Below are 50,579 nucleotides of genomic sequence, written 5' to 3'. Positions count from 1 at the left end.
TGGGGGAAAAAAGTTATATGTACATACTAGTCCAAGTATGATGCTGCCGCCTTTTCGACGTATCACTTTTCATTGAAAGTGACAGCAGCCGCTTTCGGCATTTACATAAATTTTGTATTTTTTGTTCAAAATTCAAAACAAAAAACTACGTTTTTTGTAAGTTAGTTTAGTATTAGTTTGTTTTATGACAAGTTTTCTGAAAAATGGAAAGTGGTTTGGTTTGGTAACTTAACATGTTTACTACCAAATTATTTGTTGTTTTTTTTTTTTTTCTATTTTTGTATTTTAGTTATATTTTTTTTTTTTTTTGCTACATGCATATTAAAACGAGATGCGATGCGTTATTGAGACCGGCAGTGAAATATAAATGGTAGTCAAATTATAATTTATATGAGAAAATGTTTATAATCTTATCATTAAGACATAAAGAAAATCACAATTAAATTCCTTAATAAAAGAAATTTTGTGTAGGCAAAATTTCATAGTCGAAATAATTATTTAAATAATTTTACAATTAATGTGTGATTTTTATTTATTTTGCATATTTAATTTATGTTCATAAGTAGTATTATAAAATTATAATTTGATTTTTGTATAAATAAAATGATCAAACACAAAATCAGTTGAATCAAAACTATAGATTAGGCTATAGCCAAGATATAAATATATCTGTAGTCAAGACTTTAGATCAGTCTAGATCAGACTATAGTAAAGACTATCGATAAGTCTATAGTCAAGACTATAGATCAGTCTATAGTCAAGACTATAGATCAGTCTATAGTCAAGACTATAGATCAGTCTATAGTCAAGACTATAGATCAGTCTATAATCAAGACTATAGATCAGTCTATAGTCAAGACTATAGATCAGTCTATAGTCAAGACTATAGATAAGTCTATAGTCAAGACTATAGATCGTCTATAGTCAAGACTATAGATCGTAAGACTTTATATCGTATATAAGACTATAGATCAGTCTATAGTCAAGACTATAGATCAGTCTATAGTCAAGACTATAGATCAGTCTATAGTCAAGACTATAGATCAGTCTATAGTCAAGACTATAGATCAGTCTATAGTCAAGACTATAGATCGTCTATAGTCAAGACTATAGATCGTCTATAGTCAAGACTATAGATAGTTAATAGTCAAGACTAAAGATCGTCTATAGTCAATACTATAGATCGTCTATAGTCAAGACTATAGATCGTAAGACTTTATATCGTATATAGTCAAGACTATAGATCGTCTATAGTCAAGACTATATATCGTCTATAGACAAGACTATATATCGTCTATAGACAAGACTATATATCGTCTATAGACAAGACTATAGATCGTCTATAGTCAAGACTATAGATCGTCTATAGTCAAGACTATAGATCGTCTATAGTCAAGACTATAGATCGTCTATAGTCAAGACTATAGATCGTCTATAGTCAAGACTATAGATCGTAAGACTTTATATCGTATATAGTCAAGACTATAGATCGTCTATAGTCAAGACTATAGATATAATAAAGACTATAGTCAAAACTATAGATCAGACTAGAGTCAATACTATAGATCTGTCTATAATGAAGACTATCTATATGCAATACTATAGATCATTTTATAGGCAACACTATAGATCAATCTATAGTTAAAACTATAGATAGTCATAACAGTTGATCAGTCTACAGTCAAGACTCTTGATAAGTCTATAGTAAAAACTACAGATCAGTCTATAGATCGTCCATAGTCAAGACTTTAATCAAGACTATAGTCAAAACTATAGATCAGACTTTAATCAAAACTATATATCAGACTATAGCCAATACTATAGATCTGTCTATAGATCAGTCGATAGTTAAGACTATCGATGAGTCTATAGTAAAGACTACAGATCAGTCTAGAGTTGAGTCTATAGATCAGTCTATAGTTTAGTCTATAATCAAGATATAGATCAGTCTATAGTCAAGGCTATAGCTCAGTCTATAATCAAGGTATAGATCAGTCTATAGTCAAGACTATAGATCCGTCTATAGTCAAGACTAAAGATCAGTCTATAGACAAGACTAAAGATCAGTCTATAGACAAGACTAAAGATCAGTCTATTGTCAAGACTATCGATCAGTCTATAGTTTAGTCTATAGATCAGTCTAGTTGAATCTATAGATCAGTCTATAGTCAAGACTATAGATCAGTCTATAGTCTAGACTATAAATTAGTCTATAGTCTATACTATAGATTAGTCTGTAGTTAGAACTATAGATCAGTCTATAGTTGGAACTTTAGAACAGTCAATAGCTAGAATTATAGATCAGTCTATAGACAGAGCTTTAGAACTATAGATCAGTCTATATACAGAACTATAGTTTAGTGTATAGACAAGATAAAAAATATAATTATGAATCTGCATATAAAAAATTCACTCTTACTTTTCTCTTCTAATAACAATAACATTATTAAATCCTAAACAATTAATAGTATTAATTATTTAAAATGAAATGCAAATATTGCAGAAGTAAGAGTGCAGCATATAATCAATAGTTTTCTTTTCCTCCATAAAAATGCAATAAAAACGACATTAAAAGAATCGTATTTGAAATAGAAGACGACAATGTGGATGAATGCAAGGCGAAACGTGTGTAAACAAATGAAAGTCTAATAAAAACAAAATAATAACGAAATGTAAAATATTATTTGCATAAACTAGATTAAATACAAGAAAAATATAACTAAAATAAATGTACATATACATCCATAATATAAACAGATATGTAAACTCATAGATACGAAAAAATATATAAAACAAAAAAACTGTTAAATGCCAATTATGCATTTGAATATGGAAATAAATATGGAATATTAATGAGTATGCTATTGTACATACTAAGTTTTTCATATATTTATGAATCTATAGAGTGTTAGAAAGAGTCTGTGTGAGTGTTTGTTGGAATATTGTTATATGGATATGGTTAATATGGTTGAACGGAATTTAAATGGTAAATATGCAAACATAATAATAATGGACAGATAGGTTAAATATTCAAAGACAAACTTACGAATACAAAAGTAAACAAATATTAAACTCTTTTATAGAATGTGTTAAGAGTTAACACTTTTTAGTCGTTTTACAATAAAGTGTTGTTAAGATAAATAGTTATTTGAAAATGATCTTAGTTATTTGTATGTTATATTTAAAATGTTTTTAATATGGAAATCATAGTTCGTTTTGGAATTCAAAAATTTTTTTAATATTTTTCTATTTTTTACAAAAGCTATCAAAAATTGTTTATAAAACAATAATTTATCGAATTTTTTCGACAAATCAAAAATTTATGAAAATCTATCAAAAAAAATTCTATAAAACAGAAATCCTTCGGAAACAAAAATCTATTGAAAGTTTCAATTAAAAAAAAAATTATTGAAAATAGTCTACAAAACATAAATTTATCGAATATTTTCAATAAAAGGAAAATTTATTCATTTATTTTTTATACAAATTTATCGAAATTTTTCTATAAATCGAATTTTTATCGAAATTGTTCTGTAAATCGAAAATTCATCGAAATTTTTCTATTAATCGAAAATTTATCAAAATTTTTCTCTAAATTATAAATTTGTTTCTTTTTTTTATACAAATTTTACATCGAATATTTATCTAAATTTTTCTATGATATCGAAAATTTTCTATAAATCAAAAAAAATTTTTCAAAAATTTATCAACATTTTTCTATAAAATTTCTAAAAAATTTTTACATAAATCGATTTTTTATTGAAAATTAGCTATAAATCGAAAATTTATCAAAATTCTTTTATAAATCGAGCCCTTATCAAAAATCTTTTATAAATCTACAAATCGAAAATTTCTCGAATTTTATTTCTAAATCGAAAGTTTATTAATTATTTTTTAAAAATCGATAATTAATCGTATTTTGTCTATAAATGTAAATTTGATCAATTTTTTATATAAATTGAACATTTACAACAATAGGTCAACTATGGACCGAGCTGTGACTGAGAAAGGCGACTTTGTATGGAAACTTTGATCATATATGGACTACTTCTCGTCAATTGGGTAGAGATCTGGGTTCCTATCCTGTATTATGATTTTTCAAAAGAATCCAGGAATAATTCAGAATAATTGTGGGTGTAAGACGAATGATTTGTTTCTTGTTACAAATGGAACGACAAAATCCATGTAGCCCTCACATTTTGAAGTTTGGTTTTGTTAGTTTGGTAAGTAATGAACAATTTTATCAGATTCATATATGCGAATCAATTTGGACTCGTTTTGAAACCCCACACAAAGCTCCTACACCCAAGTGTGTACTTCATTATATTGGTCACAAAACCTTCTACTTATGTATATCATTCTATGAAAGAAATTAATGCCGAATATTCAGAAACTCAGTCATTGACAGAAAAAATGTTTTAGAGTTTCCCAGACTTCTTCGTATACTCAAAAATTATCTGAATCCTTTTGTCGAATTTTGTATAAACCTTCATTATATTGGTCACAAAACTTCTACATATTATGTATATAGTACGATGAAAGAAATTAATGTCGAATATTCAAGAAATCAGTCATTGACGGAAAAAATGTTTTAGAGTTTCCCAGACGTCTTCGTATGCTCAAAATTTATCTGAATCCTTTCGTCGAATTTTGTATAAACCTGTACCTGTACTAACCTCAGACTTATTCCATCTCAGGAGACTTCTCATCCAATTATCGTTGGGGTCATCCTACAGGATATTATTAGTCCTACCCGCCGTTCCTTTATTTTAAGTTGACTTCATACGTCAACTTTAAATTCTCTCGTTCATGTTTTTAATTAAACCCTCGATGTGTCGAACGATTTTTTATTTGTCAGGTTAATTTGTCAAGCTCCCTTCCTAGATTATCCCCGACTAGTCTAGTACCCATACGATGTAGAGCTCACTACTCGAGGATTATTCACTTATGGCTGCTTTACAGTTTAATATGGTCCTAGATTAACCTCATCAGCTAATAACGCCTTAATTGCCTTCGGGATATTGGAGCCATATTCGATACAATCCTTTTAACATAGTCCGTTAAATAATGGATTCTCGTTTGGAAACTAGAGATCTGGTTAGGAAGACGGTAATATATTTTGGTTTCTCAGGATCGTTATGTCTCCCAGTTTAGAGCCATCCATGTAGCAACAGATTTCCTCATGTTTGCTTTAATATTACACTAGACACAATGTCCTATCTGAGACCAATAAATGTTTCACACGTTTGAAAGATAAAACCAACTTGGTTGTGAATGTCACCTCTTATTTTACACGCGTCGAATGTTCATCAAAGTTTGTAAAACCATTACATACATCCAAGCGACATATACATCGATCATCCTATAGGATAAATATTTGTTACCTAGAAACTAGGAGCGGTACAAACCACAAGGCAAGGCTGTGGATTAATAAAATGTTGGAATTTAATTGATACTGCAAAGATTGGGTATATGATGGAGTCAGATGTACCATTCGGATACTTGTATCTGATGGACGAGAGGGATCCTGAGTTGTGATGGTTGAAATGTTGGTGAAATTGGTTGAGATGTTGTGGAGCTGCAATACCTTAATCTTAAATTTATCGGCGATTTTCCTTCATGGTTGAGTGTGTTGGAGTTTACTCTAAACATGCTCAACTTATCACAGTAGGTCCTTGAGGCCACTGAAATAAGTCTGGCTAATTAAATATAGATCCGTGTTTCGGACTACCAATTACGTCCCCTAGGTGCTGTTGCCGAATCAACAAAAGCCATCTCAGTAGTGTGGTTGGGCGACTTTAAGAGGTCCAGGAAATCACTGGGGTGAGTCTTTAGATGATAATATTTGTAGGGACAAAGCATTCCTCATGACATCAATAGGGTGTTTTCACCTGATGTTGAATTCGCACCTTCTATCGACTCTAAACAGTGATTGCCTTTTCCTTTGTCGGGGTTAGATTGCTGTCATTACCCAACGGAACTACTATGGCAAAAGATTAGATAACTCGAGCACTCGAGCAAAATGCACGTATACTGCACCGGAAATTCCCTATACATACGTAAATTGCCACCTGTTTGTATGAAGCACAATGGGCGGTGGTGAGTCGTTGCACGAGCTCACCCAGTGGTTGAAAAAGACCACCGTGCAATAGGCCAACAAGGCAGGTGTTCACGTTAAGTACATCGACATTAATCCTGTAGTGATCAAGCATTATGTCTAGATATTTAACACTTTCGGAATCTGTCTTTTTCCGTGGAAATCTTACGAAAGGGGAAAGGAACTGACAGGAAACCCATAATGAAACTTTATCGATTAATTGTGTTATCAAAATTTTGCGGTACAAATGGCAAAAAAATAAATTAATAATATAAAAATATTAAAAAAACCACAAAAAGAAATATGTTTTTGTATAAAAAACAACAACATGATCATAAAAGATTTGATGGGCATTTAAAAAGACAATTAACAACAAAAAATAACAAACAAAAATAACTTTAAAATAATAATTACATTTTTAAGCTTATGGGAAATATAAAACATTCCAAAGAGAGGAAATCTTAGTAAGAGAAATTTCTTTAAGAGTAATATAAAACTTAAACTCTTAAAAAAACAGTCAACAGGTGAAATAAACAATAAAATAAAATATTAAATAAATTAACATAAAAAAATGTAACCAGCTTTTAAACATTAAACAAGCCGTAAAATACAAACGCTTTAAACCATCGCCATAAGCCAAAGTAGAGGCAAAAAGAGAAATGTTTGGAATAAAGATACAGAAATTTAAGAGCTTGCTATGAACAGGGAAAGAAAGATTAATCATGCCTGCCTGACTTTTTAAGATGATGGGCACATGCGCGTATTTTATATGTTTGTATTTACATACATAATAACTCTTTTTTTTTTTGAACGTTGCTGTATTTTATGATCTTTTTTTTGTACCAACAACAACAAATAAATAACAAGCTAAAAGCGCAGACGTACGATCGTCCGTCCGTCTGTCCATATGTGAGTACAGGTATGTAGTTGCTGTTAAGCTGGAACTGTTACTGCTGCTGCCGTTTTACGTTGTCTCACTTTTTTTCGGGGGGTTTTGTGTGTTTTACAACAACACATTAACAACAACAGCCAGAAAAAAAAACAGCAACAACAGCAAATCATAGTCAAATGGGAATTAATTTTTCCCCAAACTGAAGTATAAAAGCGCACAACTAGCAATGGGACATGTCTCATTAGTGTTTAGTAACAGATCTCGCAAAGATGTTTGCCAGAAGGAGATCTTCTTTGTCGTGTTTAAATATCGCGCTTTTAACGTGCAGCCTACTCGTTATCGGGCAAGTGTCGTCCATGTCCATTGAACGTCTGGGCAGACAATATCAACAACAAAATGATAAACAATTAGAATTTAGTGAATTTATGCTGCCCGAGGCAGAAAGTGAAGTGTTGCAAAATGATATGGAATTAGTGCCAGCCGTAGATGGTAACAGTGATATGTACTTGTTTGTGCCAGCCGCTTCCAATAGTCAAGAACAAAACTTACAATCGTTAACGGATCTCAATGAATCCGAAAATTCTGGTAATGTTGAGAGCAATTCCGATATGTTGATGTTGGAAAGTGAAGATACACCAGCCATGCAAATTTTGGAATTACCTGAAGATGAGTTGGAAACTAAAATTACTGAAGATTTAGTGGACAACAATCAATTGGAGCAGGAAGCTCAAACTGGTGAAAAAGCTGATGAACAAGTATCAGACAGTATGATGAATACCATTGCTGAAGCTGTTCAAGAAATTGAAAATGAAATTGAAACTGAATTGGTAGGCAATGATGAAACTCCTAAAGAGGAAGAGCCAGTTGAGGTTGAAAATGTTAAACAAGAAGAGCAATTACCCATGGAACATAAAGATACTGAGACAGAGAACACTGATGTAGAGGAACAGGTTTCCGAAATGGAAAATAAAGCTGAAACTTTGGATAATGCTGAACAGGAAATGATTGGTGTTGTAATGGAAGAAACCAATGATGCTCCTGCCGAAAGTCAACAAGAAACAGAAAAGGTCGATGAAGCTGTGGAAATGGACTTGCAAGCTGATGAATCAGAATTGCAACCTGCTGTAGTTGAAAAAACTGAAGAAATTCAAGAACCAATGGCTGAGGAAGCTGAAAATAAAATTGAAGAAACTCAATCTCACGAAGAAATGGCTCCCGCTATGGAAGAAGAAAAAGCTGAGGAAGAACCAGCTGTAGCTGAATCTCAAAATGATGAAAACGATCAAGTGATTGCAGAATCACAAACTATGGAGGAAGTTAAACCTGTGGAAGAAAATGTAGAACAAGTACAGGAAGAAACTTCCATGGTAGCAGAAGAAGAGAAAGCTGAGGAGGAACAACAAGCTGATGATGAAGCTCAAGCACCAGCTGAGATGGAAATGCAAGCTTCTGATAAAATTTTAACTCCAGCCATGGAAGAAGCTCAAGCTGCTGAAGAAACCCAAACTGGCGAAGAAACTCCTGCTGAAGAGGAATCTCAAGCCGAGGAGGAAACTCCAGCTGTAGAAGAAAATCAAGCTGATGATGAAACCCAAATCGCTGAAGAATCTCAAGTGGTAGAAGAAATTCAACCTTTAGTTGAAGAGACTGAAACTAAACTAGAGGAATCTCAAGCAGAAGAAGCTAAAGTTGTGGATATGCAAGCCGATGAGACTCCAGCGGAAGAAATTCAGGCTGAAGAAAATCAAGCTGATGATGAAACACAAGACGTTGCTGTAGAGAAAACCGAAACTATTAACGATGAAACACAATCTTCTCCCGAAGAATCTCAAGCTGTAGAGGAGGAACAACATGCTGAAGAGATGCAACAAGAGCTAGAAGTCATGCAAGCTGAATCTTTAGAGGAAACTCAAGCTGCAGATGAAACTCAAACTGTTGACGAAACTCCTGCTGCTGAGGAAGCCCAACTTACAGAAAACGTTCAACCTTCTGAAAATTCTTTAGATACTGAAGCTGTTCATGAAGAACAACCTGCTGAAGAAACCCAATCTGATGATGAAGTTCATAATGTTGAAACTTCCCCTATTGCTGCAGAAACTTTAGTCGCTGATGAAACTGACAAAATGCAAGAAGATCAATTAACTTCTGAATCCCAAATTGTTGAAGAGTTCCATAATGCTGAAGAAGAAATGAAACCAGTTGAAGAAACTCAAGTAGCTGACGAAGGACAATTAAATGAAGAAACTCGACCTGAAGAAGAAACACAACAAGTACATGACGATGAAGAAGTTCAACAAGTAGAAGAAACTCAGGCAGTAGAAGAAGCTCAAAACATGGAAGAAGCTAAACCTATGGAAGAATCTCAATCAATGGAAGAAGCTCAACCTATTGAGGAAGCTGAACCAATGGAAGAAACTAAACCCATTGATGATGCTGAAACTTTGAAGGAAACTGAAGAAGCTCAACCAATGGAGGAAGCTCAACCTATGGAAGAAGCTCAACCTATGGAAGAAACTCAACTTATGGAAGAAGCTCAACCTATGGAAGAAACTCAACCTATGGAAGAAGCTCAACTTAATGAAGACACCTTGGCTGATGAAGAATCTCAACAAAATGAAGATGTGCAACCTGTAGAGGAAGCTCAACCTATAGAAGAAACTCAAGCCATTGAAGAAGCTCAATCTGTTGAAGAAGCTCAACCTATTGAAGAATCTCAACCTATTGAAGAATCTCAACATATCGAAGAAGTTCAATCTGATGAAGAAACTCAAGCTGCTGAAGAAGTCGAACCTGTAGCAGATGCTCAACCTATGGAAGAAGTTAAGTCTGAAGAAGAAACTCAAGTTGTTGAAGAACCTCAAACAGTTGAAGTTGCAGAACAAGCTGAAGATGTTCAATCTGATGAAGAAACTCAAATGGTTGAAGAATCTGAACCTGTAGAAGAAGTTCAACCTGTTGAAGAAGTTAAGTCTGAAGAAGAAACCCAAACTGTTGAAGATGCTCAACCAGCTGAAATAGCAGAACAAGCTGAAGATGTTCAAGCCGATGAAGAACCTCAAGCTGAGGAAGAAATTCAAACTGTTGAGGAAACTCAAGCTGCAGAAGTAGCCCAACCTGTCGAAGAAACCCAAACCGTAGAAGAAGCTCAAACCGTTGAAGAAGTTCAAAGTCTTGAAGCTGATGACTCCCAGTCCAAGCCTGTTGAAGCTCTAGCTGATGCTGAACTTCCCGTTGAGGAAGAAATTAAGCCCGCAGAAGAAATTCAACAAGATGAATCAGAAGCTCAACCAGAAGCCGAAGATGTAAAACCAGCTGAAACTATGCAAACAGTTATGGAAGATGTAAAACCAGTCGAAGAATCCCAAATGCCTGTGGAAGAAACTCTAAGTGTTGATGAAGTTGAACCCATTGAAACTGCCGTTGAAATGGAAGAAACTAAACCTGTGGAAGATATTCAAACCGAAACCGAAGAAGTTGCTATGGTAGAACAAGAAACTGAACAAGCCGAAGCTAAACCCGAAGAAATTTTAGCCGATGAACTTCCAGCTGAGGAAACTAAAGAGCAAGAAGAAGAAATTGAAGCCGCTGCTCAACCTGTAATCTTAGCCGATGAAGATACTTTGCAAAATGTTGAACCTGTCGAAGAAATGCATAAAGAACAACAACAAGAACCAATTGCTGAAATACAAAAATCCTTAGAAGACAACAAGGATAGTGATAATATCTTAAATGATGATACTAATGAAAGTGAACCCCTCAAAGAAACCACTTCCATGTTAACAACTATTGTACAAGTACCCACTAAAGAAGAATTGACACAACAACAACCAGAAAAGCACGAACAAGTACAAGTACAAGAACAACCAGCTGTGGTAGAATTTGTTAGTTCAACAACTTTGAAACCATTAAATGTTTTGGATAGTGTACTCAACTATGTCAATGCCTCCTTTATGAATCAAATGAGCAATGACAACATCAAACAGGAAGTACAAAAAGAACCGGCCTTTAGTTCAAAACTAAGACGTTACGATGGTGCTCAAGTCTGGCGTATTGTAGTGCAAAACGATAGAGAGAAACGATTAGCCGAAGAATTACAAACTAAATATGGTAAGTTGAAACAATTTAATTTTTACAATTTTTTTTTTTTTAAAAGAAAACTAATTAATATTGAGTCCAAGACAATGCTATTGGAGAAATTTCATGGATGTTTAGCTGTAAAGACAAAAGGTTTTTGTTTTTGAACATTTCATATTTCATGATGTGATAAATTGATAATTCTCAACATGTAGTTTATGAAATCTAACATTTAATTGCTTTTCAAACACTCCAGGTTTCTGCATAAAATAACAAAATCTCTGTGATATTTTTAAAGCCAATTTTTTTGGCATCCAACTATGTCATAGATTTTCTTAACAATGTTGCGAGGAGATAGATTTCTTTTTTGGAGATTTCATTTCATACGAATATTAAATGATTTCTTCTCTCTATCTTTTTTTGTTTTTGGTATGGTTCAGCATATTAAATAGATTTTTTCCCCATTAGTTTTCTCAGCAGGAATTTCTATTTGTGTTGAAATTTATATAGAAATTAAATGCATTTTAAGCTAACTGTTAAATGTTAAAGAGAAAGGGTGTTGCGAAATGTGGAACGATTTCGAGATTTTGTTAATTTTTTGAATATATTTTTATGGTTTTCTTAAGGCAAATCCCTTTTAAGTTAAACAATTAACCAACATGATCAAGTTGTGTCCTTCATAGTCTTCCGTCCTCTAAAACATCTCCTCCTGAAGAACTCTTTAGTTTTTAATTGTTTTTTAACTAATAATTTCAGTTTTTTTGGAAAATATAACAACTCATAATTGCACTGCTGTCTGTGGCATTATTTATTTAAACTCAAAATTGTTTGTGATTTAAGTTAGTGATCGGCACAAAGATCATCACACTTTAATCATACTGAAATCTAAATATACATGTCTTATATATTCTCCAAAATCATTGAAATTTGCCTGATGGGAAGGGCTTTCACTGAACCGATTGGTCATTGTTAGACCCTCAACATTTTCCATTAACATTCTCTAATGTAAAGCAGAGTTGTCTCTTGAAGAATTTGGACTTTACTGTTTGGAACTGCTAAGTCCATAACAGTATTGAGGACTTTGAAGTTCGAAAATCGCAAGTAATTTAAATCAAATGCTGGTTTTTGTAAAATGAGATAATGTTCATTGAAGACAGTGATCACCAGAACACTTGCTGAGGAAACTCAAACTGTAAAATTTTGGGCATCGTTAGATCCTTAACATTTTCCCTTAATATTCTCTAATATAAAGGAGTGTTGTCTATCTAAAGATCTCTGGCTCTTCGAAATAAACTCTTTAAAATTGGAACAGCTATGTCATTATTCCTAGTCCACGACTGCAATGAGGACTTAAAAGTTCGGAAATCTCAAGTTATTTAAATCAAATGCAGGTTTTTGTAAAATGAGATATTGTTCATTGAAGACAGTGATCAACAGAAAGATAAACACACTTGCTGAGGAAACTCAAACTGTAAAATTTTGGGCATCGTTAAATCCTTAACATTTTCCCTTAACTTTCTCTAATGTTAAGAGGAGTGTTGTCTATCTAATGATCTCTGGAACTTCGAAATAAACTCTTGAAGATTTAAGACTTTATTTTCAATATTAAACTGCTTGGAATTACTAAGCTCGACAATCTCAAGTAACTTAGGTTAAATGCTTTTTAATCACTTAAGAAAGTGATCAGGCAGAAGAAGATCGGCACTTGATGAAAAGACTCAAGTTGCTGAAGAAACTCAAGTTGCTAAACTCAAACCGTATCTTCTGCTGCTGAGAAAGCTCAACTTACTGAAGACTTTCGGGATACAGAAAAATGAAGAACAATATGTTGAAGAAATCCAATCTGTTGATGAAGATCAAAAAGTTAAAACTGCACGAATTACTACAGAAGCTTTAGTTGATGAAGAAAGCTCTACTTACTAAAGAAATTCGACCTTCTAAAGAGTCTTTGGATGAAATCTAACGAGTTACCAATGGAAATGATGAACTTTCGTTTCAAAATCCCTGTTGTGTTCTGTAAGAAACCAATAACATTTCATTTGCGATTAGGTTTTTGTAAGTACCGATCACTTTTGATCTCCTTAAAATTCATGTTTTTCTCAAGTAAACACCGTTGCTATTCGTTTCCTGTTCCCTAGAAATAACCAACACCGCTTGCAATTAAGGTCACGCTATCTTTTTTGTTTTATTTGCTATTATTTTTTCCCATATTTTTTAATAGTACATCTAAAAAAACAATCTATAATATAAAAGATTTCATCTAGGTTTAATCTAAGTGACTACTAAAATGCGGTCACACACAGCATCCATTTTCATAATGAAAACTATAACGTAAATGTTCAGAAAAAAATGTTTTCAATCTTTTTGTTTTGTCTGTATTTTACTATATAATTACTTGTCGGTTTTTACTTTTTTTATTGAGGTCAAGGCTAAGAAGTCAATTTTAACGTCAAATGCAGTAGAAAATATTTTTGTTTAGTTAAAAACTAAAAACAAAAGCAATTTGTTAGGTTTTGTCTTTTTTAACTAAAATGTTTAGTCAAAGAATTGTTTAGAATTTAAATTTTAGTTAAAATTGCAAAAGAAAATTGTGTAATTAAGGATGTGGTTTTATAGAGATTTTAAATATCAAAAAGTTTAAGAGATTCCATAGAAGTAATTAAATAAAAATTGCTAATGTTTTAGTAATAAATAACTGATTTTTAATGATATATGACAAATGAAGCTTCAAAAGAAAATGAAGACTATAAGGAAAGCCAACTGACAAAGAACTAGTTCCGTAATTAGTACTTGAGAAGAAGTCAAAGGTTTTCAGCAATGACAATGTCCGAGATGGGGAGAAATTAATACCTTTTTGGTATTCTCAGAAATGTTGTTTCGAAAAATCGTAAGAAACCCAACCTGTTGCAGAAGTCCAACTATTAGAAAATGCATCTGAAATCGTTGACGTATAAAACAACAGCACCCTCAAATAAGGAATAACAGAGAAAAAGTCCAAGCAGTATCTCATGCCAAACTTAGGACCAGTAGCAACTATCCGAACGAAACGTAGAGTTATAGCTAAGTGGTCGATTTGGGAAACTGACTTCTTTTAACAGGGAAATGCTCAGTATTTAAAGACCGACACTTCCGAGTAACGGCAGTTTTTTTTACATTCTCTACGATATCTAATCGTAGAGTAGGTTGAAATCTATTTAATCTTCTTAGAATATCTCTCCTAAAGTGGATCTCAAACTCATTATATAGAATTATAGGAACTTGAGTGAAGCCATAATAGGAGTACGAACCATTATTTGGAAATCTTTCCGATGCCAATAATTATGACGTAGATCCTCGATCTCACCACAAATGGATCTTTGGCCACAGTCGAACTGTTACAACAACGTAGATCAGGTTAAATATTTTCAGACTGTTTTCCTTTGGAAATGAATCCTCAAAATTATTCAAATTTCTTAAAATAATGCTCAAAGATCATCAGAACACCAGATTTATTTTTAACATTAAACTACTTCCATCCACGTAGATCCTCGATTTCACCACAAATGGATCTTCGGCCACAGTTGAACTGTTACAATAACGTAGATCCTCAAAAATTCTTCAGGTTAAATATTTTCAGACTGTTTTCCTTTGGAAATGAATCCTCAAAATTATTCAAATTTCGTAAAATAATGCTCAAAGATCATCAGAACACCAGATTTAGTTTTAACATTAAACTACTTCTATCTGCTATTTTTTGACTTCTATACCTTATGACATTCCGAAACCCCGATAGAGAAGGATCATAATCAAAGCTTTGGTTGTTAAGTGAAGTGGGTATGCATTTCCTACTTCACTTATCTGAATATATCCGAAATATTAGGAACTATAAGAAAAATTGCCCCTAATATATTAACCTTTTCAGTTTGACCCAAGCTATTAGGTTCCTAAGTCACAATAGATTTGATTAGGACATTGCAATTTGAGTTTATTACCAGTGGTACCTCATTCCCGTTGTGGGCGCTTGATTGGGCATTTGGACTTTCCATGTCTAAGTAATTTTTAAGTAATCCTTTCGGCGGCCTAAGTGTAATTGATTAAAACTGTATAATACGGCGCCATCTAACAGATAGTTTTAAAACTTGACACTCCTCACAATCCCTATATGCAGTAGTTCTTGAGTTTATCAATTGCGAACATAATCATATATATTATGTTTAAATTCTTCAAGTCTTTTCAAAAATTAACCTCAAATACTTAACTTTTTTAACTGAACTCTGTTTTCATTAAAGATTTTTAACCGATTTCGATCATCTTCAATAGTTAAGAATTTCGATAATCTTCATTCTAGTTTAAAACCGTTAAACTTTGCTAAATTTCCATCTTTATCATGGAATTCGGAACGCAAATAAATAAAAATGGAATGATTGTAATTTATCGATTCTTTGGGAATATTACTGCAGATTTCTTAAGATTTTGATAAACTTTAATACGAATTCCACATCTAGGGGACTTGAGAAACTGAATTTTGGACAATTGAATATTCCTAAATTGATAGTTTATCTAAAAGATATCGGGTCGCAACTAAAAAAATAATGAAATAGAATGGAAAATAGTAGTAAAGTTTTCCAAAGTTGGCCAAAAATTTAGTAGCTAGAACCATAACAGTTGGTTGCTATAACAACTAACATCAAATGATAACATGGAACATACATATTTCTTTAGGGGACGTTTTAGTCAAATTCTTAGAATTTTTAACAAAAAGAAAATAATTTTGCATTAATTTCATCTGAAACTTTTAACAGTAATGTAAAACAAATCTACATAAAACATCCATTTAAAAACTACCCAGAAAACTAGGTCACTGGTGAGTTCTTTAGAAAAAAAATATGAATAAATTTTAAGTGATAAACTGTAGGTTGTTTTATTTTCTTTGTAATTCTCAGTAATAACAAAAATAATGACAACAACCTACTTTTAAAATATACGTTATAAATAGAAAATTCCAATAAAATTAAACCAAATAAGAAAAAAAGTAATTTTATACTTAAAAATGAAATTATAACCTACGCCAACATAGTTTTTTTATCTCTTTAAAAGAACGACAAATCAAATAAAAATTTTTAACACCTTTCAACTTCCAAAAAACTAAAAAAAAAAAAAAAAAAATCACATATGTATAGTTTTTTCAAACATTATGTTAGACAAACCAGAAAGTAGAGATGTAAAAATATTAGAAACAACTTTTACTTTCTTTTCCATATATAAATATATACACATAGAAAAGGCAACCAAAAACCCATAAAACCAGCAAAAACGCCTACATCCTCCAAATAGCCAGCCACACCGCATCACATACTACCACTTGCCATACTCATTCATTCATTCACTCACTCCACACATTATACCCATAGGCATATAACCATATCTATAGCCAATATTGTGGAAAAACATTTTTATTGAAACCACTTTTTTTTTTGTTTTCGCTTTTTTCCACTTTTCTAGATGGTCAATTATGGAAAGAGGTCAAACAAGAAGTTGACTACTTGTTGAAGCCACAAGTGTTGGCCGATGCTGAACGTCATGTTAGAGCCGCCAACTTATCGCGCATTGTACTTATTGATAATTTACAGAAAGTCATTGAGGTAGAAAATCCACTGGCTGAAACAATTTCACAATTGCAAAATAGAAAGGGTAAGTTTTTGACAAAATATATATATATTTTTTTATTTTAAAATTATCTAGGTTAGAGAAGGGGACTGACTAAAAACCATTTCCTATACTATTTATGGATTTCAGAAATGTTTGGTTGTTTTGTCCAAAATTTCTATTTAAAACATTAACAAAAGAAATTTAAGAAATTTATATTTTGAGGCCAAGAACGCTTCAGAACAATTTAGAATACCCTGCTCCGAAGACAATTTTGAATACCCTGTTCCGAAGTGAAGCATATAATGCTCGCTTCAAACGAATCAGTTGTATTCGGCAGGCTTCCCTTAAGGGTCTGTCTAGATTTCAGTAGCTTATTATAGTTAGGACACTTGGCGCCACCAAATATAGAGCATTACCTGCGCATATTTTCAGGTTAAAAACGCATCAAGACAATTTCGAATACTCTGTTCCGATATAAAGATCTAAATGAATTGTAGTCAGACGGGTTAAGGTCTGGGCTATAATGCGGTTGATGCAAAAGTTTCCAAACACTTCTTTCTAAATAACCTGTGAGGGTTATCGTAACTGGGCTATCGTCGCCCAATGCCCCCTACAAAGGAATCAGTTGTATATTACAGGTTTCCTGTGATGCTCTGGCCAGTTTTTAGCAACTTAGAACCACCAAATACGAAGCATTACCTTAGCGCCATGGATAATTGGCTATATTGTCGATTAGGGCTTCAAATCACGATCTTTGTGCTTCGGATTATCGCAATGGCTCCGCTTTTCATTGCAGTTAATGAATCGTGGAACCTTTTCGGACATGCAAAGAAGTGGTTTCGAGGTCTCTTGTCTTTAATACATATTGCAGCCAATTGGATGAAACCTACTGCCTGCGTAACTGACCGAATATTCGGGGGTTTTTCGTCCAATGCTCTCTTCATAGGAATCAGTTGTATTTGATACAGATTTCCTGTGATGCTCTGGCCAGATTTTAGCAACTTAGAGTAGATAGTTTGTTTTTGGAACCACCCAATACGAAGCATTACCTTAGCGCCCTGGATATTTGGCTTTGTTATCGATTCGGGCTTCAAATTACGATCTTTGTGCTTCGGATTATCGCAATGGTTCCATTTTTCATTGCAGTTAATGAATCGTGGAGCGATCATGAACCTTTTCGGACATGCAAAGAAGTGGTTTCAAGTGGTTTCCCTGCTTTTGAATGAAACCTGCTGCCTGCGTAACTGGCCGAATATTCAGGGGGTTTTCGCCTAATGCTCGCTTCATAGGAATCAGTTGTATTTGGTACAGGTTTCCTGTGATGCTCTGGCCAGATTTTAACAACTTAGAGTAGATAGTTTACTTTTGGAACCACCCAATAAGAAGTATTACCTTAGCGCCCTGGATATTTGGCTTTGTTGTCGATTCGGGCTTCAAATTACGATCTTTGTGCTTCGGATTATCGCAATGGTTCCATTTTTCATTGCAGTTAATGAATCGTGGAGCGATCATGAACCTTTTCGGAAACAATACAATTAATAACTCTTAAAATACAGTTGCCTTCAGTAGGTTAGTGTTCTAATCTGGTAGACCGGTGGTGGTGGGTTCGATTCCCACCTGAGGCACTGGTTAAGGAGCGCACAACAGGGCCGATAGAAGCCTAGGTGTATTTCTTCGGATTTGATGTATATATGTACATCCTTCTTTCAAACTTACCAACTAAAATACTGTTAGAAGTTGCGAGAAAATATAATTCCCAAATCGTATTAAAAATTTTTGAAAAATGAATGTTTTTGAAATACTATTAGATCAAGTCAAGTTGAAGTCAAATTGGAAAATTCTGAAAATCAATTGCAACATTCTGAAATATTATTGGAAATTTCTGAAACACGAATATTTCTGTAATTCCATGGTGTAATAGGAAATGGTGTAGCAAATCAGATAATAACCCAAAACTCCAAGAAAAAATAAAGATCATTTATATTTATGATTATAGTTTTCCAAACACACTTTTTGGTTCCATATTACGTGCTGAAGGTAATATTTAGACAAGGTGTTTTGCAATTATTATTCTTGATTTCTTTTCTTGATATTATAAAAATTCATTTCCAAAATCAAACTACTAGGTGTTTCTATAAGGGTTAGAGTTAAACGCTATGCAAACAAGTTGAAGAAAAGTATATTGAAATCCAAGTACTTCTTACTTATGTTAAATTGATTTCAAAAAAAGGGGTATGATTAAGTGGGTTTAGGAATAAGAAAAACAAAGAATAACTTGTTTTGTTTTTATTTCATACTTAATTGAGCTTAAAACAAATACTACCCAAATGTTTTGAGGGATTAAAAAAAGGGGTTTTTGAAATAATTGAATATATGCACACCACTTTTTTGGGGTTAAAAAAAGGGTGTTAGTTTTTAATTATAAAACAATTATAGAAAGGTTTTGTTTTAACAGGATATAGCAAGTATATGCTAAATTAGGCATAAGAGGGAGTATATTGAATTTCAGAAAGAGAAAAGAGAATACAGTTTAGCTTTGACAGTTTTCAATTTAACAGCTGTGTTGTTAGTTCATGAATTTTCTTAACAATCTACGTAAAAGGTTTCTTACTCGTTAAGCATTTCAGATATGCATTTTGTTGTTCCCTCCCAATCGTATCGCGAATATAAATCAAGAAATTTCTGATGTTAGAGATTTTCAAAAGTTTAGTTATTAATTTGTTTACTAACGATTCGGTTTAGAAAAATTAATGAAGAGTAAATTAATTTCTAAGGAGAAGCTTTCAATGAACTCTGAGAACTCCACATGTAGGATTTACTCATAGTGACTAAAAAATGTTCAATGATCTAGTTCTATTGCTAGTTTTTCTTCTCGCGATCAATTGTCTTTTTCAATATTTTATATATTTGGAATGGTTTAAGAATTCAATAAAGAATTAATGCATTTCTAATGAGAGCCCGTTGAATGAACCTAAAGAATTTGATTATTTGAAAATGAATTGTAAACATTCGCGATCATTTGAAAGTGTTCGAGTAAAGAGTAAATTAATTTCTAAGGAGAAGCTTTCAATGAACTCTGAGAACTTCACATGTACGATTTACTCAGAGTGATAAGATAATGTTCAATGATCTAGTTCTATTGCTAGTTTTTCTTCTCGCGATCAGTTGTCTTTTTTAATATTTCATATATATTTGGAATGGTTTAAGAATTCAATAAAGAATTAATGCATTTCTAATGAGAGCCCGTTGAATGAACCTAAAGAATTTGATTATTTGAAAATGAATTGTGAACATTCGCGATCATGTGAAAGTGTTCGCAAGTTTCTTTAAAAATAGGAATTTTAAAACTTTAACCGATCCAAACTTAAGCAGATTAAACTTGATTAAAGATGAATACCTCTAAAGTTCACGTTAGTGGTTTACCCAGAGTGACTAGATGAAACCTTTAGCTTTATAGCTAGTTGTTCTTTTCGCGATCTGTCATCAGTTTCAATATTTTAAAGGGAATTTGTTACTTTAACAAAGAAACTAAGGAAATCAATTCCTTGGGAATGAACTGCCATCACTCGCGATCGTATAAAACTTATCGCAAGATCCATTTCGGTACACAACTTTAGCATAAATTGTTTTGAATAGTCCAACAGCAGCAAGAGTGATTCACTCAGAGTGATTAGATAATATTGATCCGGCTCTGTAGCTAAGAGTTTCTCTCGCGAAGTTGTTTAGTCTTAAAGACTAGATGATGTTCAAAGATCTTGCTTTTCGCGATCAGCCGTCAATTTCAATATTTTAAAAGTTATGGGGGTAAATTTGGAATTTTTAGAAGTTCAGATCAATTGAGAATTTTTGGATCGCTAAACTAACCTAAAGGAATCTGTTTCGTTCTTAACGTTCTTCCGGAAACATTTGGTTTAGCATTATTCGATTAATAACGGAAGTTATATTTAAACAAACTTATCAAAACCCTACCTCTTAATGTGTTAAAGTATTTTTGCTTATGGGAAACCCTACAATTTCATTTTTTCTTCTCTTTTTTCTTATTTGTCCTTCTATGAAGTTTTTTTTCTTCCACTAATGTCAATTTTTGTGGCATGTTGATAGTTTGGTTAATTTATATCACCTTAAAATAAATATTATTTTACTAAATTTAACCCAAAAAATACGGCTTTCAACTTTGATTTTTACCTACATATATTTTTGGGTAAAGTGAAATTTCTTTTAGCAAATAAATAAAAAAAAAACACCCAAAAAAACCTCTGTATTTTCTGACACTTGTCTCATGAAAGAAGTGTCAATAATAAACAAAACATAAAAAAACGCCTTTTACAACAAATATTGAAAGCTAGCAAGACATGTAATTTGCCATATGGCTAAAAAAAACCCTTAATTTACCGAAAAAAGTAAATGAACCTAAAAACAAAAACTGAAATTTAAAGTTAAAGGTAAAATGCAAATGTAAATTCAACATGCAATGTCATGGTATTCCTTTTATAAACTTCAAATTTTGACAAGGTCTGTAAAGTTTGCTTTTAATACAGTTTTGAAGTTTAAGAATTTAAGTTGAAATTGAAAATTCATTAAAAATGTAAAATTCTTAAGAATTTCTTTTCAAATTTAACAAAAATTTCTTTAAAATTTGCTTATTATTTAGCATTTACGGAAATGTCATGAGTAATCAGTTATTTTTGCATTAAACTGTCAATACAAAATACAACACTTCCTCTCCCTTGCCTCCTCTCTCTATCTACTCTTTAAACTTTTGTTATCATACACGCATAACGTAATTGTTGCCATTTAATAACAACAACAAACAATTGCGTAAATTGTAAACATTTTCTTTATAATGCGTTCACACTATAGGTAATAATAATCAGATTGCACTTAGTATGCGTTCAGTGTTTTTTTGGGGGGGGGGCACTTTTGTTTTATGTTTTTATATATTGGAAACAATAACAACAATATATATTGGGGGTGGGTGTGTAAATTGAATGCAAGTAAATGTTAATATTTAACTATTGTTTGATCAATATTGTTGTAATGCAATAAATTCCTACAGCAATCATTTCCCATTTTTTTTCGAATGGAGTGATTTAAGGTTATTTGTAAAGAAAGAGAAGGAATAGTTTTTTAAAAATTAAAAAAAAAAAATGTAAACAAAATTTTTATATAATTTCTTTTATTCTGTAAATGAAATCATTGTTTTTCCATTTCTTTAACCGAAAAAAAAGTTAAGTTCCTTTTGTGTTGAAAACAAAATAAAAATTTAATTTATTATGGCTTTAAGCCAAATAGGTTGGAAGCCAATTTTGATATGTAATAATTAATTTAATTAAAAAAAAATTATTACACCCAAAAAACGATATCAATTACAATCGAATGATTCCATGTTTCAGCAACTGAATCAAATAATTCGAAACTTAAGTTTGAGATATCTCGAAAAAGGAAGAATATGTACAAGAGTTTAAAATCTTATTCTAAAGTCCAGTAATTGGACTTTCAAATGACAAAAAAAAAATATATAAATAAATCTATCTTTGCGCTTTACAAAGTCTCAAATATGGCCCAAAAGGGGATTTTTTCAAAAGACCCCATATCACGATAACCTGATGTAGAATTCTAAAGACATATTGCGATTTAGAGCAGCTCTATTATAAAAGTTTACCTAGGACTTTGGATTACGACTAAAATTTTCTTCATTGTTGTAGCTGGTTCTTTAACCTATCGTTTAGTTTCTTAAAAGAGGAACAGTTTTTGCCCCTCCTTATTAGGGCTAACGTCTGCTAATCCCTCATACGGCTAACGCAATTAGTTCTAATCCCTTGCAATAGCTTGAACTTCGTCTTTATGTTATTTTTATAATGGAATCCTTCCTCAGTTATTTTCTTTGGAATAGTTTGTTTAAAAGTATGCGGATCTACGGATATAGATTACTCTAACTTCTAAAGGAACTAGAGTCTATTTCATCTACTTTTAGATGGCTTGTTTGGTTAAAGATATCAGATTTTAATCACTTTTAATGGAACTAGTTTTGTGTCCAGTCTTGAGGACTATAGTTAGCTTATTATATGCACAAATATCACACACTTTCACAAGAAAAACACAGAACATTTTGAATTAATTTTGAGGAATCAAAACTTTTCGATTTTAATGGAACTACTTTTGTGTCCAACCACGAAGACTTCAGTTAGCATATCAGATCCATAGATTTCATACACTTCCATAAGAATAATATTGTAGATTTTAACATTCTCCGAATTTGATCTCTATAGCAGCCTCAGATACATTTTTTCACATGTTTAAAGTTCGGCCCATTAGGACTGATATAGTGAAGCTATTTCCTAACAATTTTAGCAAACTAAACTCCATTATATACACATCCTAATATTTAAAATTATTTTTTTCTTCTAATTTTCAGGACATCGTTTGACCTGGCAAGCATATCATCGTTTGGAGGACATACATGGTTTTTTCCATTTCATGGCTAAAACCTATCCCGATATCTGCTCGGTAGAAACTATTGGTTATTCGATTGAAAAGAGACCTTTGACGATTTTAAAGTAAGTTTTGAACTATCGAGAAAACTAAAATAACAAATCTAATAAAATGTTATAAATATTCTAGGATCTCTAATGGTAATGCTAACAATCCCGGTATTTGGATCGATGGTGGTATGCATGCCAGAGAATGGATCAGTCCTGCTGTAGTCACCTATATCGCCAATCGAATTGTTGAAGGTTGGGATGAAATACCCGCTTATATGCGTAATATTAATTGGTATATTCATGCTGTGGCCAATCCCGATGGTTATGAATACTCTCACACTACCGATCGTTTGTGGCGTAAGAATATGAGATCACATGGTCGTGCCTGTCCTGGTGTTGATTTGAATCGTAATTTCGGCTATAAATGGGGTGGTAAAGGCACTTCAGCTAATCCTTGTGCCCAGACCTATAGAGGCAGCAAAGCTTTCTCGGAACCTGAGACATTCTATATTTCCAAATTCATTAGTAATTTCCCCAGAGATACCTTCAAGGCTTATCTATCATTCCACAGTTATGGTCAATATATTTTATATCCTTGGGGTTATGATTATCATGTTACCAAAGATATGGCCGATTTGGATTTGGTGGCCAGACAAGCGGGAACGGTTAGTATTTTACGGAATTTGAATGTCACTCCAAAAAATAACATTTTTTATCATTCCACAGATCATTACCAAGAGTACTGGTGCTAAATATACTGTAGGTTCCTCGGCTAATACCTTATATCCAGCTGCTGGTGGTTCGGATGATTGGGCCAAGGGTATTGCTGGCATTAAATACGCTTACACCATTGAAATGGGTGATAGCGGTCGTTATGGTTTTGTTTTACCTGCCGAATACATTGAACCCAATGGCAAAAATGGTTTAACCTTTGTCGAGACCGTAGCCAAGGCCATTACCATGGGCAAAAATGGTCGTAGACGCAAATTGAAGGCTCACAAAACCCACTAAGACATAATTAATGAAATGCTAGAGTAACTTAAGTGCCAGGATTTATACAAAGTATAAATCTTATTTTAGCGAAAAAACCATTTTAGTGATAAGTTTAATTTATTTATTACAAAATTTAGTTAAATTAATTTATTTATTTATTGAAACGAAACAGAAAAAACAAAAACAAGAGAATATATTTATTTATTATTAAATTAAATTATTTATTTATTATAAAATTAAATTAAATTATTTATTTATTTATTGAAATTATTTATTTCCCCCCATATAGTTTTTAATGTAAAACACAAAATTTAATTTATTAAAATGCATTTTTAATGCAAAAATCTATTTAAAAAACAAACAAAAAAATAAAGAAAATATTTCAAATAAAATTATTTATTTACATATTTGTTCTTCCTTATTCAATTCAATCTATTCTCCTCTATTCTAAAGATTTTTTGTTAGACTATGACTGTCTATTGTTGTCTTTATCTCGTTTGCATGTTTGTTTTACAAGCTGAAATATTCATTGTTTTTTGCCAAAGGACATTTTTGCTTGGCTTCATTTTGTATGTGGTTTATTTTGCTTTTCCTTTTTTGTATAGTTTTTGTTATCCTTAAGTTTGATATTATTAAATTTTGTTGTAAGGGCTCTGCTAAAGCTGAGCATTACATTAAAAAAACGAGGAACCTAAAATACAGTTGAATAGCGATTTTGGAACAAAGTTGGTATCATATATATAATGGCCGAGATCTTAATGCTGTTGAACTTATTTAGCACAGTTTACTAATCACACACCTCGAAATTGCACCTTTTCGAAAAAACGTTTTCATCTGACCATAAAATATGAACTAGATTGACTGCACATGGTAGGACTATAGATTATGCTTTAGTCTAGTCTATAGTCTAGTCTATAGTCTAGTCTATAGCCTAGTTTATAGTCTAGTCTATAGCATAGTCTATAGCCTAGTCTATAGTCTAGTCTATAGCCTAGTCTATAGTCTAGTCTATAGTCTAGTCTATAGTCTAGTCTAGTCTAGTCTATAAGTCTAGTCTAGTATAGTCTAGTCTATAGTCTAGTCTATAGTCTAGTCTATAGTCTAGTCTATAGTCTAGTCTATAGTCTAGGTCTATAGTCTAGTCTATAGTCTAGTCTATAGTCTAGTCTATAGTCTAGTCTATAGTCTAGTCTATAGTCTAGTCTATAGTCTAGTCTATAGTCTAGTCTAGTCTATAGTCTTAGTCTATAGTCTCAGTCTATAGTCTAGTCTATAGTCTAGTCTATAGTCTAGTCTATAGTCTCAGTCTATAGGTCTAGTCTATAGTCTAGTACTATAGTCTAGTCTATAGTCTAGTCATGTATAGTCTAGTCTATAGCCTTAGTCTATAGTCTAGTCACTAGCATAGTATCTAGCTCTAGTCTATAGTCTAGTCTATAGTATGTCGATAGTATAGTTTAGTTAGTAATAGTCTAGTCTTATAGTCTAGTCTATAGTCTAGTCTATAGTCTAGCTCTAGTCTAGGTCTATCGTCTAGTCTATAGTCTAGTCTATAGTCTAGTCTATAGTCTAGTCTATAGTCTAGTCTATAGTCTAGTCTATAGTCTAGTCTATAGTCTAGGTCTTATGTTCTAGTCTATAGTCTAGTCTATAGTCTTAGTCTATAGTCTAGTCTATAGTCTAGTCTATAGTCTAGTCTATAGTCTAGTCTATAGTCTAGTCTATAGTCTAGTCTATAGTCTAGTCTATAGTCTAGTTCTATAGTCTCGTCTATAGTCTAGTCTATAGTCTAGTCTATAGTCTAGTCTATAGTCTAGTCTATAGTCTAGTCTATAGTCTAGTCTATAGTCTAGTCTATAGTCTAGTCTATAGTCTAGTCTATAGTCTAGTCTATAGTCTAGTCTATAGTCTAGTCTATAGTCTAGTCTATAGTCTAGTCTATAGTCTAGTCTATAGTCTTAGTCATAGTCTATCTATAGTCTAGTCTATAGTCTAGTCTATAGTCTAGTCTATAGTCTAGTCCATAGTCTAGTCTATAGTCTAGTCTATAGTCTAGTCTATAGTCTAGTCCATAGTCTAGTCTATAGTCTAGTCTATAGTCTAGTCTATAGTCTAGTCCATAGTCTCGTCTATAGTCTAGTCTATAGTCTAGTCTATAGTCTAGTCCTAGTCTATAGTCTAGTCTATAGTCTAGTCTATAGTCTAGTCTATAGTCTAGTCTATAGTCTAGTCTATAGTCTTCTATAGTCTATCTATGTCTAGTCTATAGTCTAGTCTATCTATAGTCTAGTCTATAGTCTAGTCTATAGTCTAGTCTATAGTCGAGTCTATAGTCTAGTCTATATTAGTCTATCTAGTCTATAGTCTAGTTAGTCTAGTTTAGTCTAGTCTATAGTCTAGTCTATAGTCTAGTCTATAGTCTAGTCTATAGTCTAGTCTATAGTCTAGTCTATAGTCTAGTCTATAGTCTAGTCTAGTCTATAGTCTAGTTTATAGTCTAGTTTATAGTCTAGTCTATAGTCTAGTCTATAGTCTAGTCTATAGTCTAGTCTATAGTCTAGTCTATAGTCTAGTCTATAGTCTAGTCTATAGTCTAGTCTATAGTCTAGTCTATAGCCTAGTCTATAGTCTAGTCTATAGTCTAGTCTATAGTCTAGTCTATAGTCTAGTCTATAGTCTAGTCTATAGTCTAGTCTAGTCTATAGTCTAGTTATAGTCTAGTTTATAGTCTAGTCTATAGTCTAGTCTATAGTTCTAGTCTAGTCTAGTCTATAGTCTAGTCTAGTAGTCTATAGTCTAGTCTATAGTCTAGTCTATAGTCTAGTCTATAGTCTAGTCTATAGTCTAGTCTATAGTCTAGTCTATATAGTCTAGTCTATAGTCTAGTCTATAGTCTAGTCTATAGTCTAGTCTATAGTCTAGTCTATAGTCTAGTCTGTAGTCTAGTCTATAGTCTAGTCTATAGTCTAGTCTATAGTCTAGTCTATAGTCTAGTCTATAGTCTAGTCTATAGTCTAGTCTATAGTCTAGTCTATAGTCTAGTCTATAGTCTAGTCTATAGTCTAGTCTATAGTCTAGTCTATAGCCTAGTTTATAGTCTAGTCTATAGCATAGTCTATAGTCTAGTCTATAGTCTAGTCTATAGTCTAGTCTATAGTCTAGTCTATAGTCTAGTCTATAGTCTAGTCTATAGTCTAGTCTATAGTCTAGTCTATAGTCTAGTCTATAGTCTAGTCTATAGTCTAGTCTATAGTCTAGTCTATAGTCTAGTCTATAGTCTAGTCTATAGTCTAGTCTATAGTCTAGTCTATAGTCTAGTCTATAGTCTAGTCTATAGTCTAGTCTATAGTCTAGTCTATAGTCTAGTCTATAGTCTAGTCTATAGTCTAGTCTATAGTCTAGTCTATAGTCTAGTCTATAGTCTAGTCTATAGTCTAGTCTATAGTCTAGTCTATAGTCTAGTCTATAGTCTAGTCTATAGTCTAGTCTATAGTCTAGTCTATAGTCTAGTCTATAGTCTAGTCTATAGTCTAGTCTATAGTCTAGTCTATAGTCTAGTCTATAGTCTAGTCTATAGTCTAGTCTATAGTCTAGTCTATAGTCTAATCTATAGTCTAGTCTATAGTCTAGTCTATAGTCTAGTCTATAGTCTAGTCCATAGTCTAGTCTATAGTCTAGTCTATAGTCTAGTCTATAGTCTAGTCCATAGTCTAGTCTATAGTCTAGTCTATAGTCTAGTCTATAGTCTAGTCCATAGTCTCGTCTATAGTCTAGTCTATAGTCTAGTCTATAGTCTAGTCCATAGTCTCGTCTATAGTCTAGTCTATAGTCTAGTCTATAGTCTAGTCTATAGTCTAGTCTATAGTCTAGTCTATAGTCTAGTCTATAGTCTAGTCTATAGTCTAGTCTATAGTCTAGTCTATAGTCTAGTCTATAGTCTAGTCTATAGTCTAGTCTATAGTCTAGTCTATAGTCTAGTCTATAGTCTAGTCTATAGTCTAGTCTATAGTCTAGTCTATAGTCTAGTCTATAGTCTAGTCTATAGTCTAGTCTATAGTCTAGTCTATAGTCTAGTCTAGTCTATAGTCTAGTTTATAGTCTAGTTTATAGTCTAGTCTATAGTCTAGACTATAGTTTAGTCTATAGTCTAGTCTATAGTCTAGTCTATAGTCTAGTCTATAGTCTAGTCTATAGTCTAGTCTATAGTCTAGTCTAGTCTATAGTCTAGTCTATGGTCTAGTCTATAGTCTAGTATATAGTCTAGTCTATAGTCTAGGCTATAGTCTAGGCTATAGTCTAGTCTATAGTCTAGTCTAGAGTCTAGTCTATAGTCTAGTCTATAGTCTAGTCTAAAGTCTAGTCTATAGTCTAGTCTATAGTCTAGTCTATAGTCTAGTCTATAGTCTAGTCTATAGTCTAGGCTATAGTCTTGTCTATAGTCTAGTCTATAGTCTAGTCTATAGTCTAGTCTATAGTGTAGTCTTTATGCATGTATTTTTCTCGAATCTAGTGTAATAATCTAACGTAACCGTTTCAAAGTCCACCTCTTGGTGGCCTTTGTTTAATCCCACACTTAGAAAGAACTATTCAGTTAGAACCAATTGACCCTTATTAATTACTTTATATTCAGACTCCATTAATTTAAATGTGATTTCATTTCATTTAATTGACATTCTACTGTACTTAACGACATTGTTTCTTTCCTGTGTTTATATTTTTGGAAGTTTTGTTGAAACTCTGTGAAAAGTCATTGATGTGATGTATGTATGTGTGTGTTGTCTGTATATAACATAAAGAAAGTGTTTTGACCTTGAACTTTACTAGATATTTCACTACAACTACATGTTGGGAATTCAAAAACTGATGTGATAAAGCGATTACTTTTAATATTTAAAGTTCAAGAAATGCAAAATGGTATTTTTAATAAATTACTCTCTACTTGTCATAAAATTTTAATAATATTTGATGGAAATCTAGAAAGATGTATTTTTGAAAATATTATATGTATTACTCACCCAAGAGAATATTTAGAGAGTAATAAAAAAAAAGATCAACATACCTGCAAAGAAAAAAAAGTAAATATTAAAATGATATACATACATATATATTGAGATTCATAGTTGTTATTATTGTTATATGTTACTAATGGATTTAAAGAAACTTGTTCCAAACCCTGACTTAGTTCAGTCATAAACCTTTATTTTAATGTTTGTTTTTAGAATGTACATATGTATATTACACTGTCAGATCTCTGTCAAGTTGCCACTACTGTTAAACAAAATTCTTAAATTTAAAAACAAAAAAACATTTATAATAAATTATGAGTTCAATAAACTATGACAATAACTTAAAGCTAAATAATTATACTACACATTTTTCAAATCCACAACTATTTAGCCGTTAATTTTTTATTATCGAAATAACTTTAGCCAATTAACTAAGTGTTCAATAACATAAGTCTAACTTTAATTTGAATAGTATTAATAGATTTTTCAAATAAAATTAATTAAAACATAGAATCAGAAGCTTAGAATATCAAATTTTTGCATTTTAAATACTTTTATTTAGCTGTAAAGAAAGATAGGGAAGGGTATAGGGACTGTTATTAAAAGAATTAATCACATACATAATTTAAATTTAAAAATGGCTATTAATTTTTATTAACATAGTTGTATGTATGTATAGTATGTAAACATTTTACATAACATTTTTAAAGTTTCTTTATTGCTTTTCATGCAGACTATTAGGTTTTTGATTATAAAATGAGACGGTCCCTAAAAGAATGAAAGGCAACGATTATAGAGTGCTCTATTTAGACTACATACTAGACTATGAAATAGACTATAAACTATACACTATAACTATGTATATAGACTTGAATATAGACTATACTATAAATCAGAATATAAACTTGACTATAGACTAAACTGTAAACCAGACTATAGACTACACTATATACTAGACTATACACTAGACTATAGACTAGACTATAGACTAGACTATAGACTAGACTATAGACTAGACCATAGACTAGACTATAGACTAGACTATAGACTAGACTATAGACTAGACTATAGACTAGACTATAGACTAGACTATAGACTAGACTATAGACTAGACTATAGACTAGACTATAGACTAGACTATAGACTAGACTATAGACTAGACTATAGAGTAGAATATAGACTTGACTATAGACTAGACTATAGACTAGACTATAGACTAGACTATAGACTATACTATAGACTATAGACTAGACCATAGACTAGACTATAGACTAGACTATAAACTAGACTATAGACTAGACTATAGACTAGACTATAGACAAGACTATAGACTAGACTATAGACAAGACTATAGACTAGACTATAGACTAGACTATACTATATACTAGACTATACACTAGACTATACACTAGACTATACACTAGACTATAGACTAGACTATAGACTAGACTATAAACTAGACTATAGACTTGACTATAGACTAGACTATAGACTAGACTATAGACTAGACTATAGACTAGACTATAGACTAGACTATAGACTAGACTATAGACTAGACTATAGACTAGACTATAGACTAGACTATAGACTAGACTATAGACTAGACTATAGACTAGACTATAGACTAGACTATAGACTAGACTATAGACTAGACTATAGACTAGAATATAGACTAGACTATAGACTAGACTATAGACTAGACTATAGACTAGACTATAGACTAGACTATAGACTAGACTATAGACTAGACTATAGACTAGACTATAGACTAGACTATAGACTAGACTATAGACTAGACTATAGACTAGACTATAGACTAGACTATAGACTAGACTATAGACTAGACTATAGACTAGACTATAGACTAGACTATAGACTAGACTATAGACTAGGCTACGGATCAAACTGCAGACTAGAATATAGACTAAACTACAGATTAGACAAAAGCCTCAAGAAATAATTACTTTGCTTTCATTGTCGCATTGGATTTTCTTGAATACAGACAAACTTATTAACATACCAACTATGTCATACATATTAGTGTAGCGTATTCGACCACTTAAGAAAATCCGCAAAAATGTTGAAAATACAAACAAAATTAAGGTAAAAGTCATTTAGAAACAACATAAGCATATCAACTACTGATCATTTTGAATTTTGCTAAAGATGCTGGTAGAGGTGAAATTTGTTGTTTAACTAAAAAAAAATTATGACAAATATTCAAATATTTAATTTTAAATACGAATCAAAAATTTGAAATTTTTTAATAAAAAAAGATGCTGTGATCACATAAATCATTAGTTATTACGTGAAAAATATATAGAAAATTTGATCAAAATAGCAATTTGGAGCACTAATGAAAGAGAAACAAAGGTAAAATCATAAATAGCTTGAATACAATGCTTCCAACAACTTCCGAAACACATTATTTTACATTTTTCTTTGTTAGCAACATTTCTTTTGGTTATTATTATTATTTCTTTATGTTTTTTTTACGATTTGTCGATTTCATTTTAGCATTTTTTTTCAAGTTTTCATAACTGTAAAATAATCAAACAAAATATATCGATCTTATAGGCAAAACTATTATGAATGGCTGATGGGATGAATGGTTTGTTGATTGGAGTGGTTGGTGTCTTTCGATTATGAATTTGCAAATTTTGCCAACATTCAACGCTCGTCTTTATTTCGATTAACATCGTTTCGTACGGACGTGTAAAGAAGAAATGCAGTTAAAGATATCTAGCTTCACTTCTATTTTAATATTTGCCACATTTCTAAAATGTTCTCATATCGCAAATTCACAGGAAATTATCTATGTGCCTAGAACACAACTTTTGGCTCGTTGGCCATTTTTCGGTGGTTTTCGTAATATTTTACGGGTAGTTCGTCCTAATGTTCATGTGGGTAGAAAATCGGATTTTCGCAGTGATTTTGATGAAAATTATGTTAATTATCATGGTGCTCAAATGTGGAAAATCATTTTCAGTCAGGATTTGAATAAAAATAATATTAGCCGAACGGAAGAAATGCAAAAGTTTATTGAAAAGTATGGTGAGTAATTAAAAGAAAGTGGTAAAAAAGTTTAAAAATTTATATAAATAGATAAAAAAAAATTTATAGTCGACTATTGATTAGTCTTCAGACTAGACTATAGACTAGACTATAGACTAGACTATAGACAAGACTATAGACTAGACTATAGACTAGACTATAGACTAGACTATAGACTAGAATATAGAGTAGACTATAGACTAAACTATAGACGAGACTATAGACTAGACTATAGACTAGACTATAGACTAGACTATAGACTAGAATATAGACTAGAATATAGACTAGACTATAGACCAGACTATAGACAAGACTATAGACTAGACTATAGACAAGACTATAGACTAGACTATAGACAAGACTATAGACTAGACTATAGACAAGTCTATAGACTAGACTATAGACTAGACTATAGACTAGTCTATAGACTAGACTATAGACTAGACTATAGACTAGACTATAGACTAGACTATAGACTAGACTATAGACTAGACTATAGACTAGACTATAGACTAGACTATAGACTAGACTATAGACTAGACTATAGACTAGACTATAGACTAGACTATAGACTAGACTATAGACTAGACTATAGACTAGACTATAGACTAGACTATAGACTAGACTATAGACTAGACTATAGACTAGACTATAGACTAGACTATAGACTAGACTATAGACTAGACTATAGACTAGACTATAGACTAGACTATAGACTAGACTATAGACTAGACTATAGACTAGACTATAGACTAGACTATAGACTAGACTATAGACTAGACTATAGACTAGACTATAGACTAGACTAGACTAGACTATAGACTAGACTATAGACTAGACTATAGACTAGACTATAGACTAGACTATAGACTAGACTATAGACTAGACTATAGACTAGACTATAGACTAGACTATAGACTAGACTAGACTAGACTATAGACTAGACTATAGACTAGACTATAGACTAGACTATAGACTAGACTATAGACTAGACTATAGACTAGACTATAGACTAGACTATAGACTAGACTATAGACTAGACTATAGACTAGACTATAGACTAGACTATAGACTAGACTATAGACTAGACTATAGACTAGACTATAGACTAGACTATAGACTAGACTATAGACTAGACTATAGACTAGACTATAGACTAGACTATAGACTAGACTATAGACTAGACTATAGACTAGACTATAGACTAGACTAGACTATAGACTAGATATAGACTAGACTATAGACTAGACTATAGTCTAGACTATAGACTAGACTATAGACTAGACTATAGACTAGACTATAGACTAGACTATAGACTAGACTATAGAAGCTATAGACTAGACTATAGACTAGACTATAGACTAGACTATAGACTAGACTATAGACTAGACTATAGACTTGACTACAGACTAGACTATAGACTAGACTATAGACTAGAGTCTATAGTCTATAGTCTAGTCTATAGTCTAGTCTATAATCTAGTCTATAGTCTAGACTATAGACTAGACTATAGACTAGACTATAGACTAGACTATAGACTAGACTATAGACTAGACTATAGACTAGACTATAGTCTAGACTTAGACTAGACTATAGACTAGACTATAGACTAGACTATAGACTAGACTATAGACTATAGACTAGACTATAGACTAGACTATAGACTAGACTATAGACTATAGACTAGACTATAGACTAGACTATAGACTAGACTATAGACTTGACTACAGACTAGACTATAGACTAGACTATAGACTAGACTATAGACTAGACTATAGACTAGACTACAGACTAGACTATAGACTAGATAGACTAGACTATAGACTAGACTATAGACTAGACTATAGACTAGACTATAGACTAGACTATAGACTAGAAATAGACTAGACTATAGACTAAACTATAGACTAGACTATAGACTAGACTATAGACTAGACTATAGACTAGAATATAGACTAGACTATAGAATAGACTATAGACTAGACTATAGAATAGACTATAGACTAGACTATAGACTAGACTATAGACTAGACTATAGACAAGACTATAGACTAGACTATAGACAAGTCTATAGACTAGACTATAGACAAGTCTATAGACTAGACTATAGACTAGACTATAGACTAGACTATAGACTAGACTATAGACTAGACTATAGACTAGACTATAGACTAGACTATAGACCAGACTATAGACTAGACTATAGACTAGATTATAGACTAGACTATAGACTAGACTGTAGACAAGACTATAGACTAGACTAAACTAGACTAGACTATAGACTAGACTATAGACTAGACTATAGACTAGATTATAGACTAGACTATAGACTAGACTATAGACTAGACTATAGACTAGACTATAGATAGACTATAGACTAGACTATAGACTAGACTATAGACTAGACTATAGACTAGACTATAGACTAGACTATAGACTAGACTATAGACTAGACTATAGACTAGACTATAGACTAGACTATAGACTAGACTATAGACTAGACTATAGTCTAGACTATAGACTAGACTATAGACTAGACTATAGACTAGACTATAGACTAGACTATAGACTAGACTATAGACTAGACTATAGACTAGACTATAGACTAGACTATAGACTAGACTATAGACTTGACTACAGACTAGACTATAGACTAGACTATAGACTAGACTATAGACTAGACTATAGACTAGACTACAGACTAGACTATAGACTAGACTATAGACTAGACTATAGACTAGACTATAGACTAGACTATAGACTAGAATATAGACTAGACTATAGACTAACTATAGACTAGACTATAGACTAGACTATAGACTAGACTATAGACTAGAATATAGACTAGACTATAGACTAGACTATAGACTAGACTATAGACTAGACTAGACTAGACTATAGACTAGACTATAGACTAGACTATAGACTAGACTATAGACTAGACTATAGACTAGACTATAGACTAGACTATAGACTAGACTATAGACTAGACTATAGACTAGACTATAGACTAGACTATAGACTAGACTATAGACTAGACTATAGACTAGACTATAGACTAGACTATAGACTAGACTATAGACTAGACTATAGACTAGACTATAGACTAGACTATAGACTAGACTATAGACTAGACTATAGACTAGACTATAGACTAGACTATAGACTAGACTATAGACTAGACTATAGACTAGACTATAGACTAGACTATAGACTAGACTATAGACTAGACTATAGACTAGACTATAGACTAGACTATAGACTAGACTATAGACTAGACTATAGACTAGACTATAGATAGACTAGACTAGACTAGACTATAGACTAGACTATAGACTAGACTAGACTATAGACTAGACTATAGTCTAGACTATAGACTAGACTATAGACTAGACTATAGACTAGACTATAGACTAGACTATAGACTATAGACTAGACTAGACTATAGACTAGACTATAGACTAGACTATAGACTTGACTACAGACTAGACTATAGACTAGACTATAGACTAGACTATAGACTAGACTATAGACTAGACTACAGACTAGACTATAGACTAGACTATAGACTAGACTATAGACTAGACTATAGACTAGACTATAGACTAGAATATAGACTAGACTATAGACTAAACTATAGACTAGACTATAGACTATAGACTAGACTATAGACTAGAATATAGACTAGACTATAGAATAGACTATAGACTAGACTATAGAATAGACTATAGACTAGACTATAGACTAGACTATAGACTAGACTATAGACAAGACTATAGACTAGACTATAGACAAATCTATAGACTAGACTATAGACAAGTCTATAGACTAGACTATAGACTAGACTATAGACTAGACTATAGACTAGACTATAGACTAGACTATAGACTAGACTATAGACCAGACTATAGACTAGACTATAGACTAGATTATAGACTAGACTATAGACTAGACTGTAGACAAGACTATAGACTAGACTAAACTAGACTAGACTATAGACTAGACTATAGACTAGACTATAGACTAGATTATAGACTAGACTATAGACTAGACTATAGACTAGACTATAGACTAGACTATAGACTAGACTATAGACTAGACTATAGACTAGACTATAGACTAGACTATAGACTAGACTATAGACTAGACTATAGACTAGACTATAGACTAGACTATAGACTAGACTATAGACTAGACTATAGACTAGACTATAGACTAGACTATAGACTAGACTATAGACTAGACTATAGTCTAGACTATAGACTAGACTATAGACTAGACTATAGACTAGACTATAGACTAGACTATAGACTAGACTATAGACTAGACTATAGACTAGACTATAGACTAGACTATAGACTTGACTACAGACTAGACTATAGACTAGACTATAGACTAGACTATAGACTAGACTATAGACTAGACTACAGACTAGACTATAGACTAGACTATAGACTAGACTATAGACTAGACTATAGACTAGACTATAGACTAGAATATAGACTAGACTATAGACTAAACTATAGACTAGACTATAGACTAGACTATAGACTAGACTATAGACTAGAATATAGACTAGACTATAGAATAGACTATAGACTAGACTATAGAATAGACTATAGACTATAGACTAGACTATAGACTAGACTATAGACAAGACTATAGACTAGACTATAGACAAGTCTATAGACTAGACTATAGACAAGTCTATAGACTAGACTATAGACTATAGACTAGACTATAGACTAGACTATAGACTAGACTATAGACTAGACTATAGACCAGACTATAGACTAGACTATAGACTAGATTATAGACTAGACTATAGACTAGACTGTAGACAAGACTATAGACTAGACTAAACTAGACTAGACTATAGACTAGACTATAGACTAGACATAGACTAGATTATAGACTAGACTATAGACTAGACTATAGACTAGACTATAGACTAGACTATAGACTAGACTATAGACTAGACTATAGACTAGACTATAGACTAGACTATAGACTAGACTATAGAGACTATAGACTAGACTATAGACTAGACTATAGACTAGACTATAGACTAGACTATAGACTAGACTATAGACTAGACTATAGACTAGACTATAGACTAGACTATAGACTAGACTATAGACTAGACTATAGACTAGACTATAGACTAGACTATAGACTAGACTATAGACTAGACTATAGACTAGACTATAGACTAGACTATAGACTAGACTATAGACTAGACTATAGACTAGACTATAGACTAGACTGTAGAGTAGACTATAGACTAGACTGTAGACTAGACTGCAGACTAGACTATAGACTAGACTATAGACTAGACTATAGACTAGACTATAGACTAGACTATAGACTAGACTGTAGACTAGGCTATAGACTAGACTATAGACTAGACTATAGACTGGACTATAGACTAGACTATTGACTAGACTATTGACTAGACTATAGACTAGTCTAGACTATAGACTAGTCTAGACTATAGACTAGACTATAGACTAGACTATAGACTAGACTATAGACTATAGACTATAGACTAGACTATAGACTAGACTATAGACTAGACTATAGACTTGACTACAGACTAGACTATAGACTAGACTATAGACTAGACTATAGACTAGACTATAGACTAGACTACAGACTAGACTATAGACTAGACTATAGACTAGACTATAGACTAGACTATAGACTAGACTATAGACTAGAATATAGACTAGACTATAGACTAAACTATAGACTAGACTATAGACTAGACTATAGACTAGACTATAGACTAGAATATAGACTAGACTATAGAATAGACTATAGACTAGACTATAGAATAGACTATAGACTAGACTATAGACTAGACTATAGACTAGACTATAGACAAGACTATAGACTAGACTATAGACAAGTCTATAGACTAGACTATAGACAAGTCTATAGACTAGACTATAGACTAGACTATAGACTAGACTATAGACTAGACTATAGACTAGACTATAGACTAGACTATAGACCAGACTATAGACTATAGATGATTATAGACTAGACTATAGACTAGACTGTAGACAAGACTATAGACTAGACTAAACTAGACTAGACTATAGACTAGACTATAGACTAGACTATAGACTAGATTATAGACTAGACTATAGACTAGACTATAGACTAGACTATAGACTAGACTATAGACTAGACTATAGACTAGACTATAGACTAGACTATAGACTAGACTATAGACTAGACTATAGACTAGACTATAGACTAGACTATAGACTAGACTATAGACTAGACTATAGACTAGACTATAGACTAGACTATAGACTAGACTATAGACTAGACTATAGACTAGACTATAGTCTAGACTATAGACTAGACTATAGACTAGACTATAGACTAGACTATAGACTAGACTATAGACTAGACTATAGACTAGACTATAGACTAGACTATAGACTAGACTATAGACTTGACTACAGACTAGACTATAGACTAGACTATAGACTAGACTATAGACTAGACTATAGACTAGACTACAGACTAGACTATAGACTAGACTATAGACTAGACTATAGACTAGACTATAGACTAGAATATAGACTAGACTATAGACTAAACTATAGACTAGACTATAGACTAGACTATAGACTAGACTATAGACTAGAATATAGACTAGACTATAGAATAGACTATAGACTAGACTATAGAATAGACTATAGACTATAGACTAGACTATAGACTAGACTATAGACAAGACTATAGACTAGACTATAGACAAGTCTATAGACTAGACTATAGACAAGTCTATAGACTAGACTATAGACTATAGACTAGACTATAGACTAGACTATAGACTAGACTATAGACTAGACTATAGACCAGACTATAGACTAGACTATAGACTAGATTATAGACTAGACTATAGACTAGACTGTAGACAAGACTATAGACTAGACTAAACTAGACTAGACTATAGACTAGACTATAGACTAGACTATAGACTAGATTATAGACTAGACTATAGACTAGACTATAGACTAGACTATAGACTAGACTATAGACTAGACTATAGACTAGACTATAGACTAGACTATAGACTAGACTATAGACTAGACTATAGACTAGACTATAGACTAGACTATAGACTAGACTATAGACTAGACTATAGACTAGACTATAGACTAGACTATAGACTAGACTATAGACTAGACTATAGACTAGACTATAGACTAGACTATAGACTAGACTATAGACTAGACTATAGACTAGACTATAGACTAGACTATAGACTAGACTATAGACTAGACTATAGACTAGACTATAGACTAGACTATAGACTAGACTGTAGAGTAGACTATAGACTAGACTGTAGACTAGACTGCAGACTAGACTATAGACTAGACTATAGACTAGACTATAGACTAGACTATAGACTAGACTATAGACTAGACTGTAGACTAGGCTATAGACTAGACTATAGACTAGACTATAGACTGGACTATAGACTAGACTATTGACTAGACTATTGACTAGACTATAGACTAGTCTAGACTATAGACTAGTCTAGACTATAGACTAGACTATAGACTAGACTATAGGCTAGACTATAGGCTAGACTATAGGCTAGACTATAGACTAGACTATAGGCTAGACTATAGACTAGACTATATAGGCTAGGCTATAGACTAGACTATAGACTAGACTATAGACTTGACTAGATGTTAATATCACTGCTTAACTTACTACTTTGTAAATGGCCCTTATAATTTAAAAGCTACTATTTCAAAGATATTTCCGTTTTACATTTTTCAAAAGATTTATGTGGTAGGTAGCCATTTTTAACAAAACTGTCGGCCTATAGAATATGCAAAACATCATGACCTTAGTTTAGATTTTCAAAACCAAACATACAATAAATTAATTAAGAGTCTATTAGAAAAACATCAAACTAACTGATTCCATTTCTTTAGATCATTAGAAAGTCTATTGACCCTACATAAACCTGTTTATTCTATGTATTAAAACCCTAAACAAAAGATCTACATAAAAAAAGTTCTGACCCAAAGCGAAATAATAAACCTGGTCAAAGGTAGAATCACAAATAAAAATTAACAACCAGACATTTTAAACGTGAGTAAAACAACAGGGAAAACATATTCTACGAAATACCATCATGCATATTTTAAAAATTTATCAAATATTATTAATATTTTATTTTATTTGGTAAACTCGTGGATACATAAGATATAAATATTCTACCAAACATAGAAATAAAAATACAGCTATAAATTAAAAGATGAGTTTAGAAAAAAATCTCTGGCCCTGTTACGAATTAAAGAATTTCGCTTTAATCAGTTTGTTTGCAAACAGCGCGACTAAAAGATCGAATTAAGTGAAAAAAGTAGAAAGAATATAAAATATATTGAAAAGAGAATGTTTCAAATTAAGAAATTATATTTTAATTTAAACAATATTTTAATAAAATTATTTATTTTAATAACTTTACTAACGACAACATATTCACGACAATATTCGCGCTTTAATAACAATAATGGCTTATATTTACTTGTGCGCAGTACAAACGGTAGTTTATCTTCGGTATTTTTTTCGGGTGAAGATCTATACGATAATACCATGGAAAGTTTACAATGGTTAATACCCACCGATATAAGACGTTTCAATGTTTTCTCACCCTCTTCCACATATCAGATCAATATGCGTTATCGCAATGATCCCTCAGTTAAAAGATATTTCGGTCATCAATTGTGGAAAATTCATGAGAATGATGTATCGAATAAAGAATTAAATCATTTTTGGAAATTATTTGGTTAGTGTGGCGTAAGTTTTAACAAATTTTAGTTAACTTTGTAATTTGCAAAAATTATTTTAAAACTTTTTTGAAATATTTTTATTATTTTAAATTTTTAACAGACTATTCAAATGTGTTTTGTTTAAAATTTTACGTTTTTATTCAAATGCAAATTTAAATTTCGCATCATATAACTACTATTTAAGCTTGTTAATCATAATTAAATTTTCTTTTATAATAAATTGATATTAGGATAATGTTATTCATTGCATAAAATCTACATTAATTTATATAAACAATCTCTTTTTGTTTAAAATAAAGACGTAATCGCCAAAGAAACATTTATGTTTGTTTTACAAAAAAAAAAAAAAAAAAAATTAACATAAAAATTTAAGTTCACGTGTCCCCAAGACAATACGGATTTTAGAGAAATTGTTATTATGTTTCCATAATTGAAATCTTCCCACAAATAGAGTAGTTATTGATATTTACCCTTAAATAAATAATTCAAAATCTTTTCTTTATAAAGATAGTAATTGACAAATTCACACACATATAAAGTATTGCAAAAATCAATAAATACAGAATAAATTGAAAACTTCCAAATAGCGAAGTTATGGCAAATATATAAAAACTTTACTAAATTAAGTATTTTACAAAAGAAATCAGTTAACAGATCATTTTAAATATCAGTCTTTAGATCATTCTATACATCAGTCTATAGATCAGTCTATAGACAAGTCTTATAGATCAATCTATAAACAAGTCTATAGAACAATCTATAAACAAGTCTATAGATCAGTCTATAGGTAAGTCTATAGATCAGTCTATAGACAAGTCTATAGGTCAGTCTATAGACAAGTCTATACATCAGTCTATAGACAAGTCTATAGATCACTCATAGACAAGTCTATAGATCAGTCTATAGACAAGTCTATAGATCAGTCTATAGACAAGTCTATAGATCAGTCTATAGACAAGTCTATAGATCAGTCTATAAACAAGTCTATAGATCAGTCTATAGAAAGTCTATAGATCAGTCTATAGACAAGTCCATAGATTGGTCTATAGATAAGTCTACAGATCAGTTTATGGACAAGTCCATAGATTAGTCTAAAGATAAATCTTTATATCAGTCTATAGATCAGTCTATAGACAAGTCTATAGGTAAGTCTATAGACAAGCCTATAGATCAGTCAATAGGCAGGTCTATAGATAAATCTATAGATCAATCTATAAACAAGTCTATAGATCAGTCTATAAGTAAGTCTATAGATTAGTCCATAGGTAAATCTATAGATCAGTCTATAGACAAATCTATAGATCAGTCTGTAGACCAGTCTATAGACAAATCTATAGATCAGTCTATAGATAAGTCTGTTGATCAGTCAATAGATCAGTCTGTAGACCAGTCTATGGACAAGTCTATATATCAGTCTATAGACATGTCAATAAATCAGTCTATAGACAAGTCTATAGATTAGTCTATAGACAAGTCCATAGATTAGCCTATAGATAAGTCTATATATCAGTCTATTGATCAGTCTATAGATCAGTCTATAGACAAGTCTATAGACAAATCAATAGATCAGTCTATAGACAAGTCTATAGATCAGTCCATAGACAAGTCTATAGATCAGTCTATAGACAAGTCCATAGATTAGTCTATAGATAAGTCTATATATCAGTCTATTGAGCAGTATATAAACAATCTCTAAACTAGTCTATAGATCAGTCTATAAACTAGTCTATAGCTCAGTCTATAGACAAGTCTATAGATCAGTCTAAAGACAAACTATAGATCAGTCTATAGACAAATCTATAGATCAGTCTATAGACAAATCTATAGATCTGTCTATAGACAAATATATAGATCAGTCTATAAGCAAATCTATAGATCAGTCTATAGATTAGTCTATAGATAAGTCTATATATCAGTCTATAAATCAGTTTATAGACAAGTCTATAGATCAGTCTATAGACAAGTCTATAGGTCAGTCTATAGATCAGTCAATAGACAGGTCTATAGATAAATATATATATAAATCTATAAAACAAGTCTATAGATCAGTCTATAGACAAATCTATACATCAGTCTATAGACAAATCTATAGATCAGTCTATAGACAAATCCATAGATCAGTCTATAGACAAATCCATAGATCAGTCAATAGACAAATCTATGGATCAATATAGAGAAATCTATAGATCAGTCTATAGACAAATTTATAGGTCAGTCTATAGACAAGTCTATAGATAAGTCTATAGATCAGTCCATAGACAAGCCTATAGATCAGTCTATAGACAAGTCTATAGACAAGTCTACAGATCAGTCTATAGACAAGTCTAAAGATCAGTTTATAGACAAGTCTATAGACAATTCTATAGACAAGTTTATAGACAAGTCTACAGATCAGTCTATAGGCAAGTCTATAGATCAGTTTATAAATCAGTCTATAGACAAGTTATATATAGTTAATAGATCAGTCTACAGATAAGTGTATAGACTAGTCCTCAAATCAGTCTATAGACCAGTTTTGGATCAGTTTATAGTCCAGTGTATTGATAAATATATAAAATTGTTTATAGATCAGTTTTAAATATAATCCAGTCTATATAATGCTGAGTCTAATCATGATCAAATAAATTTATTTTAATTTCTATTGATTTTCAATCTTACAGTTTATAGTTCATTCTATCAGATTGATCAATGTATAAACTTGTTAATAGATCAGTCTATATAGAATTCATTCTATATAAAGATCAGTCCGACCTTGATCAAACAAATTTATTAAAATTTCAATTTTTTCTCGATCTTTACAGGCACAGAAGTTTGGAATATTAATCAAGATGGTATTGATGTATTAATCGATTATAAGAACACAGCTAAAGCTAAGGAATTTATGTCTAAAAGTGATTTTACCTATAATATAATGATCGATGATTTAGAAGTGGCTATTGATGAAACCTACATAGAAGTTAATGCGACAAATCCTAAAATGCCCTGGCTTGATAGAGAAGGTAAGCCATATAGTACACATAAGCCCTAACACAATTTTGAAATATTTATTTCAAATCATTTTTCAGGCACCATAATGAATTGGAATCGTTTTCATGATATCGGTGATATAAAACAATTTATGCAATATATTTTGGAAAATTATGGCGATATGTCTGAGATAGTACAAATTGGAGTAACAAACAATAAAAGACCTTTGGAAGTATTGAGAATATCAAATGGTGATCCCAATAATTGGGCGGTATTATTGATGCCGGTCTACAGGGTCGTGATTGGTTAAGTCCGGCTGCTGTTACATTGGCCATATCAAAATTAACCTATTTATGGGATAGTCCAGAATCGGAAATAATTCATCATATTGATTGGTATTTCTTGCCCGTAGCCAATCCTGATGGTTACCAGTACTCTCACGTATAACCGATCGTTTGTGGACTAAAAATCGTCATTTCGATACGAAAACAGGTTGTTTTGGTGTTAACTTGGATAGAAATTTCGAATATAAATGGGGTGGTTCAGGATCTTCGGAAAATCCTTGCAAAAATCTTTATAAAGGAGCTAAAAAGTTCTCGGAACCCGAAACGCGCGCTATTAGAAATTTCATGTTAAATATGAAAGATTATTTGGGTGCCTACATTTCATTTGGAGGTTATGGCCAGGAAATAGCCTATCCCTGGGGTGATGCTGACTTTGTTACCGACAATCAAAGAAATTTACATAAAGTTGGTCGCAAAGCAATGGCGGTAAGTTATACTTATGATCATTCTAAAACTGAAAAATATAACATGATTTATTTTTGTTCATTTTCTAGAATTTCCGCAAATTGAATCAGGCAGAATATCGTGTAGGTTCCAGTTATCGCCTTAAACTTGCTCGTGCTGGCAATTCTGCCGATTGGGTTCAATATCATATTAATCCTCAATATGTGTATAATGTTTTCCTTAAAGATCAGGGACGTTATGGTTATTTAATGCCTCCCCATTATATTGTGGAATCGGGTGAAGAAGCTTATGAGTTTATGAAAACTATAGCATTAGCATTAGACTATCATAATTGAAGAAGTATTTATAAAGTATGAATGAATATTTTTAAGTTTAGTAATTAAGATAATTTATTTATTGTGAATTATTTATTTGTGGAAAAATAAAGAGAAAATGAAAATTTTACGCTTATAATTGGGTGCTTAAGCAATCTATACATCAGTAAATACAGAAGATCAGCATATTAATCAGGCAATAGCTCAGACTATTGATACGGCTACAGGTTACTCTATATATAATTCTGTTGGACGTCTAACAAAGCAGTCTATACAGTTTATAGATCATTTTAAAGATCAGCATAATGTTCAGTCCAATGTCAAATGCTGAGATAGATCAATCTATATATTAGTCTATTGATCAGTCTATAGATAGTTTAGAATGTAATCTATAGATCAGATTAATCTATAAATCAGTTAATAGATCTTTCTACAAATTAGTCTATAGATCAGTTTATAGATCAGTTTATAAATCAGTCTATAGATCAGTCTATAGAACAATCCATAGATCAGTCTATTGATTAGTTCAATGTTCAATCTATAGATCAGTCAATTGCTTAGTCGATAAATCAGCTGGGAAAGCAGTCTGTCTATATAGTAGCCTAGAGATCAGTCTATATATAGTAGTCTCCACAAGTCAAAACACAATTCTAAAGATCAGTCAGTAGATCAGTCTATAAATCAGTCTATAGATCAGTTTATAAATCAGTCTATAGATCAGTCTATAGATCAATCCACAGATCAGTCTATTGATTAGTTCAATGTTCAATTTATAGATCAGTCAATTGCTCAGCTGATAGATCAGCTGGGAAAGCAATCTGTCTATATAGTAGCCTAGAGATCAGTCTATATAATAGCCTATAGATCAGTACCCACAAGGTACTATAGATCATACTATGGATCATTCTAAAGATCATTCTATAGACCATTCTATAAGTCAGTCTTTAGATCAGTCTATAGATAAGACTATAGATCAGTCTATAGATAAGACTATAGATCAGTCTAAAGATAAGACTATAGATCAGTCTATAGATAAAACTATAGATCAGTCTATAGATATGACTATAGATCAGTTTATAGACAAGTCAATACACAAATCTAAAGATCAGTCGGTAGATCAGTCTATAAATCAGTCTATAGATCAGTCTATAGATCAGTCTATAGATCAGACTATAGCTCAGTCTATAGGTCAGTCTATAAATCAGTCTACATGTAAACTTGTAATTGATCAGACAAAAGCTCAGGCTAATAGAGATATAGAGATCAGTCTATAGGCCAATGTTGAGATTGTCTTCAATATCAAACAAGTTTTGTTAAAGAACTGATGACGAAAGAAGTTCTAATCTAAACCAAAAAGACGTTAAATGTGTATTTAAAGTGCTAAATTTTTAATAACAATACAGTAATTTTCTTTTCTCCTACTACATACAATGGGTTAATTGAATCATAAATATCATTTATAACTGTTTGAAACAAAAATATTTTAACATACTTTCAGGCTTTTTGAAATAAATCTCTATATTTTTCTATTTTTCAAAGTTCATTTAAATTTTTTGTAACCAAAATGTTAAGTTAATAAACAAAGAATATAAAGAAATTGGGGCTTGTCAGTTGGTACGTAAAGGAATTGTCATTCGGTACCTAACTCTAAGTATGTATTGGTAGAATTTTTGTATTAGTATTGGAGCTCCAACCACTTTCACCACACATTCCAAACAAACATACTTGCATAAAATCGTACATAAAAATTTTAGGAAAAATAAATAACATTTAAATTTCTACATTCGCAGATTTTTACTTTATTTTGCCCACATCTGATCAGTAAACATTTGATAAATATATTTTTCGGACTTTAAATCTCTTTTTTGCAAAAAAATAAGTTTATTTTAAATATTTTTTCATTTTCAATACCAAAATATACAACTTTGTTTTATCAATTTTAATTTCAACACACAAAAATTAACTGTCAAAAAATTAAAAAAATATTTTTTTAGTTTGTGAAAAATAAAAATATTTCGGATTGTTAAATGCGATAAAATTGTGTAAAAAATTAAAAAATAGTTATGTGTTTGTGAAAAAAAGTCTTTCAAGTAATATTATCCCGGTATTTTTGCGAAAAAGTTTTGAAGTATTGTGAGAGAATTGAGTTCTCACAAGTGTGTTGAATTTACACAGAACTCGTCTGTGAAGAGAAGGAAATGTTATTGTTGTAAAACAATGTCATAGTCCAACTTCTTATTATTCTTTGTTAATAAACAATAAACTCTAACAAAGTTTTTTTTTATTTTTGTAAAAGGTAATAAATTAAAACTCAACTAAATGTAAACTTACTTTCATTGATTGTTTTTTTTTGTTTCTCTGTTTAGCTCATTTATTTCAATTTGTTTAAACTACTTTTCCTAACAGAAGTTGTAGTAGGTTTTTTTTTTCTTTTATTTAATTTGTTTTGGTTTGCGATTTGAAAAATTTTGTAAATAGCTTGCAGAAATGAACTGAACAAACAAACATCAAAAATCAATAGTAAAACCTTTTCTTATAAGAAAAATATTTTAAAAGAAATTAAACTATAAAAAACTGCTTACAGCTAAATGCACTTTCTAACCTTTTCAAAGTTAAAATTTAAATTGCCAAAAAGAAAAAAAATAGTCAATAAGTAATATGATCTGCGCTTGAATTACTTTTAAATTGAAATGTAAATAAAGAAATTAAACAAAATAAATGGTGAATAAAAAAATAATAAAAAGCTAATAAATAATTAAGTAGAAATTTATCAATTTAATTGGCTAATTAAATAGTTTGTATATAGAGAAATAACAATTAAAAGATTTTAAATAAAAGTCATTATATGAAACAAATTCCAATGAAGGAAAATTTTAACTATTTTGTAATATTGTTTAAACAAAATTGTTTTCTTAATTTATGTAATAAATTAATTGCCTTAATTAAATTTTGTTTATTGCCTAGCAATATTTGAAGAAAGTTATTAAGAGCGCGGAAAAAAAGGAGGAAGGGGGGAGGCGGAAGGGACAAAAGAGGGAAAGGGGGAGGAGACAGGGGGAGGGGGCAGAAAGAGCAGGCGGGAAGGAAGGAGGAAAGAGGCAGGAACGAAAGGGAAGAGGGGAGGAAAAAAGGAAGCAAGAAGAGGGAGAGGCGAAGAGGGAAAGGGCAGGGGGGGAGGGCAGAAGAAAAGAAAGAGGAAGACACGGAAAGAAAGGGGGGAACAGAGAAGAAGAAAAGGCAAAAGAGGAAACGAGGAAACGAACGAACGAACGAACGAACGAACGAACGAACGAAACGAACGAACGAACGAACGAACGAACGAACGAACGAACGAACGAACGAACGAACGAACGAACGAACGAACGAACGAACGAACGAACGAACGAACGAACGAACGAACGACGAACAACGAACGAACGAAACGAAACGAACGAACGAACGAACGAAAAACGAACGAACGAACGAACGACGAACGACCGAACGAACGAACGAACAACGAACGAACGAACGAACGAACGAAACGAACGAACGAACGAACGAACGAACAACGAACGAACGAACGAACGAACGAACGAAACGAACGAACGAAGAACGAACGAACGAACGAACGAACGAACGAACGAACGAACGAACGAACGAACGAACGAACAACGAACTAAGAACGAACGAACGAACGAACGAAACGAACAACGAACTAACGAACGAACGAACGAACTAACTAACGAACGAACGAACGAACGAACTAACGAACGAAGAACGAACGAACGAACGAAGAAAGAACGAACGAACGAACGAACGAACGAACGAACGAACGAACGAACTAACTAACTAAACTACTAAAACTAACTAACGAACGAACTAACGAACTAACTAACTAACTAACTAACTAAAACTAACTAACTAACTAACTAATAACTAAACTAACTAACTAACTAACTAACTAACTAACTAACTAAGTAAACTAACTAACTAACTTACTAAAGATGAGTTATATGGGAACAGGGGCCTGTCCTTATAACTTCTGGTTAGAGGGCTTTACGGCTACATTAAAGTTAGTTATTCAGGAATTTCATTGTGATATTAGTGTTTATAAGTGAATTTTGAACATTAAGTAATTTCTGAAGGGGCTAGGGTCAAACGAAAATTGGCACTACATTTGGACTGCTGATTTTTGGAGGAATACAATAATATTTGACATTTTATGAGCTCAAAAGCCATATTTGGGGCTAGGGGAAATAATGGACCGATTTTAACTATTTTCAGAGCATGTTCAAAATTTCATCAAATTATCTTGAAAAGTGATTGACGAACAGACCTACATACAGGCAGACAGACAAACTGACAGACCAACAACGGACCATAGTTAAATCGATTAAGAAAGTGATTCTGAGTGACACACTGATTGACGGACAGACATACATACAGGCAGGACAGGACAGACCAACAGACAGGACAGACAGACAGACGACAGACGGACATAGCTATAATCGATTAAGAAAGTGATTCTGAGTGATTCCGAGTTCAGGACCAATATTTTTAGATGTTGGCAAACATCAGCACAAACACATAATATCCTCCTCACTATAGTGGTGTATTAAAAAGTACCAAAACTGTTTCTCTTCTCTTTTTTAATTAGAAAGATGCGAATAAATTATGCCTTTGTGGAAAGGACACCATTAAAAAAAGTACAAGAATTTGTTCCCATTTAGGCCTTGATAGCCAAATTTCAAATTCCATGCGACTAAATGAAATGTTAAAATTTTATAAAAAATTTGTTTAAATAAAACTATAGTTATTTTCCGCTTTATACTTTGAATAGATTTTGAAATAATTTCATTTACTAAATTTTTTAAGTAATTTTTATATTTTGTATTAGTATTATTAATTGAATATTCTTCAGGCTCGAGTTCGAGTCCCACTTGGGGATAAGTTATTTTCCAAATTGTAATGATATTTTTAATTATAAGAATACTGAAATTTAATTTTTCGGACACAACAGCAGAATGGAATGCATTTTCGGGCCCGCTACGGCTCCTCATCAGCAATCTTCTTGTGCCATATGCACAAGTATAGTATTTAAACCTCTAATATTACGAGATTAAAATCAATGTCAAATTGACAATTGTTCAAATAATCATTAACAAATATTAAGTTTAAAACAGTTGTAGCAACTGTTTTCTTAAATTGTTTATTTTATGCTATTCAAATCCTATAGTAATACTTGTTATAGATACCAACTATCAGAAATAGGTGGGTAAATAGATTTTTTCGCTCCACTAGTAACACATCGAAAATCAATGATAAATCTTTGGATTCATGTAAGAGATCTAAATATGCTCCTCCTATACGACGCTACGACCTAAAGGAGAGTACCTAGAGATATGATATTGGCCCAAAAATGTCATCTTTAGTAAAAAATCGTATTCCTAAAAAAATTTATATAAAAAAATTGATTTTTACAAAAATCTTTATAAATTTAACGATCTGTTTAT

General features: G+C 31.9%; 1 protein-coding gene and 1 pseudogene across 1 annotated transcript; both read left to right on the top strand.

The window, feature by feature from the left end:
* Positions 1-7,222: 7,222 nt before the first annotated feature.
* Positions 7,223-24,466, top strand: LOC119611969 (titin-like). The gene is made up of 5 exons (XM_037967676.1): positions 7,223-11,096; positions 16,545-16,733; positions 23,107-23,248; positions 23,313-23,838; positions 23,900-24,466. Exons 1-5 carry the CDS (start codon positions 7,259-7,261, stop codon positions 24,182-24,184), a joined length of 4,980 nt encoding a protein of 1,659 aa, XP_037823604.1. The 5' UTR covers positions 7,223-7,258; the 3' UTR covers positions 24,185-24,466.
* Positions 24,467-40,790: 16,324 nt separating this feature from the next.
* LOC119611970 lies at positions 40,791-45,134 on the top strand (annotated as a pseudogene).
* The last annotated feature ends 5,445 nt before the right edge of the window (positions 45,135-50,579 follow it).

This window comes from Lucilia sericata, unplaced genomic scaffold (genome assembly GCF_015586225.1).
Source record: "Lucilia sericata isolate MDLA Ls3-8-SP2 unplaced genomic scaffold, ASM1558622v1 Contig001568F_arrow, whole genome shotgun sequence".
NCBI classification, from domain to species: Eukaryota; Metazoa; Arthropoda; class Insecta; order Diptera; family Calliphoridae; genus Lucilia; species Lucilia sericata.
Note: the sequence above shows the minus strand (reverse complement) of the source record. Positions and strands in the feature narration are given on the sequence as shown.

Excerpts from the sequence above, each read along its gene's own strand:
- LOC119611969 (XM_037967676.1), top strand. The coding sequence starts at position 7,259 with ATGTTTGCCAGAAGGAGATCTTCTTTGTCGTGTTTAAATATCGCGCTT. Across the intron at positions 16,734-23,106 it reads ACAATTGCAAAATAGAAAGG|GACATCGTTTGACCTGGCAA; the intron begins GTAAGTTTTTGA and ends TCTAATTTTCAG. Across the intron at positions 23,249-23,312 it reads AGACCTTTGACGATTTTAAA|GATCTCTAATGGTAATGCTA; the intron begins GTAAGTTTTGAA and ends TAAATATTCTAG.